Source organism: Aotus nancymaae, unplaced genomic scaffold (assembly GCF_030222135.1).
Source record: "Aotus nancymaae isolate 86718 unplaced genomic scaffold, 86718_ANA_hifiasm-v0.15.2.pri h1tg000141l, whole genome shotgun sequence".
In the NCBI taxonomy this organism is placed as follows: Eukaryota; Metazoa; Chordata; class Mammalia; order Primates; family Aotidae; genus Aotus; species Aotus nancymaae.
In genome coordinates, this window is record NW_026988556.1 from 2159537 (window position 1) to 2231625 (window position 72089).

General features: G+C 42.0%; 1 protein-coding gene and 2 pseudogenes across 1 annotated transcript; 2 read left to right on the plus strand and 1 right to left on the minus strand.

Annotated features, from left to right (window-relative positions):
- Positions 1 to 3215: 3215 nt before the first annotated feature.
- Positions 3216 to 39152, minus strand: LOC105734257 (zinc finger protein GLI2-like). Its single transcript, XM_064371596.1, is given in 8 exon segments — positions 3216 to 3461; positions 4760 to 4990; positions 6435 to 6592; positions 12332 to 12528; positions 24372 to 24590; positions 32680 to 32783; positions 37525 to 38510; positions 38513 to 39152. Coding segments are annotated over 8 exon segments (2781 nt in total).
- Positions 39153 to 41549: 2397 nt separating this feature from the next.
- On the plus strand, positions 41550 to 42581 carry LOC105734258 (methionine adenosyltransferase 2 subunit beta-like; annotated as a pseudogene).
- Positions 42582 to 51292: 8711 nt separating this feature from the next.
- Positions 51293 to 52478, plus strand: LOC105734259 (E3 ubiquitin-protein ligase HECTD1-like; annotated as a pseudogene).
- The last annotated feature ends 19611 nt before the right edge of the window (positions 52479 to 72089 follow it).

A 72089-nucleotide genomic window follows, 5' to 3' on the forward strand; every position in this document is an offset into this window, starting at 1 on the left:
AGCACTTCACAGGTCCGGGCTCTGCAGGGAGGAGAGTGGGGAAGGGGCAGACATCAGACGGAGAAGTATGGACGCCGGTCTGGAAGAGGCGGGAGGCTGGGCCTGTGGCTGATGGATAAGGGAGAAAAAGGGGCAGCCTCTAACCCCCAAGACACAGCCAGGTTGCAGCTCTGGGCCTTGTCCACTGTGTGTGAGTGCCTGTAGGTGGCTTCGCTTGGTCCCGGGGCACTCCCAGGCTGGGGATCCTCCCGGGGTATCTCATGCAAGTCCCTGTCAAATGGAACGAATGGCATCTGTCTGTGTGTCATGCACTGCACTAGGAGTTTCTTCCCTTCAATCCAATGTTGTGGTTCCTTCCATGATTCCCAACCTACAGGTGAGGATACCAAGGTGGGAGGTCATTCTGCAGAGAGAGAGCACCATGCATGGTCAAGTGTGCAGAGCACTCCCAGCCAACCCTGCAGGCTCTATCCAGGCCCGGCTCTCTCAGCGCCCCAGGAGGTGCAGGAGGAAACAAGGAAATCTCAGTTTCTATTCCTAGGTGGAACCTATCAGACATGAAGAAGTCCTCATATTGAAGACTGGTAGGAACACTGGTGGCCTGTGTGGCCACAGTGACAGTTCTTTAAGTTCCAAAAAGTTGCAACTTTGTAAAGGCCTGTCTAAGTGGATTTTTACATTGATTTATCTAGTTTTTACTAAAATAACACTTACAAAGGAAATAGTGGCTTTAAAAGATTCTGCGGATAACATGAGTAACACAAGCTCAGCAAACATGAAACAGCACAGCTGACACTCTTACTCCTGTGGGCTCTTCATTTTAGTCTCAGATGGACTAAATACTCAGACAGACCTGAAAATTGGGGAGAAAAAAAGGATATAGGCAGGAAGGAAGAAGGGAAGTAAAAAAAGAGAGGTAGGGAAGGAAGGCAAAAAGGAAGGGAATTACTAAGAATAATAATGAAGTATCTTATTCACGTGTTCTATGGATATGAATGAGCCTCTCCTTAAATGTACATTTTACCATGAGATATTATTTATCGGTCATATGTGCTACAATAATTAACAAAACATTTAAGGGCTAAGCATCTGCCCAGGACATAAAGACTCTCCTCACCAGTTTTTTTTTCTATGATGTTTAAATTCATAAAATAGTCAAGCAAAATGTTCCACAAAATTTCACTCTGCTTAATACTAAAAATTAAAAGTATTACTGAGCTTTTCTATTTTATTAGCAACAAGCAAAATGCCACTTATGTAAAAGAACACCCACTCTTCCTGCCACATGTGTTTAATTTTATAAATGAGTAAACACACATATATTGGGGGTGAACACTCATTATTTCACTAGTAAGTGTGCTTGGTCCATATTCCCACAGGGTCTTCCTTCCTGCCCTGAGAGTCTAGTGAGCTTATGAATATGTTCAATTTATCTATACAAGATGCCAGACAACTAGTACACAACCTCATTAACCCAGTGAATACAGAGACAGACACGAACATGACAAGTCTGGACTTTTTTTTTTTTACAATTTCTCTTTATAACCCAGAAAATATTATTTTATTTTTCTTTTCCAAGTGACCCAGGATGGTGAAACTACCCCTGGAAGCCACACCTCCTTCTGTCTGTAGGGAAACTGATTCATGCCAGCTGACAGCTCTCAGCTATCCAAATGATTAACTTCTGATGTAATATTCGGACTTGCTATTCACATTTAAGAAGATAGTGACAACTGTGGTGCCTGACCTGGCTGCATTCAAGTTCGGTGCTTCAGTCAGCAGCAGGCCTGTAAATCTACATCCTGACTCATGCAATCCAGGGAAAACGGGCTTAGGAAATTCCTTGTTCTTCTACATTGGCTCAGGGAACACTGCTGTCTGCCAAAAATCCCTGGAAGAAAGGTGTCTTTTGTGGGTATAGATGTTATTTAATTCTGTGGTTACTCCAAAGTTATGGTAGCAACATCTCATGCAATCCCACTGTAAGTCAGAAAAGCCATTACCATTCTTGAACAAATCATGAGCAATTTGTTCCAGGCATTTAATCATTATTGTTACTCCTTGGAAAACTGTGCAAACTGTTCTGATGTTTCCATTTTAAAGATCAAAAGTTGGTGCCAGGTGCAGTGGCACACGCCTATAGTCTCCGCTATTTGGGAGGCTAAGGTGGGAGAATCACTTCAGCCCAGGAGTTCCAGATCAGCCTGAGCAACACAACGAAACCCTGTTCACTAAAAAAGAAAAAAAAATTAATAAAAATAAATGAAGAGTTAAAAAAACGGAGACTCACAAAAGCTGAGGCATTTATTCAAGTTTCTAGAGCTCAGAAGGGACAAAGATTTAAATTAAGAACTGTCTGGTGTGAGATGGTATCTCAATGTGTCAATCATTAAAAAATCTGGAGACAGATGCTGGAGAGGACATGGAGAAATAGAAACACTTTTACACTGTTGGTGGGAGTGCAAATTCATGCAACCATTGTGGAAGACAGTGTGGTGATTCCTCAAGGACCTAGAAATAGGTATACCATTTGAACCAGCAATCCCATTACTGGGCATATACCCAAAGAATTATAAATTGTTCTATTATAAAGACACATGCACATGTATGTTCATTGTGGCACTGTTTACAATAGCAAAGACCTGGAACCAACCCAAATGTCCACCAACGATAGACTGGATAAGGAAAATGTGGCACATATACACCATGGAATACTACGCAGCCAAAAAAAATGATGAGTTTGTGTCCCTCACAGGGACATGGATTAATCTGGAAACCATCATTCTCAGCAAACTGATGCAAGAACAGAAAACCAAACACCACGTTATCACTCGTAGGTGGGTGTTGAACAGTTAGAACATGAGGACACAGGGAGGGGAGCATCATATACTGTGGTCAGTCATGGGTGGGCTAGGGGAGAGACAGTGGGATGTGGGGAGGGTGGGGAGGGATAACGAGGGGAGAAATACCAGATATAGGTGATGGGGGGATGGAGGCAGCAAACCACCTTGCCATATATGTACCTATGCAACAATCCTGCATGATCTGCACATGTACCGCAGAACCCTAAAGTACAATTAAAAAAAAAAAAGCCCTTCAAAAAAAAAAAACTGTCTGAGGCACAGTTTATGCCCTTTCCACTGTAACATGCTACTCCCAGAAGCTGGATGAATCTTTAGAAGGGTCCTGCACATTGTTCATTTAGAAAACATTTATTAAGCAACCACAAGTGCCAGCAACTGTCCTGGGCACTGCTGGTATTTTGGAGGTGGGCAGAGAAGATACAAGCACTCACAGATCTCAACTTCCACGGGAGAGACAGAGATGCATGCATAACAAGTTTGGAGAACTGTCATGAAGAGAAGCTTCAGAGTGCAGTGAGGGCGGGTGGGGGGAGCACAGAAGAGAATTGATGCTGAGGAATCTGGGAATCCGCTGCAGAGGCGCCGTTCATGTCGAGACTTGAAGAATGAAAGTAAGAGACAGCCAGGCAAGAAAAGATGCAGTGACCACATCCTTTGGCTTTAGAAAACAGCTCATACTCATCATGCGTGTTTATTGGGCTGCTTTTTGTTTGTCTCTTAAACTCTAATGTGCTCTATTAAAACGCAGTGGGAATTGATGGACTCCCGTCCTGATGATGAATGGAATACAGAGCATCAACTACAAAGGCATGGGCTCATTTACAGAATTCAACTAACTATCAGAAAGCCTAGGTCTAAGTATAGCTCACCATTTATGACCTTCATGATTTGGGGTAAAGAAATTAGCCTATGTGAGCCTCAGCTTACTCAACCTTAAAACAGGAATAGTAAGTTACAGATCTTTGGGGGAACCAAATATATTCTATGTATAAAAGCTTTTGTAATGTTATTTTTCTATGTTTCACAATCTTTTATGACTATTCATTATAGAGAAAACTTGTGATGGCTACTTGGGACCACACTGATTTATCACACAAAAGATTGCCTTTCCTCCTGCATCACTAACCCAAGGAATCAGTTCCAACACACGCCTGAATGTTCAGACTTTGACTTCTGCAGATTTTTTAAAATTTTAACTTGCAGCACTTGATTTTTTTTTAAATCTGCAACATTTACATAAATAATAGCAATGTAAAATTAAGCTCAAATACTGTCCACACAGAGAACCAACCTCAAGAACCCCAAACAAAGCTTGCCTTAGGTTGAGTCACACAACACAGCAATGTATTCCTGGAGGAAATGCCTAATCCTGCCTGTTATTGAGTGTAGTCCATGAAGAACCCACGTGGAGTGGTCTCATCCACCTCAGATCCAGTAGAGAAAAGGTGGGACCTGGGGGATGGGAGCTCACCAGGCATCTGTACCATTCCCATGCTAAACCCTCTCACATCACGGAGACCAAGCATGGGGCCAGAGGCTCCCAAACAGAAGCAGAAAGAAGAGGGCACGTCTACATGAAGAATTACAACCAGTAATCATCCACTATTAACAACTGTTTAAACACCGAATTATTCTGAATTAAAGGCACCAAGCTTCTCAACGATAAACATGCTAAAAGAATGACATTTCAGTTAAAGAACAATCATCACCTGTCAGGCGAGTTAAGTTCAGTCACTATTAGTAGCATAGCATCTACTATGCTGCTAATCAGAATGTAAACGTAAATAAAAGTGCACACTTTTCTCCATCTTCTCTCCTTTACCATATCTCTTCCTTTAATGTGGAATGGTCAAAAAAGCATAAATAATTAAAGCATGCTTCAGTTTTTTCAGTACCTCTTCTAAGGTGCTGTCTGAGATCCCATAGCCTGTCAGGTGCAGCTGACACAGGTTCTCATCCAGGGCCTGAAAGAGCCCTTTGAAGCAGGCCTTGTCTGTGTCCTTTGGAATGGTGTAGGTCAGCTCACTTCCACTGCTATCTTTGAGAAACGCTTGTGGAATATACATCCTGATCAGGGATGTAACACGAGCCATGTCTTTCAGATCATGGGCCTCCAGAACAGAAGGCTATCCACCAAAAAAAGGAAAAAAGAAACCAGTAAGGAATGTCGATTCAAATTTACATCAACTCATTTCATGTAGATCCATAAGCAAATTATATCAAAACTCTACTTCAAAGCTTAAACCAAATATCACATTTAAGCAATAGGCATTTCAATGATATCTTGTATTTTTTTGTTTCTTTTTAAAAATATAGATCTGCAGTGATAAACCTGGTGGGGACATACCCACATGCCCCCTAACGTGCCCATCTTGGCTACTGGGCATGCCATGGCCAGCCTCCTGGGGTTTGTATTCATGAAGTGCCCCCTATCCCCTGGCAGAGTCACAAAGAAGTTCTGGGCCTAGCATTGAACAGCAGGAAACTGGGTTGAGTCTTCTTAAAAGGGAGACGAGAATTCTCAGCCAAAGAAGAAAGAATCCACCTGGGGATGGTGATATTCATGCTGAATTAGAGAGGAAGCAGATAGGAACCTTGGCTCAGAGCTGGGGACAGACTTTTCATGGGCCACAAGGATCAAATACAGTCATCAAGAGTGGAGAGGTGACTTCCTACACACCTGAATCCCAGCCCAAAAGTCACCACTGCCTGACCTCCATTGACACAGGTAATGATGACTACAGATGTGACACAGGTTCGGCCTCTCAGGCCAGACTCCACTCGCTCTATCTCCTCCCTACTCTTCTGCATTCTGGCAAAGCTTTAGCCTCTAAGAGGGAATATCTTTGTCAGAAAAATATGTCTAGGCCAGGCACGGTGGCTCAGGCCTGTAATTTCAGCATTTTGGGAGGCCGAGGTGAGTGGATCACCTGAGATCAGGAGTTTGAGACCAGCCTGCCCAACATGATGAAACCCCATCTCTACTGAAAAACACAAAAATTAGCCAGGTGTGGTGCCAGGTGTCTGTAATCTCAGCTACTCAGGAGGCTGAAGCAGAAGAACTGCTTGAAACTGGCAGGCAGAGGTTGCAGTGAATAGAGATTGTGCCACTGCACTCCAGCCTGGGCAATAGAGTGAGATTCCATCTCGAAAAGAAAGAAGGAATAAAGGAAGAGAGAAAGAAAGAAAGAAAGAGAGAAAAAAGAGAGAAAGAAAGAGAAAAAGAAAGAAAGAAAGAAAAGAGAGAGAAAGAGAGAGAGAGAGAAGGAGGGAAAAATATTTGTAGAATACCTAGGTCATGTACTTCCTGGTCCTGACACTCACAGCAGCTCCTGTTACCTATCAGGTAATTCTGACCCCTCACGGATTTTCTCCTAGTGGTCAAATGCATGCTTGGGTTCCCAGAGGCTTGCTCCCTGCACAGGCCAGGGGGCACTCATTTTGGCATGTGGGCCATTGTGCACAGAAAGCCTCTACTGAGACGTTATTACTGTGTAACTGTCGCCACTTGTTTCCTGTGCCACAGACAGGAATGGGACTTTGGTGAGATGGAATGGCTGCATTCCTTACCTGCCTCGTGAGCGTCAGGTGGAGCCCCTGGCCATATGCCTCCTTCAGGCAGAAGGGAGGACCATAGCACCTGAGCCTCCCATGCTGGAGGACGGCCACGCAGTCACTCAGCGCTTCGGCTTCGTCCAGGTGGTGGGTTGTGAAGATGATCGTGCGACCTGGGTTCAAGCATAGGGTGCATCAGGACTGGCAGGACAAAGAGCCCAGAAGGACCTCCCTCCTTTCCTCAGGATGGTAGATCCAGGGCACAATTTAAAGATCCTTACCAATTTCAAACAAAAAAATTGAAATGTGTCCAGCAGGAAGGACTTACTCAAGGCCACTTGGCCAATTCAAGACTCTGAAACTCTTTCCTCTACAGTTGTTTCCACGGATCTCCCACCCCCACCTCCATGAACCCAAGTGGGTGCTCTGCCAGGCATGGGGGTTAAAACTGAGGGCAAAACAGAGTGCTTGTGCACAGCCCCCTGTTCTCTCCGACTTAGAGGCAGATCACTGAATGAACGGAGACAAGAAATTAAAAAAAAAAAAAAGCAGGGTGGGCATCTCTCTCCTCACATACTAAAGTCCTCGTTCTTTTTTTTTTCAGAGGGAGTCTTGCTCTGTCACTCAGGGTGGAGTGTGCAGTGGCATGATCTTGGCTCACTGCAACCTCCACCTCCCGGGTTCAAGTGATTCTCCCACATCAGCCTCCCAAGTAGCTGGGACTACAGGTGCATGCCACCACGCCTGGCTAATTTTTTTTTCTGTGTTTTCAGTAGACACAAGATTTCATGATGTTGGCCAGGCTGCTGTTGAACTCCTGACCTCCAGTGGTCCACCCACCTCAGCCTCCCAAACTGCTCGGAATACAGGCATGAGCCACCATGCCCGGCCCTCCTCATTTTCCTTTGGATGATAAGGGAGATGTATGTAGGGAGAAGGCTATATTTTATGAAATTGCTATCGAATAAGAAAATCACAGCGCTGAGTTAAGGCAGAAATCAATCATAAAAAAGAGATCTGAAATGGTCATGATATGCATTGATACCCTTTGGAATCAGGGATGAGGTAACCACACATACTTAGTCTTCAAAGTAGCAGCATCAGAACACGCACTGCCTCCCTGGAAAAGCTTGCGGCAGCCATGACCCACAGAGAGGAGAGTATGTTGTGAGTGACAGGCACGGGGAGCCAGGGAGACTTGGAGGGAGACTTGAGTGTTTCTGGCAGGAGATCACTGAGCCCAGTGGCCATGGCCTCTTTTGGCAGAAACAAATACTAAGTTCAAATGTTTTCCCGAAGCATTCTAGTGTCTTGTCAAGTTTTATGACTTTTGCTTGGAAAGAAAAAGCCTCAGGTTTAGCTTTGGGAGAGCATAGGCCAGAGGAACTAGAAGTCATTTTGGTGAAGTTGATTCAGTTGCATTTTAAACAATGTTGCTGCTTTAAGCTTCCACGTTGCCCATTGGCTTTCGCTGAGCCCCATTCAACATGTTCCATTCTATTGAATAGAAAGAAACACATTGATTGATTCTTGTTCCAAAGGTGAATTTTCAAAGAGAGAAGGCTAAAAATGTCTTTAACTCTATGCAAGTAAATGTCTGAGGTGGTGAATACACTAATTACCCTGATTTGATCATTACACAATGTGTTCATGTGTCAAAACATCACACTGTAACCCACAACTGGAAAATGGATGGATCTCTAGGCCATCATGCTTAGCGAACTAATGCAGGAACAAAATACCAAATATCGCACGTTCTCACTTGTGAGAATTAAGTGATAAGAACACATGGACACATAGAGGGAACAACACACACTGGGGTCTACCAGTGGGTGGAGGGAGTGGGGAGGGAGAGGATCAGGAAAAATAATGAATGGGTACTAGGCTGAATACCTGAGTGATGAAATAATCTGTACAACAAACCTCTGTGAAACAAGTTTATCTACAGAACAAACCTGCACATGTACCCCTAAATTTAAAACGAAAGTTAAAAAATAAAAATAAATCAATGTATGCAATTATCATGTGCCAATTAAAAACAAAATACAAGTAAAAGATAACAATAGAGGAGACATCTTAAAAGACTAGGACTTTCATTTTAAAAAAATGTATTTACAAAGAAACTATGGAAGGTGGACCCAAGAGCAACAGAGCTTGAAGGTCCAAAATGACCAGTTCTTGCCACATACGTGTCCCTGTCCCCAGGCCCAAGGCCAAGCTCCTTGCATGTTAGACCTATGAGGCTAAGAAAATTTGCTTAATCCCTGATCTAGGATTAAAGGCAGTTTAGATGCTCTGATTAGAGCTATCATGTAGTTCAGATGACATATTCCCATACAATGAAGTCTAAAACTAAAAGTCAACTAGAATCTAAATCCCCAAAAGAGAAGCAAAGAGTAGAATGGTGGTTGCCAGGAGCTGGTGGGCAGGGGGCGAGGAGCAGGGAGAAGGAGGGAGATGTTAGTTAAAGGACACAAAGTTTCAGTGACACAGGTGAATAAATTCTAGTAATCTATTGTGCAGCATGGTGACTACAGTTAATAATGATGCACTGTATACCAGAAAATTGCTGAGATTAGATCTTAAGTGCTCTTAACAAAAGGAGAAGTATGTGAGGTGATGGGCATGTTAATTAGCTTGATTTAATCATTTCACAATGTATACGTACATCTAGCCCTTGGTATCTGTGGGGCATTGACTCAAGGACCCCTGAAGCTACCAAAATCCCTATGTAAAATGGGGTAGTATTTGCATATAACCTATGTACACCCTCCCATATACTTTAAGTCATCTCTAGATCACATATAATACCTGCTAATAATATAATGTAAGTACCATTTAAATAGTTGTAATACTCTATTGTTTTTATTTGTATTATTTTTTACAGCTGTATTATTATTTCTTATCGGTTTTCTGTTTGTTTGTTTGTTTCCCTGATTTTTTTTTTAAGACAGAGTCTCACTTTGTCACCCAGGCTGGAGTGCAATGGCATGCTCTCAGCTCACTGCAACCTCCACCTCCTGGGTTCAAGTGGTTCTCATGCCTCAGCCGCCTAAGTAGCTGGGACTACAGGTGTGCACCACCACACCTGGCTACTTTTTTTGTATTTTTAGTAGAGACGAGATTTTGCCACGTTGGTCAGGCTTGTCCCGAACTCCTGCCCTCAGGTGATCCACCCCTCTCAGCCTCCCAAAGTGCTAGAATTACAGGCGTGAGCCACCATGCCCAGCTTCAAAGAGCAACGTTGCTGTTTTCCCCAAGACACTGCTTGACTGTTTCTCTCTCTGATTCAGATGATATGTTCTGCCCCCTTTCCTCCAAAAGCTACACTTCCACATTCACCCCTTGTCTATTTTAATAATAATAATGATAACCTGTCATTGATTGAGCGCCCACATGGCAGATACCAAGCTGTGCACTTTCACATACAACTGTGCACTCTCACATCCTGTGAGATGTTTGCAGATGAGAACACTGGTGCTCAGAAGCATTTGATCATTTCTGCAGGGTCACATGGGAATTGTAGAGCAAGTGCATTCCCCAGGACAGAAATTTGGTTGAGACGTGCCAGTTTTCGCTGGTATCTTTTGCTTCCTTCTTTATTTTTCCATGGGAGGCACAGAAATACTGGTACCAGGGCTGATCAAGAGCCCTCACTGTACATAACTAAGCAAGAAACACACACAACATTCCAGGTAGATGGAGCCCCCAGCGCACTGGTGTTCCAACAGAAGAGTTCTTTCTTCTCCGCAGGGAACGTTCGTTTCTGCACAGTCCTTAGATCTGTCTCACAGAGCTGTATGATTACCTAGAGGTTTGGGCTACTTCAGAAATAGCCATACGTTTTGATTCTTGAAAACACATTTTTCTTCCAATACCGCCTATCTAATTGCTTACACGCTATTGGTTTTGCACTTCAATCAGTACAGGGACGATACCAAAAAGTTCTCCAAAGACAAAAAACATTGCTAAACAATGAAGAACACTGAGAAAACATTTGATTTATAACAACAGAAACTGAAGAAAACTGTGTGTTTCTGAGACTTTCATTGTATCTATTTTTCTGTCTAAAATAACCTTTATGCTGATTACAAAAATATTCTGTCAGCTAAACCTTCAAGACTCCATCTTTAATTTTTAAACTAAACAAGAGTAGTGGGCTTGCAGTATTTAATTTGCACTGCAATTCACAGTTGCAGAGATAATGTAATCTATTTGTCTATCTCCCACTGATCTTCTGCATCAACCCCAGCCAGGGTAGCAGGTGAATTATTTAGTTCAGTTTAAATTGTTTCATCTCAAAATTTAATCAGTCTTTTGAAGTGGTGGTTAGTGTCCCATTTCTGCCCTTTCTATGTCTTTCCCCAAGGGGCACTTAGGTAAATGGAGCCAGGAGTCTTGGTGATCTCATGGCAATGGGGAAGGGTTCGAATCTTTGGGTGCAATGTGGTCAGCCTCCTCTGGTGTCTGGGTGCTAAACAAGACCACTTGGCGCTGTCCTCCTCCTCACCTTGGCATTTGCGCTTTGAGTCCAAAGGGGTCAGGCCAGAGCAGAGCGCTCCCAGGCTGTCTAGGCCTCACAGTAGGTCCTGCTGACTGCAGATGGCTGAATCTCTGCCCTGGCTTCCGGCCAGCTAACTCCAAGGGGCCCCCTCCTTCTGTGGCAGCATCCCTAGCAAGCCCTGCCTCTCAGTGTCAAAGTCCATGGGCCTCAAAATGTAGGGAATACCAGCCCTCAGTACCTCACTGGGTCCTGGCATTCCACTCAGCCTCATGAACTCTGATGTGGCTGCACCACAGATGTGGCCTGCACTTTTCTAGTGCAATTGCCCAGGCCAGGCCAAACCCCAGAATGGAACAAAAAGCCACATCTGCTTGCCCAATTTCCCCACCTCTATCTGTGTCTTCTCCTTCCATAATTCCACCAAAACTGTGGGACAGAAAGAAACAAACTGTTCTTCTATGTTCCCTTTAGTTATTTTTCTCCTGTCTGATTCCAGCCTATGATTAAGCTTTAAGTGACAGACTGGAGTATATTTTCTACTCCAAAGATAGAATTTGATGGTCCAAGACTTCTGGGGTCAGCCCTCTAAATACTAAGAAAAGGAAGGGCTCTTTCTTGTTATTTTTCATTTTATTTCTTCATTTGCAAATCCTAGTTTACCTCCAAAAAAATGGAGGCTTTAGGTCAAGTCAGAAGAAAGTTTTATATTCAAAAGGCAAAAGAAAAAGCAAAATAACATTTTATAAGAATCTGTATTAATCCTGCCACTGATACTGCTACACTTGTTTACCAGCACCAAGATGTGTTTTACTGTTGCAATGTTTCTTTCCAAAAGGGAGTATTCTCATAGAAAACATGTACAGCAACACTTCCTAGCTGTCAGGATTGCAGAAAGAATCAGAAGTTGGAAATTAGCAACTGCCCATTAAATGCCCTGAATTAGTAAGAAACAATAATAGATGTGAGAAATATTAACCAGAGGCTCAACGTCCACTCTCAGTTCAGGAAACTGCCTCTGTAGCTGTGAGTAAATCACATGCCCGTCTCTCTGAGCCTTCATTTCTTCATCTGAGACAAGGAAGTCTTGTCCTATAATCTGGGATGCCTCTTCTAAGAAACTATGCTTGCAGAAGAAGACAATTTCCCTTGAAATCATGTATGATAATGTATAATGTACACAGATGTCACTGCTGTTATTAAGAGTTCAAATACAAAGTAAGCAATTCTAAGCACTATAGAGATGTTATCTAATGAATATACTCCTATAAGCACTTCTAAAAATTCATGTTTTTCTGAAAAGGATAATGTAGCCTCATTGGGATACACCTTGGTTCTACATACAATAGCAATGCATTTCCTGAAACACAACATTGTGGGAAGAGAAGGTAGAACGAGGCCCAGTGCCTACCTTCTCGGTACTTGAGCAGGATGTCCCATTCGCTGTGCCGGGAGCAAGGGTCCACCCCACTGGTGGGCTCATCCAGAACCACAGTCCTCGATGTGCCCAGGAAAGCAATGCCAATGGAGAGCTTCCTCTTCAGGCCTCCAGACAAAGCTCGGGTCTGTTTGTGCTGATGCTGAATTAAGCCCACCTCCTGAAGAGTTCTGAAATTAGAATAAAACGTCACTCTTCTCCCTGAACACCTGAAAGCTTTGTTTCTAATTTCACTCCAGAAATAATGACTAACAGTGGCTGAGATCGTTATAAACCACAAATCTATCACGGAGGCCTGGAGGCTACACTCATGTGAGTCTCACCAGAGCAGCACTGACCTTCTTCAGGTTCAGATGGAATCATGCCAAGGGACTAACCGTGATGCAGACCAGCAATACCCACCAAGAATTGTGCTTGGAAATACTTGCAAGTCTCCTCTCTGGAGAAGCATGTCTCTCATTTCACTCATAGCTCCTGCCAAGGAAGGCCCTGTATCCCTCTACAGGGTATGGAGTATAGTGGAATGGCTGATGCACCAGTGTGGTCAGAAGCAGCAAGGCAGGCCCAGCCCCACTGCTCACCAGAGAAGCCCTTCATTCCCTGGCCCTCTGTGCACTAAATCTGGATCACCCCACCTTCCTGATTAATGCAGGTGTTCCAACAAAATGCCATGTGCGAAGTACAAATTATCATTTGCTAATAATGTAAGAACAAGTCTCCTGTTCTGTTGCAGGATCATTCAGTCTTGGGAGTTCCAGATTTCAGATACCCAGCACTAAGCCTTCCCTATGTGAAACGTTACCCCTCTTCCAGGGATCTACTCTCTTTTCTCACAAATAACTTCCCTCACCACTGTGCCCCTGTTAACTCTACAGGAGTGCTTACTGCCCTCATCACCTACTTACCATCTTACTCATTGTTAGAGACCCAGTTTAAACAATGTTTTCCTGAAACCTTCCCTTGACCACTCAAACAAAAGTGGAGTCTCTCCCCTGAGCTGCAGGCATGTTTCTGCCTTCCTGCTACCCAGCTGCTGAAGTCAAGGTGCCATTCTGCAGCCAGAGAGAGGAGGCTAGACAGGCAGAGGAGGATTGGACTGGTTCCATACAGTGGAGCTTCAAGAATAGTTGGGGCCTGGAACATTCCAGCATCCCAAGCAAAGAACTGGGTGAATCCCATTGTCTGCCTGATGACTAAGTAAATTTTTCATGTAAATACTTCCCATGTTGACCTAGAAAGAGTTCAAGCCCGCTTCTTAGTGTTTAGTGCTCACTCTAGGCACTTAATGTTTCATCCAAGTCTTACAGTGCATTTTCTGCTAGTTAAATCTCAACCTAAATTTATAGTAGTAATTTATGCTCCTGGTTTTCAGGTGTTCCTAGTGTGGACAACACCCTTTTGGAAGGAGGAAGACAAATGTTTCCATTTCACCAGGCCCTGCAATCTCCCAACACCCTCCCAGCTGCGAGATTCCAATCTAGCAGAAGAGGTGGATTTATTAAGCCGAACTTAGCACATTAACCAGGGATCGGTCAGCAGAGAAGACAAACAGACAAGAAAACAAGTCAGTAAGATGTCAGATGTTCTCCAACGTGCATGTTCTGGTTACCTTTCTATGTTCAACCCCAAACCCTTCCTTCTTCATTTCTTCCTTGGGCACCACTCGGGCACTCAGATGTCTATGGTACCATCTTGGGTGGCCCCTTGCTGCTGCTTCATTGTGCACCCTAACCAAGCTGGAAGCCCACCTCCTCTTCATACACCTGGCATCGAGCCTCAGGAATGCTTTCAGCCCCCTGCCACTTTGTCCCCACCTGTGCAGTCCCCTTCACAGAACCTTCACTACACAAACGTCAAACAAGATGTAAGCAAAAGGGACCAACCATGCTTCTACAATCAAATTTATGCAAAGAGGCTGGGGCCTGTCGTCTATTATATCTTATGCAACTGGTTAGCATTCAGCTGACCAGTTGGGTTCACTCTGTATTTCTACTTCTGTTTTCAGTACATGCCTGTTTTCTGATGCACTTTGAACTTCAATATACAACACATTTTACTGACAACTTTGCTCCCAATCTTTTGTATGTGTATGTGTGTGGTTTTTAAGATTCCTGAAACCAAGAGTGGTAGGTAATAATGATAGGTGTAGGAGTGATGATGAGCCTATTTCATTCAAATGTATTTTATCAGTTCTTGCAAGATTGCACAAATGGTCTATAGCATCAAGATGCTGGTTAAGGGTAGGGTTAACATATATCGCATATAAGGGTAGGGGCATCAAAGAGCAACAAAGCACAGGTCCTTCTGCAGGAAATAAGAGTTTTGTAGAGAAATCATGTGTATATATCCAATTAGGACACAATGAGAGAAATGTTACAGATGACATATAAACAAAGTGCTGTGGGGAGCTCACAGGAGATGGTGAGTTATTGGTCTTGGAGAGATCCAGCTTAAAGTAGAACCTTCTATCATACCACAAAAATGCCATAGAATATATTATTTTAAAGAATATCATTCATTCATTTCATAAACTCTTTCCCACAGAGGAAATCCCAGATACTTTTTTATTTTATGTTTAAATGTTAGCTCCTGGCCTGAATAATCATATTTAACATTTATTAGACCTATATCTACACAACAGGTACTATTCTAAGTGCTTTGAGTATATACATTAGTTTAATCCACATAACCTCCAAATGAAGGTCTTCTTGTTATTAGGACCACATTATATTTGGAAAACCCAAGAGAGAGAGAATATGTATTGCAAAAACTTCTCTAACTGGAGGAGTTGCATTCAAACACTAGCAGTCTGAAGCCAGAATAAACACTGACATCCACTGGGTCCCTGTGACATGCATCATATGCCTGCTGAGTGTGTCACTCCTCACGTGGACTTGGGCTTTCCCAAGAACAAGCCCTTTGTCTTATTAGGTCTGTTTTCCCAGAACCAGACATGGAGGCTGAAGATGATTGGCACTCATGGCATTTTAATCAGTGAATATAATATCCACGAAGGTCAATGCAAGTAAAAGTCCTTGACTTATTTTGCATAGTATAACACATTCCTAGGACTCCAAGCCACTGATGCATTGGTCAGGGCCAATACAACAATGTCTGAACACCCATCATTGCAGCAGGGAGAGAACCCCATTGCAAAACCCAGCCATTTCCACTCTGCTGGCTTCTAGGCATTGTTCAGATGCTTGCAGCACACTCAAAAATTAAAGAAGAGAGCAATTTGTCAGAAGTTAAAAACCGTCAGAAGTTTTTAACCTGTTGAAATTTTTTTTAATTTGAAAGTTATTCAGAGGCGAGTGTTTTTCTAGTTATTGATCTTATACATACCAAAAAGAAGCAAATAATTTTGCAAAGTTACATTTCCAAATTCCTTCTCAAAAGGACAGGATAATCCTCTAAATGAGAACATTGCTAGGCAGCAGGGAAAGGAGGAAAAGACATTTTCTCCTATTGTCCCAATTAGACACCAGAGAATGTGTTTCAGATGCTGCTCTTTAATCATCCATTCATTTATTCAAGGAATGTTTACTGAACCCCTACAATGCCTGGTACCTGCCACCTGCTAGGTACAGAGAAATAAATCGAATCTTATCCTTGATTCAAGAAACTCAAGGTCTAGTGGAAAAGACAGGCAAGAAATTATAATAAAAATACAAGTAGGGTAATGATAAAGTCCCAGGTGCTATGGGGATTCCCTCTGACTCCAGAGAAAGTGGCATATGGAATCAGTCAGATGGGTAGTGAGAGCAAGTGAAGTGGGGATGCTTGAACAGTATGTTCCGGAAAAAAAGAAAAGCATTTGCTGGGACTTGGGGGAGAAAGAATAGCATATGCAAGAAACAAAGAGATTCTGTCCTTGAAGTACAGGGAAAACCATACAATAACCTCAGATAAGACAGGAGAGAGAGGCTAGAGCCAGAACACATACCCATTGTAAATCCTGTTCTGTAACTGCTGGTTCTTTCCTTCACTGAGTCTCCATGAGGGGCAGGTGACTCTTTTTGTCTCACTGTGACCTTCCCCACCTCTGTTAAAGCCCCCAGCCTTGAATGTCAGGTCATCTGAACATATCATCCACTGTTGGGTGGTGGTGCATTGTTGTCATCTACCCATCCCTGAGTCTGCTCTTGTGCACTCTTTCTTCAGCCCTGCTCTTGTCATTGTTCTTAGAGATTTTATTTGTATTTGATGTAGCATATCCTTCCTTCACTCCACCAATCCCATATCCTCATGACCGAGGTACATCCTAGACCTTGTAATTTCTAACAACCACAGCTCCTCCAGGTTCTCAATTCCAGGCATCCTCTTTTGACTAGTTAGTCACTTCTGTGCATGCACTCTTTATTTTGAAAAACAGTGAAGCTGAATGGAAACACTCGCCAACTCAGCCTTTGCCCTTTCTATTGTAAGGGAGCCTGCTGTGCTCTCAGGAGAGACAACCCCTTGTCTCTTGTCTAGATTCCTTTCCCTGTCCCGTACAGAATAGTGTTCCAGCAAACCACCTGCTCTGTAGCTCAACTCAATTATCTATTTTCTACTGGGGCATTCTCATCCGTGTACAGATATGCTGCTGTTATTCCTGTCTTTGAATTCTTTGAATGGAAGAAGAGCATTTTTCCTCTTGACCTCACTTTTCCTTCTTGACACCATCATATTTCTTTGCTCTTTTTTGCAGAAAATCTCCTGAGAAGATATGCTGCTGCCAACTTCCCTTCGTCCATTCTCTCTTTAACTGACGCCAATAAGACCTTCATTCCCTTCACACTTCTAAAATTGCTCTTCTGGAGGTCACTAGAGCCCTCTACACACTAAATCCAAAGGCCACTTTTTGAGTCTTCATTTTACTTGACGCTCAACAGCATTTAAGGCACGGATCACTCCCTCACCGTTAGTGAACTTGATGTACTTCTTTGTCTTCCACCTTTGCTACTGGTTTCTCTTTCTTGTCTGCTTGACTGGTTTCAACTCATCTCTCTACACACCGCATGCTGGAGTGTCCAGGGATCAATGCCTTGTCCCCTCTTCTACTCTTCCTGCACTTATGCCCTCAATGATCTCATTACTATCAAACAAATGTGCCTCCAACCTGAGTTGCATGGTGAACTCCAGAATTCTAAGTGAGAACATTAACTACATAACAACATCACACTGACTTAAAGGTCTGACAAAGTTCCTCTCTTGACTACGCTAATCTTCTCTAGGCCAAGTTAAGGGCAAAACAGTAATGATCCAAATCTTGACACAAGTTTACTCTAAAGATTCTAGCAGGGATGCCACCTCCCTTGAACTCACATTTTAATGAAGCTACACATTAAAGAAACCAAGCGGTGTTTAGGAGACTAATAGGGAGCATGCTGGATCTAAATCAGATGTTTGCAGTTTTCCCTTTCTCTAATTGAAGACTACTGTCCTAAAACATGATCTTATTCTGATTGCTTTTGTGCAAATTGGCTTTGTTGCTAGGTAACATGCTGTGCACTAATAATCATTAAGGCTGCCTGGCACCCCCAAAAAATGAAGCAAATGTAGTATTGTTAGGTGTTTTATGTAAGCTCCCAATCTTAATCACAAAAGAGTTGACTGTGGTCGAGGGTAAAGACATTTTTTAAAATTACAATAGGTGACCTATAACTTGTTTTTAGAAATTAGGTTGAACCTAGCCAATTTGCTATCTAGTAATATGTAGTCCATATACCTAGCCATTTCTCATTAAGTACCCACTAAAATTTAAGACAGGTTTGAATAGTACAAACTAAATATTTTACCTGCACACTCACTATCCACTGTCATTAACATTATTAGTATTTCCAGCCATTCTCTGAAGACGGCATGAGACATGAACCAGCCACCTTCCAGTAGAGAGTGCCTTCCAGTAGAGATTATGCCAATTATGTGAATTTTGAGGGGGATGAAAGAAAAAAGGATGATTTAAATAAAATGTATGGTATCATCCATCACTTTAACAATGGACTTTTGACCCTCAAGGACTTTTTCCATCAATCCAAGCTTAATTTGCACATGGCCCTCACGGTGTCAGCATCTATCCAGAAGGAGATTAGGCTTGTTCTACAGATGTTCTTATGTAGTATAGCTGGTCTGTAAACACAGCCATGAAATTTAACTTGAGATGATCTAAACAAATAGTGATTCTATCCAAGTATGGGAAAAATAAAACTGCAATGCAATGTGCAGTGGTGCATTTCTAGAGAACCAATTTTTCATTTTCCAATGCTGCTCTCCACTAAAACATTTTCAGGGGTAAAGCGAGCATGGTTTTCCCCAACGCCCTGCTTTCAGACCCTGGCCCCTGAGTAATATGTGCCTCTACCATATTCCAGGTCTAGGGTCTTGTTTTGTTGTGTTTTGTATCTCCAAGAGAATGTCCATAATACTCCTCACTTAGGCCCTCTAGGATCTCCTGTGTGCAATTTGCCCTTTCTCAGGTGAGACTCCTTAAAAAGAAATGCTCCAGAGGCAGGTTCCACAATGCACCAGGGATCCTTCATCCACACGTTCCCCACTGTGGGGTGCTAGTGACCCACCTGCTCTGCCTTCCAGGTTCTGAAAGTGCATTTTAAGGCTACTGCATTCACTAGCCCCAGAGAGAGCAACTGTTAACAAATCACCTTCACTTCTCAGACTCCTGGAATCCCCCATGGGTGTCCATACTCCCATTAGGGCATCAACAGTAGAAACGTGCTAGAGAATCCACCCTCTCTCCACCTGCCAGTCTTGTCTTCCCAGAGGCCTTGCCCACATGCTACAGCACAGTGGCCAGCTTGAAGGAAAGGCAGCAGAAGGCACTTTGCATCTGAGAGTCCTGAGTCAGATCCTGGCTTCCCTCTATGAACTGCACGGCACCACCTCCCGGAGCCTCTGCCCTTCCTGCATCCCAGGGAAAAGATACTTGAATGAGACCACACATGTAAGTTCCTAGCACATATCGACAGTAGTGGCTGGCACAAAAAAGGTGTTAAACAAATGAAAGGCTTAATTTATACAACGTAGGTAGCCCTTGCAGAGGTGAGGCTAGAAACAGAAGGCCCCTTTGGCCATCTGAGAGAGCCCACAGGGTGCTTCTTTCCTGCCCTGGCCCACGTGGCCTTCACAACATCCCAAGGCCACGGTGGGAAGGGATCTGGTCCTTGAAGGATATCAGGATTTGGGCACACCAAGGAAACTGAGGTAGCAGCAGAGGAGAGGGCAATGGATAAGAAAAACCAGCATAGGCAGGAGCACAGGCTGGCAGTGCCCTGGTGGGAGCCTAGCACCACAGCTGGCCTCAGCATCAGATACCTCCAGGCTCCTTAAACTCACATCTCTAAGACAAACTCATCACTTCCCTCTCCCCACTTCTCAAATAGGCTCTCTCTATACACACAGCTGACCCTTGAACAATGCAGGGACACTGTACACAGTCAAAAATCTGCATATGCCTTTCAACTCCCCCAAACTTACCTACTACTATACTACTGTTGAATGGAAGGCTTACCAATAATGTGAACAGTCAGTGGACACCTCTTTGGTGTGTTACATGCATTACATACTGTATGCTTCCAATGAGGCAAGCTAGAGAAAACAAGTGATTTAAAAAAGCAGAAAGAAAAGAAACTACATTTACTATTCTCTAACTGGAAGTGGATCATCATAAAGGTCCTTATCCTTGTCATCTTCACGTTGAGTAGGCTGAGGAGGAGGAGGAAGGGGAGAGCTGGTCTTGCTATCTCAAAGGTGGTTGAGGCAGGACAGGCGGAGGAGATGGAAGGGTAGCAGAAGAGGCAGGTGCACTGGGTGTTACTTGTATTGGAAACATTTGAATATAAGTAAGACCTTCAGGGTTCAAACCTGTGTTGTTCAAGAATCAACTGTATGTTGAAAAGCACTGTGCTTGCCTGAGCCAGACACCTATGGATTGCCATGGACGTCCCCTTCTCTCTTATTCGCCACTGGGTTTGCATCTCTCCTTCCTTCTCACCCTCCTGGACATCTCCTGGCCTAATCTGTTTTTAATGCAGGAGCCCCCAGCTCTCCTCACTACTTGGGCTCACCCCAACCCACCCAATCCTCCACCTGCAACTGTAGAGAGCGTGTGACCCACCATTGGGCTGCCATTGTGCCAAGTCCTCAGCACTCTCCAGAGGCCTCAGGCCCATGGACAGCCTACAGCACAAAACCTAAAATCTTGCAAGGCTTAGGAAGCTTCAGGAATGTGCTCCAGCTTCTCCGGCCTGCCCTGTGCCTGCAAGAGGGAGGCCTGTGGCCCCTCTAAGCTGCACATGCTGTAACATATTGCAGCCCACCCACTGCAGTCAACCTCAGGTCATCTTTATTCATCCTGTAGCCTGCTGCTCAATCATCACCTCTGCTATGACCCCTCACCATAGAACCAGGGGCAGCTGACCCCTGCACCCACTTCATACACACCCCAGTAGTTCATTCAGCTTCATTGTCTGCACCTGAGATTTCTTTCTGAACTCAAGAGCAGGGACTGCTGCATCTTTGTTTCCTAGAACCCAACCACATACTGTTAAGGGATAAAATGTGTCTCACCAAAATTCCTATGTTGAAGTCCCAACCCCTATTACCCTATAATGAGTTTGGAGATAGGGTCTTTCTAAAGAAAATTACGTCAGATGAGACAGGGCGGGGCCTTGTCTAGTATGACTGATGTCCTTATAAGAAGGGAATAGGACACAGACACCACAGAGGGAAAAGACCATGTGCAGGCACAGGGAGAAGACAACTGTCTACACGTCAAGGAGAGAGGCCTCAGGGGAAACCCACCCTGATGATGTTTTCATCTTTGTCTTCTATCCTTCAGGACTGTGAGAAAACAAATTTCTGTTCTTTAAGCCACCCATTCTATGCATTTTGTTATGGCAGCTCTAGCAAACTCAGACATTGCTGAACATTGGTTGAATAAATAAAATGTGTGGAATGAATCAGGACACTAGGATGAAAGGCTAGAAAGTTAGGATGAAGAAAGATGGGGGAGTCCCTTATATACCCCAAGCTAAAGGAATCTTATCTTAGAAGATGAGATGGCATGGAGGGATTTTAGCAGGAAAATAGCATTATTCATTCATTAATCCAGTTATTCAACTACTCAGCCATAAAAAGGAATGACTTAACAGCATTTGCAGTGACCTGGATGAGACTGGAGACTATGATTCTAAGTGAAGCAACTCAGGAATGGAAAACCAAACATCGTACGTTCTCGCTGACATGTGGGAGCGAAGCTATAAGGACACAAAGGTTTAAGAGTGATACAGTGGACTCTGGGGACTTGGGGGAAGAGTGAGGGGGGGTGAGGGGTAAAAGACTACAAATATGCAGCAGTGTATACTGCTTGGGTGATGAACGCACCAAGATCTCACAAATCACCACGAAAGAACTTACTCATATAACCAAATACTACCTGTACCACAATAACTTATGGAAAATAAAATAAGAAAATAAAAATTGACAAAAGAAAAACAGTTATATGCAGTGAACCAAGCAGACTACGTCCCTGTAGTCAAGGGGTTTGCTATCTGGTGGAAAGCAACAGAAGACGAACACACAGAGCATGTCATGTAGTGATAAATGTTGTAAATAAAAGCCAGAGAAACAGAGGGGTCTCAGGAGGGTGAGTGGAGGGTATTTTGGACAGAATGCTCAGGAAATCTGCTGTGGTAAGATGGTGTCTGGGAAGAGCCGGGACGGCAGTGAGGCAGGCTGTACAAGTGAGCACGAATGCAGCAAAGGGCCTGTTCAGTGTGCTCAGGGAGCCACCATAAGACCAGTGCAGCTGGCACCACACAATGAAGGATGAGGTGAAGCAAGAGAGGTTGGCAGGTCCTTATAAATTTATAATCCAAAAGAGGAGGGTTTTGAGTTGGAAGGGGGCACTCATAATAAATCTGGGACAACAGGCACGAGAATATAAATTACACAATTGTAGGCCCCCGTAGCCTTTAGATTGTACCTCGGGTGATGTGGGGAGTCCCTGAAGCGTGGTGGGCAGAGAAGGGCCAGGACCCAGGTACATTTCTAAGGAGCACTCCCTGTGTAGTGCTGAAAGCAGGGGACATCCGGAAGCTAGACAATGATCTGGGAAGAGCATCTGGGGGTTGGGTTTGGGGGCAAGATAAGCTTTGCAGAAGTGAGCCAAAGGGGCTGGAGGAAAAGGGAGAAGCCGACAGCAAGCAGGAAGGCCAGCTGCAGCCTGGGCATCTCCACAGAGGCATGATGCAGGGGTGACCTGCAACCGCAGGGATGGAGAAGCAAACAATGGCAGATGGCGAGGCCGAGCAAAAGGAAGGGTGGAGTGGAGCACTCTCAGAGCAAATGTTTTGCTTGGTCTCTGGACATACAGCCAAAGGCACGCAGAGTGTGTGACAACTTTAAAACTCCTTCCTCTTTGTCTCAGTGTTCTGGGGCTAGAAACTCCACCATCCTGAAGCATATAATGGAAAAAGTGATGAAGAAATAAGGTTACACCATACAAAAGAACAACCAAAACCCTGTGCGTTTTCACCTTAATTAAATGCAGATTATAAATACTTATTTATAAATGTAAAGCTTGCAAAAATATTATAAAATAACAATAATGTGTAAGAATTCATTACATTCACATTTTCTTCTTAGGGACGTGCAATCCATTACCAGTTACACTTACACACTTGCCTCCGAGGACCCCTTCCCCACACACTCATGCCCTGGTTGATGTTCTCTTTTGCAAAGTCCATCCATTGAAATAGCCAAGGATGAAGCACTAGCCCCAGGAGGCCAGAGTCATGCATCTTCCTGAGGGGACAGAGCCCAGCACAGGACAGATGGCCTGCACACTTAACTACCACTATTTGCTGAATCGATGATCCCACCACTGGATTAATGTTTCCATCCCCAGCTACTCTCCTTGACTTTCATTCCTCCACTTACCCCTCCAATCCATGCTTCCATGGTCATCACCCTCAAACACCACTTTGTTCTCTAATCAGGAACCTGCTGTCTCTCTCTTTTCCCTCTGGTCTAAACTTCTATCAGTGTCCAATGAGACAGGGGACACTGCCTTGCTTTTGCCTTGCTTCCCATCCTGGATACCCTACTTCTGTTCCACCTCTCCCCACGTGTTCTCGACTCTAGATCTTCCTCGCGCTATTCCATTTTGATATAGGCTTCAGCCCTCCATACGGACCAACCAATATCCTACCCATTCTTCATGGCCCTACCTGGACTTCACTGCTCCCTGCCTTGTACAACCAGTCAGTCAGCATGACCTGATTCTTCTAAATTTGAAATATCTTCCAATACAGGCCTTCCTTGACCATGCACCCCCGTGGCATGGCCATAAATCAGGCTGTCCCCACCTCTTGCCTACAGTGGCCACTCTGTATCTAGTCTCTCCCCTGGCACCTGCTATGGTCTGGCAGGAGAGATCTTCCAGATATCAAGCGACTCACAATCCCCCACTCATGAACACCTACTTGCTCAGTGAAGTTCAAACTCCTCAGCATGACTAATGAGGCTCTTTTTTCTTAATCTTTTCTGTGTGTGTGACAGGAAGGAAGGAAGGAAGGAGTTGAGGAAGAGCTAGGGATCAAGAAGAGAGAAGGCAGACTAACCTGCTTCTTGATAACCAGTTTTCCTGCTGCCTTTGAATTCTTTTCATTTCAGGACACCCATAGGGACTTTTTGCTCAGACACACAAAGTTTCCACCAACAGCCTCTGTGTTTACATGTGCTCATCTCTTCCTCACTTCAGAGACAAATCAAATCAAATTCAATGCCTTTCCACAGAAGTCTTTTCTGCCATTCCCACTGTTGGTGGCTGTGTCATAATTCCATAGTGAACAACCATTTGCTAATTATTTTCTCTTATAAATGTAGACACCAGTGATTTTTGTAAAGTGTCTCTTTCTAGTGCCTTCACTTCCTTACACAATGGGCAGAGGCAGGAGTCCTTACACAATGGGCAGAGGCAGGAGGAGCAGAGAGACGACTGTTTACTAACCGATAGATTTGCTGATGCAGCTCCTTCTTGGTCCACTGCGGCGCCTTTATGGAAGCAAAGAGCAGCAGATGTTCCCGGACGGTGAGGTTGTCTAACAGGATGTCCTGCTGCGGACACACACCCAGCTCCATTCTGACCTTCGACAGGTCTGTCTGCAGGTTCTTGCCATTGATGATGATGGTCCCAGAAGTGGGAGGGTAGAGCCCCATCAACATGGATCTGCCAGAGAAAATAAGTCAGCATAGGGAACACGTGCTGCTGATACTCTGAATGTCAGCAATCCAGTCAGCTCCAGGACGATGCATGCCTCCTGCCAAGAGCACTCACCCTCTGCTGATCTGGTTTCTACACAATCAGTTAAAAGGTGTGAGGAGTTTGAGGGCATGTTAGCTGGTTGATCTTGAAAATGTGAGCTTAACATAACGTTTATGCTTCCATATGAAATACAAATGCTCCTTGACTTTTGATCAGGTTATATACCAGTAAACCCATTAAAAGTTGAAAATATTATAAGTCAAAAATGCATTTAATACATCTAATCTACCTAACATCACATCTTAGTCTAGCCTAACTTAAATATCTCCAAAACATTTACATTAGCCGACATCTGGGCAAAATCATCTAACACAAAGCATACTTTATAATAAGGTGTTGAATATCTCTTATAATTTATTGAATATTATACCGAAAGTAAAAAGGAGAATCGCTGTATGAGTCCTCAAACTATGGATTCTACCAAATGTGTATCACTTTCACACCATCATAAAGTCAAAATATCATTAAATTGAACCATTGTAAGTCTGAACGCTGATCATAGAGCATTATTGTTGTATGAGACTTTAAGATGGTAACATTCAACTTTTTACAGATGAGAAAACCTGCTGAAGAATTGACACATTTACCTAAATCCCCATCATTAAATATAAGCAAAATGGAGATGTGAAACTAGCCACCAACGCTGGAGCCAGTTTTCCTTCTGCTCCTATCAGGATAGTCTGTGTGTGCTAAAACAACAAGAACTCAGCAGGGCGCAGTGTCTCATGCCTGTAATCCCAGCACTTTGGGAGGCCGAGATCACGAGGTCAAGATATAGAGACCATCCTGGTCAACATGGTGAAACCCCGTCTCTACTAAAAATACAAAATTAGTCGGGCATGGTGGTGCACGCCTGTAGTCCCAGCTACTCAGGAGGCTGAGGCAGAATTGCTTGAACCCAGGAGACAGAGGTTGCAGTGAGCCAAGACCACGCCATTGCACTCCAGCCTGGGTAACAAGAGCGAAATTCTGTCTCAAAAAAAAAAAAAAAAAAAAAAAAATCATCCGGGCGCGCTGGCTGACGCCTGTAATCCCAGCACTGTTTCAGGCTAAGGCGGGTAGATCACAGCGTCAAGAGATTGAGAACATCCTGGTGAACATGGTGAAACCCCGTCTCTACTAAGAATACAAAAAATTAGCTGGGCATGGTGCCGCGTGTCTGTAATCCCATTTACTCAGGAGGCTGAGGCAGGAGAATTGCCTGAACCCAGGAGGCGGAGGTTGCGGTGAGCCGAGATCGTTCCATTGCTCTCCAGCCTGGGTAACAAGAGTGAAACTCCGTCTCAAAAAAAAAAAAAAAAAAATCTTCTGGGTACAGTGGCTCAGGCCTGTAATTCCAGCTACTCGGAAGGCTGAGGCAGGAGAATTGTTTGAACCCAGGAGGCGGAGGTTGCAGTGAGCCGAGATCGCGCCATTGCTCTCCAGCCTGGGTAACAAGAGCGAAACTCCGTCTCAAAAAAAAAAAACAAAAAAACAACAACAAAAAAGTCTTCAGGGCGCAGTGGCTCACGCCTGCAATCGCAGCACTTTTGGAGGCTAAGACGGGTGGATCACGAGGTCAAGAGATCGAGACCATCCTGGTCAACATGGTGAAAGCCCGTCTCTACTAAAAATACAAAAAATTAGCTGGGCATGGTGGCGCGTGCCTGTAATCCCAGCTACTCAGGAGGCTGAGGCAGGAGAATTGTCTGAACCCAGGAGGCGGAGGTTGCGGTGAGCCGAGATCGTGCCATAGCACTCCAGCCTGGGTAACAAGAGCGAAACTCCGTCTCAAAAAAAAAAAAAGAAAAATCATCCAGGCGCGGTGGCTCACGCCTGTAATTCCAGCTACCCCGGAGGCAGAGGCAGGAGAATTGCTTGAACCCAGGAAGCGGAGTTTGCCTTGAGGCGATATCGCGCCATTGAACTCCAGCCTGGGTAACAAGAGCTAAACTGCGTTTCAAAAAAAAAAAAAAAAAAAATCTTCCTGGCGCGGTGGTTCACGCCTGTAATTCCAGCTACTTGAGGGGCTGAGGCCGGAGAATTGCTTCAACCCAGGAGGTGGAGGTTGCGGTGAGCCGAGATCGCTCCATTGCACTCCAGCCTGGGTAACAAGAGCGAAACTCCATCTCAAAAAAAAAAAAGAATCATCCAGGCGCGGTGGCTCATGCCTGTAATTCCAGCTACACGGGAGGTTGAGAGAGGAGAATTGCTTGAACTCAGGAGGCGGAGTTTGCCTTGAGGCGGTATCGCGCCATTGCACTCCAGCCTGGACAACAAAAGCGAAACTGCGTCTCAAAAACAAACAAACAAAAAAAATCTTCCGGGCGTGGTGGCTCACGCCTGCAATCTCAGCACTTTGGGTGGCCAAAGTGGGTGGATCACCTGAGGTCAATAGTTAAATATCAGCCTGGCCTTCATGGTGAAACCCCATCTTATTAAAAAAAAGAAAATCTGCCGGGTGCGGTGGCTCACGCCTGTAATCCCAGCACTTTGGGAGGTCGAGGCGGGTGGATCACGAGGTCAACAGATCGAGACCATCCTGGTCAACACGGTGAAACCCCGTCTCTACTAAAAATACAAAAAAATTAGCTGGGCACGGTGGCGCGTGCCTGTAATCCCAGCTACTCAGGAGGCTGAGGCAGGAGAATTGCCTGAACCCGGGAGGCGGAGGTTGCGTTGAGCCGAGATCGTGCCATTGCACTCCAGCCTGGGTAACGAGAGCGAAACTCCGTCTCCAAAAAAATAAAAAATAAACAAATAAATAAATTCTCCATCTTATTTTACACAAGTTTTTCCTTTAGAAATGCAAATTGAAGGTTGCCAAGCCAACGATTGCCTAGGGCAATAAGACAGGTAATTGAAAGAAGTTGATAGTCTAAAGTGGGAGAGAAGAATTTAAAACAGAGGCAAATAATGAACTTATAAATCTATAATATCTGCTTCAAGGCCTATGTGTTTATACATGTCATTTGAATGTGATGTTTTACTACCAAAATATATAAAAGAGCTCTAATTAATTGGCTTTAAAATAATAAGCACTTAAATTAAATATTTTAACAGAAAAATAAAAATTTTAACGCAAATGCCTTTTAGTTCACGTGACTTTACTAAGCTTTAGTAAATAGAGATAATTTGCAAATTTTTGATAAAATAAATTGAATGATTTCAATTTAATTTGGACGTTTCATTTGAATTATTCCAGCAGGTCAGATGTTGTCTCTGCTAGATGCTTTAAGGTATAAAACTTTGCTTCTATTTCCCTATAAATTTAGGTGTTTACATACAAGCCATTAGGAGCCATGATGAAGCCTAGTTTCCAGCATTGTCCTTTGTCCTGTGCTTTGCTCTTCATACATAATTAAAATCTCCAACCTTCTAGGTTTTCACTAAAAATAAGAATTACAATGAGTTAACATTATAATATATGTACATACAGCTAATGGATATAAAAAATTTCTGTATACAAAATATAAAAGGAGCCGGGTGTGGTGGCTCACGCCTGTAATCCCAGCACTTTGGGAGGCCGAGGCGGGTGGATCACGAGGTCAAGAGATAGAGACCATCCTCGTCAACATGGTGAAACCCCGTCTCTACTAAAAATACAAAAAATTAACTGGGCATGGTGGCCCGTGCCTGTAATCCCAGCTACTCAGGAGGCTGAGGCAGGAGAATTGCCTGAACCCAGGAGGCGGAGGTTGCAGTGAGCCGAGATCGCACCATTGCACTCCAGCCTGGGTAACAAGAGTGAAACTCCGTCTCAAAGAAAAAAAAAAAAATGTAAAAGGAAAGCAGGGTATGTTTGGTAAATGATGGTGTTAAATGCGTGCTCTGAATGAAGAGACTCCCACAAACAGGCTTTGTGTGAGCAACATGGCTGTTTGTTCACCTGGGTGTCCAAAAAGAGAGTCAGTGGAGGGCGGTGGGATAGGAGTTGGTTTTATAGGTTTGGGGCAGGCAGTAGAAAGTTACAGAATTTATAGTTTAGGGTGTTTTTTTGCAATAAGCCTTCCTTACACTGTGGGACCTCTCTTTCTAGGAATAAAGCATCCTAGTGACAAGGGATCAGATCAAGTCTGTGACCAGAAACTCATTTTCTTTTACAATGCTTTCACCAAAATATTTTGAACAATGGTGGTGCGAATATGTAAAAGAAAAATAAAATCTCAAGATCCCAAACCCACTATGCCAAAGGGAAAATTAGGCTTGGGAACAGTCATGCAAAAACTGATTTGCTTTTGTTACAAGAGATACAATTTTACATGCTTACTTTATGTTATGTAAAATGTGGATTAACAGAATATAATCCAAATGCATAATTAACGGTTGGTTCCTCCACCATTTCTTTTTATCTTTTTACATGTAAAATGTAGATTCAGTGATGTGAATCAGAGCCTCATAAGAATGTAACCAGTTACCTTGTGGTTACACAAGAAAGTAACCTCTTTCCAAAGAAGGTTTTGAGGATAGATATCAGTACTTAAAGACAAAAGAGTTAGCAGGGCTTTTCTTTTCTTTCCTCTTTCTCTTTCTTCTCACTCTCTTGTCTTTAAATACTGAAGCCCTCAAAACCTTCTTTGGAAAAAGTGCAGGTCACAGATTGTACTGTAACTTGCCTTTTTTTTTTCTGGGTGTATCCTCAACCTTGGCCCAATAAACCCTAAAACTGATTGAGAATTTTCTCAGTCATTTTTGGTCTTGGTTTACAATTTACAGTCTTCTGTTTGGTTCAGTTCATTCAACTATTAGCTCTTAATTGTCTTTTTTTCTGCCTTTAATTCTGTTTTTGCTTTATAAATTTGAGAGTACATTTTTAGGTGTACTGAGGTTTAAAATTATTATGTCTTTATGACAGATTAACCTTTTCATCTTTGTAAAATGTCTTTTTAGGTTCCTAGAAATAATTTTTTGAAGCCTATTTTATCTTTCATAACTGCATTTGTGGTATACCTTTTTTATTATTTTATATTCTAACAATTTGTGTATTTTAAACCTTGATGTGTCTCTTGTATACAGCACTCAATTGGGTCCCATTTTTTGTTCATTTTTCCCATATCTGCCTACTTTTTTTTTTTTTCCAGAAACAGTGTCTCACTCTGTCTCCCAGGCTGGAGTGCGGTGGCATGATCATTGCTCACTGTGGCCTTGAACTCCTGGGCTTAAGTGATCCTCCTGTCTAATCCTACAGGTGTGCACCGCCACTCCTGGCTAATTTTTAAACAAAGTGTGTGTGTGTGTGTGTGTGTGTGTGTGTCTGTGTCTGTCTGTCTGTCTGTTTTTGTAGAGATGGGTTTCACTATGTTGCCCAGACTGGTCTTGAACTCCTGGCCTCATGTGATTCTTTCACCTCAATCTCCCAAGTGCTAAGATTACAGGCCTGTGCCAGTGCTCCCAGCCTCAACCAATATCCACCTTTAGATCACAGTGTTGAATCCATCTAAATTTAGTGTAATAACTGATTTGGTAGCATTTAAATCTCACTTTTGTTATTTTCTTACTTCTTTATCATTCCATTACTATATTATTTTGTGTTAAATAGATATTTTCTCCAATTTAACTATATTATCTCATTTTAATATATTTTCTCAGCTGTTTTTTCTAGAAATTATAATTAACATTCTAATTCGTAACAATCAAGGTGAGATTAATACAATCTTAATTTGAATTGTATCTCCAAACTTTACTCTTGTAGAGCTCTGGACCCTCCCTCTTTCTTTATTGTTGTTATACAAATACACATTTATAATTATTGCTTTATGTAATTTTATTTTAATGAGTTAGTATAAAATGCAGTTATTAAGAATACATTAATACTGTCTTTTATATTTACTCATATAGTTACCTTTACCAATGATCTCTAATTTTCATTTGGATTCAAGTTACTGCCTAGTTGTTCTTTTACTTCAGTCCGAAGGAGTCTCTGTAGCATTTATTGTAAGACAAATCTGCTAATAATGAGTTCTTTTAGTTCTATTTAACTTGGATTGTTAATCCTGGTACATCAAATGGCAGATCTACGTACAAATTGGTCACTTGTGGTGGGATTGTTTGTTTTCTTCTTTCTGATTTGAGTTCTTTGTAGACTCTGGATATTAGTTTTTTGTTAGATGCATAGTTTGCAAATATTTTCTCCAATTCTGTGGGTTATCTGTTTACATTGATGATTATTTCTGTTGGTGTACAGAAGCTTTTCAGTTTAATGAAGTCCTATTTATTTATTTATTTTTGTTTATGTTGCCTTTGCTTTGGGAGTATTAATCATAAATTCTTTGCATAGCCCAATGTTCACAAGAGTTTTTTTAAAGGTTTTCTTCTAGAATTTTATGGCATCAGGTCTTAGATTTGAGTCTTTAATCCATCTTGAATTGACTTTCGTATATCGTGAGACATAGGGATACAGCTTCATTCTTCTGCATGTGGCTGTCCAGTTTTTCCAGCACCATTTGTTGAATTATTTCCCCAATTTAGGTATATTTTGTCAAAGATCAGTTGGTTATAAGTATTTGGCTTTATTCCTGGATTATCCATCTATTCATAAATATATTTAATTTTTGGTAAATATATTGGTAAATATATTCCATTGGTTTATATATTTAATTTTATACCAGTACCATGCTGTTTTGTTTATGATAGACTTGTAGTATAACTTGAAGTCAGGTAATGTGATGCTTCCAAATTTATTCTTTTTACTTAAGATTGCTTTGACTATTCAGGCTCTTTTTTTGGTTCCATATGAATTTTAGAATTGTTTTCTGTAATTCTGTGAAAAATTATGTTGGTATTTTCACAAGAAGTGCATTGAATCGGTAGATTGCTTTGGACAGTGTGGTCATTCTCATGATATTATTGTTCATATTATTATAGGAATTATTAAGAAATTATTTTAGGCAGACAGTATAAGTGATTCTTGGTAAGGTTTGTTTCTTTTAATAAAAGCAGCTCCAGAAAACTTTCTTTTCTAGTAAAAATAAAACAACTTGAAGGGCAAGGCCAGCAAGCTTTGATATGTAAATGCCAGCCATTAGAAACTGGGTCCATCCAATATGGCGAGACCCACCCTATTCTCCTTGTCATCATGTGTGCCACAAATCATGTCCACCCCCAGAGGTCTCCACTGTGCATTTGCATATTAAAAGACTAGGGTAAGAGAGCCAGTTTATTTGTAGGCTATGTGAATGACATACCTGGTTAAACCAATCCCCTCGGCCCTATGCAAATCAGACACCACCTTTTCCAGTCTCTAAATATAACCTACTATTTATTACGCACTGGGGTTTCCTCTCTCTGCTCGGAAACTGTCCCCCACCCCCACATCTCTGTACCTAAGAACTTCTTCCTTTTTTCTTGCCTATTAAACTCTCTGCTCCTTAAAACCACTCCATGTGCTCCATGTGTGTCCATGTTGTGTTATCTAAATCGATGCGAGACAAAGGACCCTGGTGTTCCTCCATTCATTGGAGTCGTATCAGTATTTCGGATCATATCAATGCCCTACTATAGGCAGCCCATCCCTCAAGTTTCCCTCTTAAGTTTTTTGATCGGCTTTTTCTTTGCCCCAGCTGCTTCCACATTAAGCAGCTACAAACAGCAATAGGTGCTGATTGTTTTTGTCAAATACCTGCTAGGGAAAAAGCCCTTTGCATTGAGCAAGCTCTGTTTCAGATCAAATAAAGTTGTAGGTGGGAATTTCCAAGATAATGTTGGATAGTTTAAATAATGACAGTACCTTAAGAATAATTTTTGAGGACTTGTAAATCCTTTCTTCCCCCCGAGGCCTGTTGTGCTACCGTTTACTATTGCTACTATAGTTGTAAGACCTACTATACTTTTTCAGGACTCCAAAGTGCTTGGATTACAGGTGTGAGCCACCATGCCCAGCCTACTTTGAAGCTAAGGAAAGTGGAATGGGACTAGGGCAAGTTAAATTGCCACAAAGCCCACTGTTCTCAATTAAATTCACCTATTTTCTTGAGTACATGCTTGCCAGATTTTGGCAAGTCTTTGGTTAATTTACAGTATTCTGAGGAAGTTTGTTTTGACAATTTTTGTGAATATTCTTGTCGATGTTATGAAGCAATCATTTTTTGTAGGCCTTTCTTCTACTATTTCTGCTAAGGTCTGGCAAGACAATTAAGCAGGTAATTATGAGAGCATGTAGAACACATCTTGGAGAATTTATTCTCAAGGCAGCATTCTACAAAATTATGTAAGTATTTAATCAGAGAAGTGAAAGATGACACAGTTTGCCAGGTGAATAAGGCAGGGGAGGAAAAAAAACAAAAACTTTGTAGACAAGAGCAAAAAGTACAAGTCTTAGGGATGGGAGAAAGAATGGCCTACTACAATGAGACTAAAGAATGGAGCAAGAGGGCCGGGCGCGGTGGCTCACGCCTGTAATCCCAGCATTTTGGGAGGCCGAGGCGGGTGGATCACGAGGTCAAGAGATCGAGACCATCCTGGTCAACATGGTGAAACCCCGTCTCTACTAAAAATACAAAAAATTAGCTGGGCATGGTGGTGCACGGCTGTAATCCCAGCTACTCAGGAGGCTGAGGCAGGAGAATTGCCTGAACCCAGGAGGCGGAGGTTGCGGTGAGCCGAGATCGCGGTGTTGCACTCCAGCCTGGGTAACAAGAGCGAAACTCCGTCTCAAAAAAAAAAAAAAAAGAATAGAGCAAGAGACAAAGCCAGATTACGACGTGAAATAAATGCTGTTAAACAGTCTGGAATTATTCGAAGTACAGAAAGAAAGTAATAAATTGTTACAAATTTGTGACTAATTATAATTAGGTATTAATTTTTGGAATTATCACTCAGGCTAACAGGTGCAAGATGAACTAAAATAAAGGGATACCATAGAGAGATGACTGCCTTTAAGACCAATGCAGTGGAAGTAGAGATGAAGGAAAGTTGTTGAATTAAAGACATTGTTAGTCATTATAGTCTAGGATTTATTAGATGGGGGCATTTAATGATAAAAGATGCAGACAGAGAGTCAAGGATGGCTTCATGCTTTCATTCCTAAAACTGTGGGCAGTATTTTTCAAATGGGTTAGAAAATAGGAGATAAAAATTAGATTTACAAAATGATCACTTTTGTTTCTGGAATATGTGGGAGATTGAGTTGGATATTTTAGTGGACTTTCAGATATATGGTGCTAGCCCTAAGCAAAGGAGCCTGATCAAGAAAATTCTATATTATCTATCTATCAATCTCTATCTATGTGCATATATGTATATATGTCTGCCTTATCTTTTGATTTAAAAAGTAGTTTTCCATATACAGTGGATCCAATGGCATGTCTCCATTTTGGAGTGAAGCTTCATTCTCTCTGACTGACCTGGGAGTCAGAGGCTTTCAACTGAATCTTCCCTATATGGCTCTCAGCTAAAGAGAACCGCCTTCTTGAAGTCACACTCTCTCCCAGTGCCAGATGTATCAAATGGCTGGTTTGTGTGGGACTGCAAAAGCTTGGACTTGTTGCCTTGTATCAGGATAAACTTGAAGGGCATTCAGCCTCAGAGCTCCCTATGATGTTAGCTGAAGACTTTGTTGTTATTACATCACAATTCAATGTCTTCTTTTGCCCAATCCTTTCTTTCTCATCCACACGTGGATTTTCAGTTCCCTTCCTACTTAACACCCTTTATGTAATCCTTCATCTGAGAGTCTGTGTTTGAGGAACCTGACCTGCAACACAGTGTGAAGAAATCTGGGGACAAATCCTAGCAAAAATTGGCATATCATTCTTGATACATTTATTCTTTGTATGATACGTATAATTTTACTGCCTAGGAGCCATACCAATCAATACTATAAAAGAATGAGCAAACAATTTCTCTGCAGCCTATAGCTCAACAACAGCTGATTCTCCAACTCCTTGCATCTGGTATTTTTTGGGGATAATTATAAGGAATGTTTTGACTCTCTGATAAACACGTGGAAATGAACTTTTGTAGGAAACTGTAAACATGGGTCATACAAATAAAAAACATAGTTCTATTTACTGTGGCCAGAGTATGTAGATCCATATTTTATTTCATAGGAAGTTTCATCTGCCTATTTTTAAAGCAATCATTTCAACCAAGAGAATGGCGTATTCTGACTGAAAACCTCCCAGGACCATATTGTGTGGGCAGATGATTTTTTTCCAAAGAAACAGAACGCAAAATTCTGTAAAGGCAAAATGTATAACTTTGATTATAGTGGCTAAGGCTGTGTATCTATGTTTTTTACATTGACCACATGATTGGATTGAGTGATAGTTGTACTGAGTCAAATGCAATTGAATGATAAAATCAATGAGCACTTTGTATCCAGAAGAACAGCAGAACATATCTAATATTAAATTGATGCGTAAAATAGGAGATATCTCTGTTTATCCAGATGTTAACACCAAAAAGTACTATTGCCCCATGCTTCACAATGACTATCAGAAAAGTAAGAACCCTGGGAGGTAAAAAATGAATACCATAGTCTCTGACCTGTGTGCCTACAGTTGAATTATATATATAAGCCTTATAAATAAGACATTTTACCTGCAAAAAAAGGGATTGTAAAATAATAAGATTACACAATTACACAAGGTGATAAAAGGAAAAGATCTAATAAGGGGCCATTGGATAAACCAGTTGTAGGAAATGTACTTCTCAATCTTGCTTTGGATGTTGGAATGGTTTTTAGTGTCGTGGTTTTAGGAGAACTCACCTTCTATCTTTCTTCAAAACTTCAGAATCCATTTGTAACCAAATAAGGATAGAGCTCCTGCACATCTGTTTCCTATACACGTTTCTCTTCATTTCACCACAAAAACTATGTAATTTATAGGAAGTCAATTGAACTTCTTTTCTTAGAAACAAGAAGTTACTAATTTCAAGGCTATTTTTAGAGGTATTGGTGGTTTACAATTTCATTCAAGGTTTGAGAGAATGTTCTAATTACTGTCATAATTTGTTACACTTGTTAGTAAAAGAGAAGCCTAATACAAAGTATGTCAAACTAACAAATAATTAAATTTAAAAGAAGATAAAATGAGAAAATTAAGAAGTATAAATATAGAACCAATATATCTTAAATTTCAGTGAAGCAACAAATTGTTTTTCTTAAAATATCTGTGTTAATATGAGCACTAAGTCGGCTGGGATTGTAAAATTCTGTTAGTAATAGCCGAATCACCTTTGTATCATGACGATGAAATTACTGTCTCTTGTCACAGTTGTGTTACTTGACTAATACAATTTTGCTTATATAATATTCCCCTGCAATTAAATCCACTTTTCTGTGATTACATTATACCTGCAACTGAATAGGTCTAGTTAGCTAGGGAAATAACAAAATCATGCTGAAAGGTTTTATTTAAAAAATGTATCCCACTTGAAACAGGCTTTTGTAGTTAGTACTCCACCTTAAACTGTTCCCGTCAAGACTCCCAATGACCTTCATTTTACAAGACTAATGACTGGTTCTGTTCTCGTCTTGATTTCCACTTCTTTCTCTTTCTCTTTCTCTCTTTCAGTTTGGTTTGCACGAAACTTCTCTCCTTCTATGTCCCTAGTCATTTCTCTGAAGATGCTTTTTACCCCTCTGTTTTCTCTACTTGCTCTATCTACACCAGCTTCTTAGATTGTCTCATCCAGCCAATAGCATTAATTCTTACAGCCTGTTTTTCAGCTTTGACCTCACTTTGGCATTTCATATTTGTCTGGCAACTGCTTAGTCACCCTCTCTACTTCAGTGTCAAGCAGACATTTTGAATTTAAAATGTTAAAATCTCATCTTCCCATTTATATACTTTCTTCCTTGGGTTGCTAGAGAAGTAGTATCATTAATACCACTGATATCAACATCACCATTTTCACCACTTGTAATACTTCTGCCGACTCTACCACTATCAATCTCTTCATGTGAATTATGCATAAGGGTTGTTCTTTGTTTCATGTTTTCTTCAAAGTAGTCATAATTGTAACTATAATATGTAGTTTCCTATGTAATCTGATTTGTGAGTGGAGGATTTATGATGAATTATTTTCATGATGCTGCACTAAAATTTTATACTCACTGGTTAGAGATATTTTGTTAATTTCCTCCCCTGTGTGTGTGTGTCTGTGTATATGAATTTTATTTTAAAGAAAAAAATGAGAGAAAATTTATTTCCAGGGCACAGAATAAATTAGAATGACATCTTTTTTTTTCTTTTTGTTTTCACTTCTCATTTTATTCAATTCAAAACAATATAAAGACATTCAGATATTACTTGAGCTGGTTTCAGGATTTTAGATCTCTGTGAATAATTTTTTTCTTCTTTCTTTTACAAGTATTCCAACCACATTTTTGCGGAGAGCAAACCTATTCATTTCACCACAGAAATTATGGCAAAAACTGCAGTTACTTTTATACCAATCTAATACATGCTTTGGTTTACAATTAGGTAACTTTCAAAAGGCAGGGGCCAGTGATCGCCTTTTATCCATCTAATCTTGGGTAGCAAGGACTGGCTTTAATGAGTTGTAATAACTCCATTATAACTTGAGCTAAAGGATGTGTTGCATATTGTTTTCTTTCTTTTTTTTTTTGAGGAGGGCACTATTATATTTATTACAGAGATAAGGAAATGGAGGCACAGAGAGGGTCAGTACAGCATGGGACCTCATAGGGCATCTTTTAGAGGAGAGGATGTGGCTCAGAGAGACTGGTCTGTCCAGGTCTGAGTCTTGGTCTGTGTCTGAGGATGTGCAGCCGGTCAGGGGTAGGGGAGGGACACCAGGCACCTGGCTATCTACTGGCCTGCAGATGCCTACAAGCCATGGGGTGTTGGTGGGGCCCCCGTGTGCATGCCCAGTGTGTGCCCCTCGGGGGTACCTCATTGGAGTGCGTGCGGTTCTGGTGCTTGGCGCGGTCCGAGGCGTTGGAAAAGGCCTTGTTGCAGCCCTCGTGCTCACACACGTACGGCTTCTCCCCGGTGTGGGACCGCAGGTGCGTCTTCAGGTTCTCCAGGCGTGAGTAGGCCTCCGAGCAGCCCTCGAACGTGCACTTGTAGGGCTTCTCGCCCGTGTGCCGCCGCATGTGCACCACCAGCATTTACTGTGCCTTGAAGGGCTTCTGCTCCCGCGGGCAGGCCTGCCAGCGGCACACGAACTCCTTTTTCTCCCCGTGGACGTGCTCGTTGTTGATGTGGTGCACCAGCTGTTCCTGGGTGTCGTACTGCTTAGTGCAGTCTTCCCAGTGGCAGTTGGTCTCATAGATGACCACCTCAGCCTCCTGCTTGCAGTCATCCCTGTCCAGGTCTTCCTTGAGGTCAGCCAGCTGCTCCTGCGTCAGTGCCAGAGGGGAGGCCGGCCGCAGGCCCTCAGGCTCGGTCTTGACCTTGCTGCGCTTGTGAATGGCGGCGGGGTTGACGGTGCTGCTCCCAGCCGACTCACTGCTCTGCTTGCTCTGGTCGGCGTCACTCAGACAGTTGCTGCTGCTGCTGAGCTGGGTGGGCGTGGCATTGACGGAGGTGAGGGCCATGGGCTGCTGAGCCAGGAAGGTGGGTGAGGGCTGGATCAGGGGTGATGGGTGTCCAAAGGCTGACCCCAGACCCCTCTGCTGGCTCAGAATCTGCTGGTAAGCCATGGGGTTGATGGGGTGGAGGAAGGTGAAGGCTGGGCTGAGGGTGCCCGCCGACAGGTGCCCATAGGAGCCGCTGGCTGCCGAGCTGCTGCGGGAATTGTTGATGTAGGCCACCAGCGAGTTGGATGAGGTGCGGATCGTCCGCTGCAGGTCCAGGCTGGCGTCTGAGAGCGGGGAGATGGACAGCGCCCGCTTGCGGCTCAGGCGGGGTGTCACCCGAGGGCTGGAGAAACGGACACGTCCACTGGGTTGAGGTAGTCGTGGAGATGGGGTGCGCTGGCAGCACCCCCGCTCTGCATCAGCAGGTCCCCGTAAGGTGCGGGGTGGCCAGCCACGAGGGTCATCTGGTGGTAATAGTCTGAGGGGGTGGCGCCTGGAGCAGGGAGGCCAAACAGACCCCTCTCCTTAAGGGGCTCCTGGGCCACGTCAGCGGGGCTGAGGCCCCTGGCTGCAGAGATCATGGAGAGCGTGGGGCTGCTGTGCACGGAACGGAGGTAGTGCTCCATGTGGGGGTTCACATATGGGTGGGGGGCGTTGAAGGGGGAATCCCCAGGGCCAGTCGGGTGTGGGGAAAGCCGGATCAAGGAGATGTCAGAGATGACAGGGCTGCCGCTCAGAGTGGGGGGCCCGTGCACGCCGTGGACAGAATGAGGCTCGTAATGGTACCTTCCCTCCTGGTGTCTCATGTCAATGCGTAGGGGCGCATGGAACGGTGGCAAGAGGTGCTGCGGCACTCCTTGGGCATCCACCGCTGCTGCCGCTGCGGCCACTACCAGAGGGGAGGCCTTTTTGCCCGGGTCGGGGAAGCCAGCGGCCTCCAGGATCCCACTTTTGGCTTCTTGCTTCTCGGAGGCAGTGGCTGAGGCAGATGTCTCCATCTCAGCCGCTCATCGTCTTGGGTGGTTACCCGAGGGAGACAAGTTTGCCTCGAGCACGCAGGTGGCCTCTCGGGCTCCGGGCGGTGGCTGTGGGCCCCCATCCCACCTTGGCTGGCGCGGCGACCCTCGGCGGGCTGCCTGGTGCCGGGGCGGGGCGGGCCAGGCGGGAGAGGGGACCCAGAGGCTGGCGGGCGCCCCGCAGCCCCTACCGCCGGCGAGCGGGCGGCTCCCCGAGGTTTCGGCGCGCCGCGCTGCCCGCGCTCTTTCCTCCGGCTCCTCCCGCGGTTCCTCCGCATATTGTTTACTTAGTAAGTGTTATACAGGAAGTAAGCATCATTTAGGACAGAATTCTCAGAAAAAAAATAAACATCACTTAGAATATTTACACAAATCTTAGTGGAACTTACTTTGGCACAATTCCTAACAGACTAAGTTACTAACTCTGCTTTTTATTTCTTAAAGAAAGAAAATAAATGATTTTACAGTAATGCTGGAATTTTCAGTTCTATTGAAGATTTGGCATATGGTGTGCTAGAACAGATTGACATTGACAGTTTTCAAGTTCCTTTTGCAAGTTATTTCACTTAGCATTTTAAAAAGGCAATATGTTTGTAAAGCAATCAAATTAGTCTATTTGTGGCATATAAACTTTTCATATAATAAAGCTGAGAAAAAGAAACTCTGATTTCTTTTCCAGCTTGAGGACATTTAACTTTAATACAAGAGAGTGCCTAATCAATAATATATATGTTTATTTGCACTCATAAACTTGAAATGCATATTCAATTGTCTTATTAGGTATTTAATAGTAGGGTGATATCCTCAATCAAAATTACTTTAATTTATATGATTCTAATCATTTCAATGTTTTCTGGGGAAAAAATCCTAGAAAATCCTAGAAAAATTTTAAAAAATTTTAGAAGATGAAACTGTTCATTATTTCTGCTGTATAACAGATGGTGAATGCAGGCAGATAATAATAGATAATACTGAGCACAATTACCAGATCAGCGCAGATGCTTAAAAATATTTTTTAAAAAATAGAGTAATTGTTTTTCATGACTCAAAAAAAGAATCAGGTTAAATAATAGAGGCCCCAGGGCCAGCAAATTAAAGCACATCACTTGATTTTGTGTTTCAGATAACTGCCTAGAGTAAATGAACCCCTCAGGTCAATTTCTGACGCAAAGTCCCCGCCTCACACCTTCCTGTTTTGCATTCCAGCAAGGGCTCCTGTAGTTAGACCTTCAGTTCGCATGTGAACTGTCGCTCTCTAGTGGTGGTGTGAGGCCTTAAGGAAACACCTGCTATTGTGTGGTGGGGAAATATAGTGCTGGGCTCTCATGTTGTCCTCCCTGTAAACACCTTCCTTTCCCCATTTGGACACCTTTACCAAATTCTATTTCCCATCTGATCATTAGCCAAATACTTATTAGACAAAGAGGTGGGCCAGAAATTGATGGATGTTAGAAATACACAAGTAAAAGTTATAGACTATTCTATTTCATGTATTTCATAAATTATTAATGGTATATAAATTCAAAAGTAGAAATTAGGTAAAAATCAACTTCATCACCAATATTTGGTATTTCTTTTCTCAATTATAAGTTATTGTTCTTAAGTTATTACACTTCCGAGATCTGAAACATTCTAGGTATTAGATTGATATTGAGTGAATGAATGACTGAAAGAATGAATGCATGTATGGTAGAAGCTATTTTAGGGAAAACAATTTTCAATACTCAGGTAACATTAAGAGCAAAGCTGCCTTCTCTATCTATGTAGTGTTTATGATCAAGAGAAAAGGCTTAGATATATGAGCAGAAATAGGATTTTGAAATTTATTTTCTAAACTTTGGTCTTTTGTCCTTTATGTGAATGTTCAATCATATGATTTTAATACATTTTTCATATATGTTTCAACTTTGTATGATGTGAGATCACAGAAATTATATCATCTGCTGCATTTTATTATATGATATCTATTTTTTTCTGATCACATAGAAGAACCAGGGTGTCTGTTTTCCTTTCAGAAGTCATTGCTGGCATAAAAAGAAAAAAAATCTAATTTAACTAGATATTTAAGGGATTTGCAGAGCAGTGTGTTTGCAGCTGTTGAAGGACTAAGGTTTCGAGAGAGTGTGGAATCAATTGTACTACTCGTTAGTCTAGGGAAAGCTTGTGTGGAGAAACAGCTCCATGAAGTCAGATTTGAGGTCTCTAAGTCCTCGCCTCAGAAATTTTACTATCTCTAGGTAACTTTGGGAGAAGAATATGATTCTTCTTTTGTTCTTATTCTTTGTTTTCAAACAGGGATAACAATCAAAGCTGACACAAAAGTGTGGTAAGAGGAGTTGCGGCCCGCGTCGATCCTGGGCTGGAGGAGTTGGTGGCCGCTGAGGCTGCAGCGTGAAGACGGCGGGCATGGTGGGGCGGGAGAAAGAGCTCTCTATACACTTTGTTCCCGGGAGCTGCCGGCTGGTGGAGGAGGAAGTTAACATTCCCAATAGGAGGGTTCTGGTTACTGGTGCCACTGGGCTTCTTGGCAGAGCTGTACACAAAGAATTTCAGCAGAATAATTGGCAGGCTGTTGGCTGTGGTTTTAGAAGAGCAAGACCAAAATTTGAACAGCTTAACCTATTGGATTCTAATGCAGTTCATCACATCATTCATGATTTTCAGTCCCATGTTATAGTACACTGTGCAGTAGAGAAAAGACCAGATGTTGTAGAAAATCAGCCAGATGCTGCCTCTCAACTTAATGTGGATGCTTCTGGGAATTTAGCAAAGGAAGCAGCTGCTGTTGGAGCATTTCTCATCTACATTAGCTCAGATTACGTATTTGCTGGAACAAATCCACCTTACGGAGAGGAAGACATACCAACTCCACTAAATTTGTATGGCAAAACAAAATTAGATGGAGAGAAGGCTGTCCTGGAGAACAATCTAGGAGCTGCTGTTTTGAGGATTCCTATTCTGTATGGGGAAGTTGAAAAGCTCGATGAAAGTACTGTGACTGTTATGTTTGATAAAGTGCAGTTCAGCAACAAGTCAGCAAACACGGGTCACTGACAGCAGAGGTTCCCCACACACGTCAGAGATGTGGCCACTGTGTGCCAGCAGCTAGCGGAGAAGAGAATGCTGGATCCATCAATTAAGGGAACCTTTCACTGATCTGGCAATGAACAGATGACTAAGTATGAAATGGCATGTGCAATTGCAGATGCCTTCAACCTCCCCAGCAGTCACTTAAGACCTATTACTGACAGCCCTGTCCTAGGAGCACAACGTCCAAGAAATGCTCAGCTTGACTGCTCCAAATTATAGACCTTGGGCATTGGCCAGCGAACACCATTTCAAATTGGAATCAAATAATCACTTTGGCCCTTCCTCGTCGATAAGAGATGGAGACAAACAGTTTTTCATTAGTTTATTTGTGTGTTTTTTTTTAAATGAAAAGCATAGTATGTGGCACTTTTTAAAGAACAAAGGAAATAGTTTTGTATGAGTACTTTAATTGTGACTCTTAAGATCTTTCAGGAAAATAATGCGTTTGCACTAGTGAAATTATCTAAAGAAACTAAAGGGCAATGATGCCCTGTTTGCAGTAATTTTTCTTTTTATCATTTTGTTTGTTCTGACTAAACTTGTAGTTTGAGTATAGTAAATTATGATCCTTAAATCTGAGAGCCAGGATGAAGCAGATCTGCTGTATACTTTTTATATGAAATGCATTGTTCATTCTCATAACCTCCATATTTTCAGGAGTTTTGAAGCTGTTGACCTTTTCATGTTGATTATTTTAAATTATGTGAAATAGTATAAAAATCATTGGTGTTCATTATTTGCTTTGCTTGAACTCAGATCAAAATGTTTGAAGAAAGGAACTTTATTTTTGCAAGTTACGTACAGTTTTTATGCTTGAGATATTTCAACGTGTTATGTATATTGGAACTTCTACGGCTTGATGCCTCCTGCTTTTATAGTAGTTTATGGGGAGCACTTGAAAGAGTGTGTGTACATGTATTTTTTTTGTAGGCAAACATTGAATGCAAATGTGTATCTTTTTAATATAAATATATACCTGTCCTTTTCATTCCATGTTGCTAAGTGATGTTTCATATGTGTGGTTATACTCATAATAAGAGGCCTTGTAAGTCCTTTGACCATTTATGAATAATCAATATGTACTGCTGGCATGTAAAAAAAAGTGTGATAAGAGGTTCTAATGATAAAATGCATGTAGCATACACACAGAAATCACTTTGTGTTTGAATTACCACTACCCTAGGCAATGCTCAATCAGAAAAACTACCTTAATTTTCACCTTTGTCTTGTCAATTTGTTCCCTTTCTGTTCAATCAGATGTAGTTCTGGAGACTTCTAAGCCTTGTCATCATACACTTTTTCTCTATGTTGAAGCTTAGCCTGTATTGTAAATATAAAATCCTTTGAGGCAGTTGCAGCTTTTACTGATATCTTTATTCTCCAGTACCTAGCACATTCGCTGACAAGCAATAAGTGCTTGATTAATTAATTTTTTATGTATAGGCATTTAATATTAACTTTTAAAAGAACTGGATAATGAACATACAAATTCGGGGCATGTATTCATTAAAGGCATGTAAGCAAACACATTTTAAACATCTATAAGAAAAGGCTCCAGTCCAGGTGCAGTGGCTGACGCCTGTAATCCCAGCACTTTGGGAGGCCGCGGCAGGCAGATCGTGACCTTAGGATATCAAGACTATCCTGGCCAACATGGCGAAACCCCATCTCTACTAAAAAAAAATTTTTCAAAAATTAGCCAGGTATGATGGTACATGCCTATAGTCCCAGCTACTCAGGAGGCTGAGGCAGGAGAATCACTTGAACCTGGGAGGTGAAGGTTGCAGTGAGCTGAGATCGTGCCACTGCAGTCCAGCCTGGAGACAGAGCAAGACTCTGTCCCCTCCCCCCCAAAAAAGGGATCCAGAATTATTTCAAAAAATTATGTGAGATTTTATAGTTTTGAATCTCAAGAATATATTTTTGCACCTCATTTATTTTTAATATGCAGACTTTTCATTTAAATCTTCAGTTAATTATTTAAAATATGCATTTTAAGGGTCCTCCATGCCTTTTCATAGCTTGATAACTTATTTCATTTTAGTGATGAAGAATATTCCATTGTCTGAATGTACCACAGTTTATTTATCCATTCACCTACTAAAGGACATCTTGGTTTCTTCCAAGTTTTGTCAATTATGAATAAAGCTGACATAAACATTCATGAGCAGGCTTTTGTGTTATTTGGATAAAGACCAAGAAGTGGAATTACTGGATTATATGGTAAGAATGTGTTTAGTTTTGTAAGAAACTGTTAACGTATTTTCCAAGTGGCCGTGCCATTCTGCATTTCAATCAGCAAAGTATGAAAGTCCTAATACTCCACATCTTTATCAGCATTTGGGGTTGTGTGCTGTTCATATTTTGAATTTTGACATTTCTAGTTGGTGTGTAATGATATGTTTTAAAAGAAAATTTTAAATTTCAATAGATTTTGGAGTATAAATGGTTTTTGGTCACTGGATTAATTATATGGTGGCAAATTCTGAGATTTTAGTACACTCATCAATCACCGAAGTAGTGTACATTGCACCCAATGCGTAGTTTTTTATTCCACACCCCTCTCCCATTCTTCCCCTTCTGAGTCTCCAAAGTCCAGTATATCACCCTGTATGCCTTAGTGTACTCATAGCTTAGTTCCCATTTATAAGTGAGAATATATGGTAGTTGGTTTTTCTGTAATGGCATGTTTTAATGTAAAATTTCCTAATGACATTATATTGATCATATGTTCATAAGGTTATTTTCCATTTGTACATCTTCTTAATAAGGTATCTGTTCAGATCTTAGGCCCATTTTTTAATCAGGTAATTCATTTTCTTATTGTTGAGTTTTAAGAGTTTTTATCTATTTTGGCTCATAGTCCTTTATCTGATATGTCTTTTGTTAAGTGTATTCTTTTCATCTGTGGCTTATGTTTTCATTGTTTTTGTTTTTTGTTTATTTTACTTTAAGTTTGAGGATACAAGTGCAGAATGTGTAGGTTTGTTCCGTAGGTATAAGTGTGCCGTGGTGGACTGCTACACCTATCAACCTGTCATCTAGGTTTTAAGCCCATGTGCATTAGCCATTCATCCTAATGGTCTCCCTTCCTGTGCCTCCCATCCCCCAACTCACCCTGGTATGTGTTGTTTCCGTCCTTGTGTCCATGTGTTCTCATTGCTCAACTCCCGCTTATGAGTGAGAACATGCAGTGTTTGGTTTTCTGTTCCTGTGTTAGTTTGCTGAGGATGATGGCTTCCAGCTTCATTTATGTCCTTGAAAAAGACATGATCTCATTCCTTTTTATAGCTACATAGTATTCCATGGTATATATGTACCATATTTTCTTTATCCAGCCTATCATTGATGGGCATTTGAGTTTTTTCCATATCTTCACTACTGTGAATAGTGCTGGAATAAACATACATGTGCATGTGTCTTTATATTAGAATGATTTATATTCCTTTGGGTATATACCCAGTAATGGGATTGCTGGGTCAAATGGTATTTCTGGTTTTAGATCCTTGAGGAGTCACCACACTGTCTTCCACAATGGTTGAACTAATTTACATTCCTACCAAGAGTGTAAAAGCATTCCTCTGTCTCCACAGCCTCACTAGCATCTATAGTTTCTTGACTTTTTAATAATTATCATTTTGACTGGCACGAGATGGTATCTCATTGTGGTTTTGATTTGTGTTTCTCTTATGATCAGTGATGTTGAGCTTTTTTCATATTTTTTTGACCCCATAATGTCTTCTTTTGAGAAGTTTCTGTTCATATTCTTTACCCACATTTTGAATGGGATTGTTTGTTTTATTCTTGTAAATTTATTTAAGTTCCTTTTAGATTCTGGATGTTAGACCTTTGTCAGATGAGTAGATTGCAAATATAGTCTCCCATTCTGTAGGCTGGCTGTTCACTCTGATGATTGTTTATTTTGCTGTGCAGAAGCTCTTTAGTTTTTTTGAGATCCCATTGGTCAATTTTGGCTTTTGTTGCAATAGCTTTCGGCATTTTTGTCATGAAGTCTTCACACATGCCTATGCTCTGAATGGTATCTATTAGGTTTTCTTCTAGGGTTTTTATGGTTTTGGGTTGTTTTATGAGTTCATAATCATCCTGATACCAAAACCTGGCAGAGACACACCAACAACAGCAAAAAACTTCAGGTCAATATCACTAATGAACATTGATGCGAAAATTCTCAATAACATACTGGCAAACCAAACCCAGCAGAACATTAAAAAACATACATCACAATCACATCGGCCTCGTTCCTGGGATGCAAGTCTAGTCCAACGTATACAAATCAATAAGTGCAATCCATCACATAAACAGAACAAAGGACAAAAACCATATGATTATCTCAATAGATGCAGAAAAGGCCTTTGATAAAATTCAATATCCCTTTATGTTAAAAACTCTCAATAAACTAGGTATTGATTGAATGTGTCTCAAAATAATAAGAGCTATTTATGACAAAGCCACAGTCAAGGAGAGAGATCCAAGATGGCTGATCACTAGCAGCTCGGGCTCGTAATTCCCACTGAAAGTGCAGAGAACGAGAGGACACCACACTTTCAGATGAATATTTGTTGCTCACAGACTCGGAGATTCCCAGCAGAGGAGCCCCACGGGTCGCCAGGGCGACTCATGTGGCCGGCGTGGCGGTTTTGCTGGCACCTCAGCGTGCCAGTTCTTGGTGCAGAGTCCGGAGATTCCCGGGCAGAAAAGCACCATCAATCTTAACACCACTATTTTGGCCGGCGCAGTGGATTGCTCAGATTTCGGTGCTGGGAATCAACAAGTTGGACGTCAGCTCAGAGACCTAGTTAGAAAGTCGGTAATTACAAAGACAACAGATGGATAAATATATAACGAAGGGAAGAAACCAGCGTAAAAAGGCAGAGAATACTCAAAATCAGAATGCCTCTCCCTCTACAGGGGATCGCAATTCCTCATCAGTAACGGAACAAGGCTTAATAGATTATGAGTGTGTTCCAATAACAGAAGCAGGTTTCAAAATGTGGGTGATAAGAAACTTCTGTGAATTAAAAGAACTTGTTCTAACCCAATGTAAAGAAACTAAGAACCTTGAAAAAAGGTTTGACGAAATGTTAACAAGAATGGACAATTTAGAGAAGAATATAAGTGAATTGATGGAGCTGAAAAACACAACACGAGAACTTCACGAAGCATGCACAAGTTTAAACAGTCGAATTGATCAAGCAGAAGAAAGGATATCAGAAGTCGAGGACCAGCTCAGTGAAATGAAACGAGAAGACAAGAATGGAGAAAAAAGGATGAAAAGGAATGAGCAAAGTCTCCAGGAAATATGGGACTATGTGAAAAGACCTAATTTACATTTGATAGGTGTACCTGAATGTGACGAAGAGAATGAATCCAAGTTGAAAAATACTCTTCAGGATATCATTCAGGAAAACTTTCCCAACTTAGCAAGGCAGGGTAATATTCAATTCCAGGTAATACAGAGAACACCACAAAGATATTCTTCAAGAAGACCAACCCCAAGGCACATAATCGCCAGATTTATTAGGGTTGAAATGAAGGAGAAAATACTAAGGGCAGCCAGAGAGAAAGGTCAGGTTACCCATAAAGGGAAACCTATCAGACTTACAGCAGATCTCTCAGCAGAAACCCTACAAGCCAGAAAAGAGTGGGGACCAATATTTAACATCCTTAAAGAAAAGAACTTTCAACCCAGAATTTCCTATCCAGCCAAACTAAGCTTTATAATCGAAGGAAAAATTAAATCTTTTGCGAACAAACAAGTACTTAGAGACTTCACCACCACCAGGCCTGCTTTACAAGAGTTTCTGAAAGAAGCACTATACATATAAAGGAACAACCAATATCAGCCTTTCCAAAAATATATCAATAAGCAAAGAGCATTAACACAATGAAAAATTTACACTAATGGGCAAAACAGCCAGCTAGCATCAAATGCCAGTATTAAACCTATATATATATTCTAATTGGATAAAAAGCCAAAACCCATTGGTATGCTGCATCCAGACCCATCTCATGTGCAATGATACACAAAGACTCAAAACAAAGAGAAGGAGGAAGATTTATCAACCAATCAGAGAGTAAAAATAAACAAATAAACAAAAAGCAGGAGATGCAATTCTTGCCTCTGATAAAGTAGACTTTAAAGCAACAAAGAGCAAAAGAGGCAAAGAAGGACATTACATAATGGCAAAAGGATCAATGTAACAAGAAGAGCTAACGATTTTATAGATCAACGAGACAGAAAATTAACAAGGACATCCAGGACTTGAACTCAGACCCGGAACAAGTAAACTTAATAAACATTTACAGAACTCTCCACTTCAAATACACAAAACATACATTACCACCTCACACCTATTCCAAAAGTGACTACATAATTGGAAGTAAATCACTCCTCAATAATCGCATAGCATTTCATAGGTTTAAATGAAATATTGGTTGGCTGCTTGTTTGTTATTTTCTTCCCTTATTCCTTCCTGTCTACATCAAGTATAATTATTGGTATAAAAGAGGTTTTCAATACCCATTACTAAACTGCATTCTAGCCTGGGCAAGAAAGCAATACTCCCATTCTCTCTCTTTCTCTTCCTTTTTCTTCCTCTTCTTCATTTAAAAAAAAAAAAAAAAGGCCGGGCGCAGTGGCTCAAGCCTGTAATCCCAGCACTTTGGGAGGCCGAGGCGGGTGGATCACGAGGTCAAGAGATCGAGACCATCCTGGTCAACATGGTGAAACCCTGTCTCTACTAATACAAAAAATTAGCTGGGCATGGTGGCGCGTGCCTGTAATCCCAGCTACTCAGGAGGCTGAGGCAGGAGAATTGCCTGAACCCAGGAAGTGGAGGTTGCGGTGAGCCGAGATCGCGCCATTGCACTCCAGCCTGGGTAACAACAGCGAAACTCCGTCTCAAAAAAAAAAAAAAGCCACAGTCAATATCATACTGAATGGGGAAAAGCTGGAATCATCTCCTTTAAAAACCGGTGTAAGTCAAGGATGCTCTCTCTAACCTCTCCTATTCAACTTAGTATTGGAAGTTTTGGCCAGGACAATCAGGCAAGAAAAGGAATAAAGGGTATTCAAATATGAAGAGAAGAAATCAAATTTTCTCTGTTTGCAGACAACATGATCTTGTATTTAGATAACCCCATTGTCTCAGGCCCAAAACTCCTTAATCTGATAAGCAACTTTAGCAAAGTCTCAGGATACAAAATCAATGTGCAAAAATCACAAGCATTCTTACAGGTTGTACCACCATGCCCAGCTACTTTTGTATTTTTAGTAGAGACAGGGTTTCACCATGTTGGCCAGGCTAGTCTCGAACTCCTGACCTCTTGATCCACCCGCCTCAGGCTCCCAAAGTGCTGGGATTACAGGCATGAGTCACCATGCCAGGCCAAATTTATTTCTAATGTAATCTTTCTATCTGCTTGCTTTAGGCTTAGGTCATTGTACTTTTTACTTTAATACTATTATTCCTTCAGGTATTATTCCTTAGGTTATTATTCGAGATTTCTTCTATTTTAAGAGTATAGCTTTACAGGTATAAATATTGCTATAAGAATTGTTTTATTTGCATACCATGATTTTTATATGTTATCTTTATCTTTCATTTGTCAAAAAGCATTTTCTAATTTCCCTTGCGATTTTGATCCATTGATAAACCTAGTTGTAAGTTGTTTAAGTACCACACACTTGTAAATGTCAAAAATTCTATGTTTTTGATATCTAATTTTATTCCATTGTAGTAGGAAGACATAATTTTTGTATGATTTTAATTTTTAAAAATTTGTTGAGGCTAGCCCAGGTCTCTCATATTGGCTGTTCATTTGATATCATTTTACAGACTTTTACTTTCAACCTATTTTTATCTGAATCTGAAGTTTCTTATGTAAATGGCATATAGTTGAATTGTGTTCATTTAATCTAGTTTGACAATCTGAGCCTTTTGATTGGTTAATCCATTTCCGTTTAATAGAACTATTAACATGGCTGGTTTTATGTCTGCCATTTTACAGTTTTCTGTGTGTCTCATGCCACTTTTATTTCCGTTTCCTATTTTTTTAGAAACAGGTTCTGATTCTGTTGCTTGGACTGGAGTATAAAGGTGTAATCCTGGCTCATTGCAATCCTTCTGCTTCAGTCTTCTTAGTAGCTGAGACTACAGGCACATGCCACTGTGTCTGGCTAGCTTTTAAAAGCATTTTGTAGAGACAGGGCCTTGATCTGTTGCCCAGGCTAGTCTCAAACTCCTGACCTCAAGTGACGCCTATGCCCAACTTATCAAAGTGCTTGGATTACAAGTATGAGCCACTATGCCTGGTCAATGTCTTCTGTTTTCTATTTACTTAATTATTTTTTGGCATTAATATAATACCTCCCAGTTTAACATTTTAATTTCTTTAAAGATTTTTTTAGTACAATTTTCAGGTTTCTTTTTAGTGTTTATTATAGGGCTTATAATGTACAATTAACTTATAAGAATCCATTTGAGGGCCGCTCGGAGGAACCTCTTGCTTCCCTGTCACCAGGTCCCCGAGGAGGAAGGGGAGGGACGAGGCGCGGCTTTTCCTGTGCCGCCTGCCCGGTTCGACCTGCGCGGCCTGCGGCTTCTTGGGAACTCGAGGGCCGCGGCCGGGCCTGGCTCTGCCCGCAGCCTGGTGGGAGCTGGACTGGAGTGGACTGGAGCAGTTTGGGACTACAAGCCCGAGTAAGAGCCTGCGGGAAGGGGAGGCGGGAGCGCCTCGGACCGTCGGAAGGGCCCTGCGTTGGGGCCAGGATCCCGGACGCCCTGCGACTGGCGGAAAGCGAGACCCCGGCGCCGAGTGAGGAAGACGCTACGAAAATTTGGTTCTACCAGATGTAAAGGAAAAAACATTTAAGGCCAAGCTGATCAGTCCTGGACATTTAAAGGACTTTTTCCCCTTTACTTTTCAAATTTAAGCAAAGAGGTTTTTAAAAAACCATGCAACCCCAAAACCTAAAATGGAATTAAAAAAAAAAAAAAAAAAAAAAAACCATGGCAGATGTGGACCAAGATACTTTGCTGGAATGGCTACAGATGGGACAGGGAGATGAAAGGGACATGCAACTAATAGCCCTTGAACAGCTATGCATGCTGCTTTTGATGTCTGGCAACGTGGATCGTTGTTTTGAAACATGTCCTCCTCGAACTTTCTTACCAGCCCTCTGTAAAATTTTTCTTGATGAAAGTGCTCCAGACGATGTATTAGAAGTGACACCCCATGCCATAACAACTACCCAGATGCATCTGCGGAATGTACCCGAAGGATTGTTGGGGTAGTTGGAGCTATAAAAGCACTTTGTAATCGGTTAGTTGTAATTGAACTAAACAGGACTAGCAGAGACTTAGCTGAACAATGTGTAAAGGTATTAGAACTGATATGTACTCGTGAGTCAGGAGCAGTCTTTGAGGCTGGCGGTTTGAATTGTGTGCTTACCTTCATTCGTGACAGTGGACATCTAGTTCATAAAGACACCTTGCACTGTGCCATGGCTGTGGCATCAAGACTCTGTGGCAAAATGGAGCCTCCAGATTCTTCTTTAGAAATTTGTGTAGAATCTCTGTCTAGTTTATTAAAACATGAAGATCATCAGGTATCAGATGGAGCTCTGCGATGCTTTGCATCACTGGCTGACCGATTTACCCGTCGTGGTGTTGACACAGCTCCATTAGCCAAGCATGGATTAACCGAAGAACTGTTATCTCGAATGGCTGCTGCTGGAGGTACTGTATCAGGACCATCATCAGCACGCAAACCAGGTCACAGCACCACAGGAGCTCCTTCCACAACTGCAGATTCCAAATTGAGTAATCAGGTGTCAACAATTGTGAGTCTGCTCTCAACACTTTGCAGAGGCTCTCTGGTAGTAACACATGATCTCCTGAGGTCAGAGCTTCCACATTCAATCGAAAGTGCATTGCAGGGTGATGAAAGATGTGTGCTTGATACTATGCGTTTGGTTGACCTTCTCTTGGTGCTGCTATTTGAAGGACGAAAATCTTTGCCAAAGTCTAATGCTGGATCTACAGGCAGAATCCCAGGACTCCGGAGATTAGATAGTTCTGGGGAGCGCTCACATCGGCAGCTTATAGATTGTATTCGAAGTAAAGATACTGATGAACTTATAGATGCAATTGACACAGGGGGTCAGAAAATGTTTTTTTAAATATAAAAAGAAAGTTGTGAGATAAGCTTATATTCAGTTTCTAGTTTTTGGACAGTGCTCTTAGAAATTGTGCCAGAAAACAAAGTGGCACCCCTTCAATATTCTCCACTCTCCCTGTGTATAATTATATAATTATCAGCTTGGTTCATGGTGAAACCTGAATAAACGCTTGTTGACTGAGTAAAACTTAAAAAAAAAAAGAATCCATTTGAGATGTATGCTACCTTAATTTGAGTTGGATCTAGAAACATCACTCTTAAGCGATTCTAATCCTTTTGCCTTTTTTGATGCTATATATGCATATTATGTCTTTCTATGTTACCGACCAAACAGTAAACTATTATGTTATTACTTTCTATAATTTTGTCTTTTAAAAAAGAGAACAAGTATAGATTTACAGACTTTCCTATATTAACCTTCTTATTTACTATTCTAGGTTTTCCTCGTTTCTTCTTCAAGTTATTATTATTATTATTATTATTTTTTTTTTTGAGACGGGGTTTCCCTCTTGTTACCCAGGCTGGAGTGCAATGGTGCGATCTCAGCTCACCGCAACCTCTGCCTCCTGGGTTCAGGCAATTCTCCTGCCTCAGCCTCCTGAGTAGCTGGGATTACAGGCATGCACCATCATGCCCAGCTAATTTTTTGTATTTTTTAGTAGAGACGGGGTTTCACCATGTTGACCAGGATGGTCTCGATCTCTTGACCTCGTGATCCACCCGCCTCGGCCTCCCAAAGTGCTGGGATTACAGGCTTGAGCCACCGCGCCCGGCCCCAAGTTATTATCTTTATTTCTTTTTTACTCAGGTATCTGATACAATTTACTTACTCCAATATAAGTTTTTCTCTCATATTCCTCCATTGTGCAGCTATCATCAAACACATTACATTTCTATGTGTTAAATACTCAACATTACAATTGTTTGCATGTTGTTTTACACAACTGACTTATAATCAGAGAAGAAAGAAATATGCAATTATACTATCTTGTATACTTACCTACATATTTACCAATATTCTTTGTTCCTGTTGATTCAAGTTACTGTTGTGTGTCACTTGCTTTCATTCTTAAGAATATTTTTTAGTATTTCTTATAAAGCAGATCTGCTATCAATGGCTTTTCTCAGTTGACTTTTTTGAGGGAAGAGGTGTTCATTTCACTGTCATGTTTGAAAGATAATATAAATAGTGTAACCAGACATAAGATTTAGTTGACAGAGTTTTTTACTTTTTAAAATTTAATTTAATTTTCATTTTTACTCAGCACAGTGAATGAATATGTCATTCCCATGTTAACTATTATTAACTAATAAGAACAACAATCAAGCAAAAAGTAAAGATGGGTTGGGACATTTCAACTTCTAGTGCTAATTTCTTATTAGGAACTGGATTGTATTTACAGGGACTAAAAGGGATAATTATATTTCCCCTCCAATAATGATGCTTCTGTTTTGACATACTGGTTTATTTTGTATGTGTGTACTTCTTTTTTTAACTAAAGTAAAACTTTCATACAGCTCAGTGTATAAAATGCACCAATTTGAATTGTGCAGTTTAATACATTTGATGTATGTATTAATCCATGTAATCACCATTCTGATACATTTGTGGAATAGATCCAGTACCATAGAAAACTCTTTTATGTGCTCCTTCCTGGTTAATACTTATCCCCCAATGTATTTGTTAGAAAATATATTCACTTAAAATTAACCTGCTTAAAGATCAATGACAGGATGAACCTGGAAAACATCATTCTCAGCAAACTGACACAAGAACACAAAATCAAACACCACATGTTCTCACTCATAGGCGGGTGTTGAACAAGGCGAACACATGGACACAGGGAGGGGAGCACTATACATGGGGGTCTGTTGGGGGGGAGGGGGGATAGTGAGGGGGTGGGGAGTTGGGGAGGGATAGCATGGGGAGTAATGCCAGATATAGGTGAAGGGGAGGGAGGCAGCAAATCATACTGCCACGTGTGCACCTGTGCAACAACCTTGCATGTTATTCACATGTACCCCAAAACCTAAAATGCAATAAAAAAAAAAAAAATAGTAGGCTCAAAAAAGACCCACATCCTCCACAAAAGCAGGTGTGAATGCTCATAGCTATTTCTCCATGTACCACAGAATGCTGCAATCATGCAGCCTTGGGTTGGGACACTTTTGAGTCAAAGAGCTTTAGGCAAGAGTAGGCAGAGTGCAATTGTTGGAATTCACTTGGGGTGGCTGGCAAAATATTAAAGAAATATTAGGGAAAGTTATAGATTAGTCTCAATCATTTTGGAAGGCTGAAAGGTTTTATTGGGACAGGTTGAAGGCAGTCAGTCCATTAAGTTAGGGAGAAGATAGGGACAATAAGAGGCTATCCCAGTTTAAGTCTGTTTACCTCACATCCCTTTGCCTCTATTCTAACTGCTTACTCATGTAAACTCTGTGCTGGATGGTCCTCTCAGGGGGAGATCAAAGGGGAATTACTCGTTAATAGTGTTTACTCTGGGCCCTGAACCTAAAGCTTTTGTCATTTGTAAAACTGCTCTTTAACCATGGTAATTATCCACAAGTGTGTTGTCTTATAACCTCTGTTTTAAAATCTTTTACCGAATAAAAATGTGGATGTACAGGGAGTCTTGGTCAATTGGCTGCATGTCGCCCTTGGAAAGCAGCTGATGACCATCCCTAGCCCACTTGAATCACCGTAATGGTGTGAGAGTCCATTCATTCATCCATCTTTGAGTCAGGGTCTGCAGGCCAGAGCTCCACAGGTGGTGGCTGATGTCTCACGCAATGTTAAAAATATAGTTAGCTAAGTCTTAGTATATATCCATATGTAAAATATAAAAGTAAAGAGACAAGTCATGCAGGAATGACCTCATATTCTTGGTGTTAAAAGAGTCATCACATTAATGGTTTTGGAAAACAATGAAGATATTATCTATAAGGTTTTCACTGAGATGTATGCCAAAGGATACTATAATATCTATATGAAAGCAGTGTTACCTCAGGTTACATGTCATTAGTTGGGAGAGAGGTTATTTTCTATACTCCAGAATGTTTTGCATTTGATTCCCTCTTACTCTACTTTTTATAAATGGTTAGGTAAATATATTAAATGTATAGACGAAATACAACTTGAATAGCTAATACACTGAGTAATAGAATCATAAACTCCAAACATTCTGAATTTCAGAGAAAACTGAGAATTTAACAAGGTGAATATTTTAAATGCATATTGAAATCTAAAATGAAAAAGTTAACAGGATGGGGAGAATTTCTTTTATTCATAGAGGTATGCAGGAGCACTAGGGGAAATTCAGTGACCAACAAGTTCAATAGAAGACAAGATTATGTGAAGTGATAAATCTTAGGTAAAATCAAAACAAGTATATCTAAAAAGAAAGAGTGGATTTTTTTCCCCTCCACTCCTGGCCCAGTTCTTTGAAATAATCTTTATGTGATTGTTTCAAATTATCTTAACTTTCTCTTTGTTTTCCTCTGCAATTGTGCACATACGTAAATGCCTATTTTTAACAGTCCAGAGGAGAACAAACAGGAAGTTGAATTAATTGAAACCATAACTTAAGTATTATTTCCAGGAACTAAAGCTATTTAGCCAGAATCAGAAAAAAGGCTGCTGGGAATAAGTTTGTTAACTTAAATTGTTCCAACAGCTGTCATATCAAGAAAGTGTTACACTTAATTTACTGGCTCCAGAAGGGAGAACTGATACAAATTCTTGAAAGAACCATCCATATACCCCAGTTAATCTTGATTATGTTGTGAGATTTTGTGTAGTGTTCAAAAAGAAATTATTATTATTGTTGAAAAAGCTATGGTTAATTGAATTTAAGCTTAGGTTAAGAAAACTGATTTTAAAAAATAGGTTCCACCTTCCAAAGTTGTTATTCTATTGATAAATCTGATTTTTAGAGAAAATGATTCTGTTTTATTGGATATAAAACTACTGTTTTGAAAAATATTGACTGTAGCTATGGATTAATGTAAGTATCAAACAAAATTACTGCATGAATAAATCAAATATTTATTTATTTACTTGAAGTATAAGGAAGGAGAATGACATAAAGATCAATTAGCAAGGTTGATAAATCCACAAGAAACAAGCTCCTCAGGCCTACATTTCATCATTGAATTACTGAAACTCAGAGTTGTGAATGACTCCATCTCAATAGTGAGTGTCAAGATAGGTTTTCTACAAGCATGAGGGTTTCTCTCTAGGAGCAATTCTGTTTGTAGGTCATCCTGGATATATTCAAGGAACCATTATTCTTGGAGTTATACAATAGGACTTGACGTTCTCATAATTAAATGTGAATGCAATTCTCATACTTTATCTAAGTCCTCTCAAATTAACAACTTGGTTCAAGTATATTCTCAAAATTAGAGTTTCTGAGCCTGAACAGAAGTTAGGCTCCCAGAAATGGCAGGGAGCTGTGTTAATAAGCAGTCAGAATAACTAGGGCTTATCTTTTCTATGTCCTTTGATAAATTTAAACAAATTATATTCTTCTCCAAAATAGGTTTGATTCACAAACTTAATGACTATATGGTTAAATTTTCATCTATAATTCAATGAAATGTTTGTTTTTAAAAGATTTTTAAAGTGTGAAATAGACTCCCAAAACAGTGTCTGACGTGTAATAAGTCGTCAGAAAATAATTCATAAATATTGAATGATGAGTAGGATATTAAAATGTGGTCATTCCTGTGGTTTACTTTTATCTGAGGGCACAAATATCAGGAACAATTCTATAGGTGCTAGACCTCATATATAGGACATGCTAACAAACTCGCAAAAGTGTTTTTTCAAATTTTAGTCTATCATCCGCTTTCAGAGCAAATTAAGATTTTATGAGTGTTCAGAAATAAGAAGTGAGAATTTTTTTTATGAAGGGACTTGCCAGTGTAGTTCACACTTCCTGTCACCTTTCTGTGTCAATAAGCAGAAGAACTTCTCTTTTATCTTAAGCCAAGTTCGGATTCTAACATATACCGGCAAGTGTCCTCTGGGAGTTGGAAGTTGCAGAGTTGAACGCTTTCAGTGCGTGAGGTTGTTAGAACTACACATAACCACAGAGTAAAAGTGGATGTGTAAAGTAAAGCCACACTTCCAGCAATGGTGAGGCTGAAGGGAGTGTTTCCTATGGGCTCAATGTGGATCTTGCACAAAGCAGCCGGTCAGGAACCATCCCAAGATCAAATTCACCTGAAGGTGTCCTACCACAGGCAAGTCAACCTCAATGAAAACAAGCGGCAAGTATAGAGTGGGAAGAAAAAAATACATGGGGAGTTGTGTGGGCTGAGGTACAGTGATATGTAAGAGGATTGATAAAGGGGACATTACACATCAGACAACTGCAGAGTACCCCAGGAGCAGAATTTCCAAAAAACCCATAAAGCAGTCCAAAAAAAAATAAGAAAAAAACATTTGGAGTGTCAGCATACAGATTAAAACTGTCCAGTCTGGTAACATCTTTCTACCGTGTTGATTTCTGTTCCCTGTGTTTCACCTTCACTCATTCTGGGGATCAGGGTTGGGGAATGGAAAGCGATACTAGGGAGGGAAAGAGTCATGCAGAGCCCATTACACTCACTTGCCCCCTTAATGGTTCCAGACTTTAAGCAGATCCACTCCAAGCTGGGACAGAGGAAAAGGGTTAAATCAGATAAAAGTTGGACTTTAGATATTAGATGGAATTGGCACTTTTATTATCCTTGTTATCAAAAGACCATAAGATCCACACAGGAAAGAAACAAGACTTTATTTTCAGAGGGGGAAAAAAACCCCTAGAATTAGAGAAATGCAGCTTTCAAGGAAATCCGAAAGTGCACGCTCCAAAGAAAGGAGAAGGGGCTGGCATACATGTCTCAGAGAGTCAGTTTGATATACATACTGAGCAGGGTTGGGGAAATTCTGTCAATATTTATGAATATTCATGAGGGAAGTCAAGCACTTGTGCATTGGGTAAACAGATGTAGCATACACCCCATGGTCACTTTGAGATGGTGTTTTAACATTAAATCGGGTGGAATTTGGCTCTTTACCTCAAAAGCGAACTACAGGGCACAAAAATAGTTTGTGCATAGTCTCCACAAGCTGTCTGTAACTGGTTTAAGGTCTGTGGCCATTTATCAACAAAGAATGTTTTTAAGATTCTCTATTTGTCCAATCTGAGTTATGGCCGGACAGTCTGACTTTCGGCAGAACAGCACGGCTAGGGAAGAAGGTTGTCCGCTGGCATCAGGCCAGATGTTTTAGAAATTTCTCAGCTGTAGTTGCTTCGGCAATGCGTTTCAGCATTTCCTTATTGCCTATGATGTGGGAAGAAATCAATATCATTTTCTAATAAGCAGGGGCAGTTTTGAGACAGAATATTGTTGCTGGTTTCTCCTTTAATGCAGTTTGACCCTACTTGTTGAATCAATTAGTTACCTATTCATTTAATTTTGTAGTGTTGTTTAAGCATTCCAAATGCTGTACACTTGGAGGCTCTGAGAGCACCATCAAGGGGTAAAATTTCTATGGGGCATGGGCTGATCACAGAGTGGGTTGGCTGGCCATTGGGTTGCTCCCTAGGCTTGGGGAAATGTCCTGCTGCCAGTCTCACGGCATTCCCTCTTTTACGTCTTCACTGACATATAAATCTAACCAAAAATTTCTTCCTAAAAACTTTGTAGAATTTTTAAATTAATTAATTATTTTGGAGACAGGGACTCTTTCTGTTGCCAAGCTGGAAGTGCAGTGGCGTGATCAGGGATCACTGCAACTTACTGACTCCTATGCACAAGTGATCCTCCTACCTCAGCCTCCCCAGTAGCTGCGACTATGAGTGCAGGCCCCCATGCCCAGCTGGAATTAAAAAAAATAGAATAACAAATTCACCAAGTGGCAATTTAGACTTTTTTTTTTTTTTTTTTTTTTTACACATTTCATGGTACCAAGGAAGAAAACATTTTTTTCACACCTTCAGGATGGCTGACTAGTGGCCCTCAGCACTTCCCTCCACAAAGAGGAACCAAAACAGCCAGTAGAAAATCCCACTTGGAATATAGCATCTAACAGAACACACTCAAACTCGGCAGAGAAACGACAGCAACGCTCTGAGGCAGGAAAGAAACAGAAGGGAGGCAAGCAGCCCAGCTGACACTGTCTGGGAGCTCAGAGATCCCATACTGCAGGCAAAGTGTGTCCACATTCCCACTGCAGACTCCTGTGGTCCTAGCCATGGGAGAGCCCTGGGAGCCCCGAGACTAGGATGGGGAGCTGTCTGGAGCCTGCACAACAGCACTGTTCTAGGACGGAGCTCATGCTAGGCCCCACACATCCTGGAGCAGGCCATTTGGAGCCCAGCCCCCACAAGACTTCCTCCTGCCTTGGGTCTCGGCAGCTTCTGCATCTCCATATCCCTGAATCCCCACAGGCATCCTTCACCTCCCACACAACACTCCTCACACCTAGAGGGCTGCAGTGGCACAAGGCTGACCGGAGCCCGCCCGGCGGCCGGGTCCCTGGCACTCTAGCCCAAAAAGTGCCCTACACCCCAGGGAATAGGCAGTGCAGTGCACTGGGGAGGCTGCCCCCAGTCAAAGGGAGCCAAACACTCTCCGGAGCCTGAGAGCCACTTTCGTGAGGTCGCTGCCACTGACAGCCACCCCGACTCCCAACAGCAATGCTGCTGCAGCACTGACAGGCTTTCTCCGCCCACCTCCACCTCCATAGCACACTGCTGGGGGTCCTGGGGATTGCCTGCTCTGCCTACCACAGCCTGAGCCCTGCGCACAACATAGACGTCTGGGGTGTCTGATGACAGGGCCATGCCACCAAGTGCAGCCTCTCCCAGTGCTTGAGCACCCTGTCCAGGGGCCCGGAGAGCCATGGCCCTGTCTCACCTGTAGCTCCGTGTATGCTCCTGCACCATTAGGAGGCCTGAGGAAAGACCCAGCCTGCCTGCCAGCACACCCCACATAGGCCTGATGATTGCCTCGCCCCACCCAGCCTGGCCTTAACTACCACAGCCTGTGTGCACCATCTGGAGGCCTGAGGTTGGACCTGCAAAGCCTGGCACCTCCCATAAGTGCCCAAGTACATCATTCAGTGGCCTGGGGATCGCCTTGTCCACCACCCACTGACATCTGCACTCCTCTTGGGGAACCCAGGGCTGCTCGCCCAGCCCACCCTTTGCTGCTACCACAAAAAACGTTATTATAGGCCGGGCATGGTGGCTCATGCCTGTAATCCCAACACTTTAGGAGGCTGAGGCTGGTGGATCACAAGGTCAGGTGTTCAAGACCAGCCTGGCCAACATGGTGAAAGCCTGTCTCTACTTAAACTACCAAAAAATTAGCCAGGTGTGGTGGCAGGCACCTGTAATCCCAGCTACCTGGGAGGCTGAAGCAGGAGAATCTGGGAGGCAGAGGTTGCAGTGAGCCGAGATAGTGCCATTGCACTCTAGCCTGGGTGACAAGAGGAAGACTCTGTTTAAAAAAAAAAAAAAGTTATCCTAATGGAGGTGAACAGTAGAATGATAGTTACTAGCAGCTGTGAAGGATATTTGTGTGTGTGGCATGGGGGAGGTATACAAACATACAGTTAGAAGGAGTAAGTTCTAGTATTCAACAGGACAGTAGAGTGACTATAGTTAACAATGTATTTTATATTTCAAAACAGTTATATGAGAAGATTTGAAATGTTCCCAACACAAAGAAACGGTAAATGCTTGAGGTGATGGATATCCTAAACTCCCTGACTTGATAATTACATATCCTGTGCATTTATCAAAGTTTCACGTGTACCTTAAAGATACATGAAAATATTATATACCACTAAGAATATAAAAAAGAAATAAAACAAAAACAAGAATATTTTTCTTATAACTCATGATGATAACAATAACTATAGAAATTGCACTTTCAAATTAACTTACAAGGCAAATCCTATTTTCTAATATACTGGTTTCTAGCTTAAATGTAAAAACATGGTTATTTCAATGATTCAAAATTTATTTGTGGAAGTAACAGAAATGTCTCAACCTGTTATGGTTTGATTTGTCATTTCTACACTGACTTCTGAGAGAATATTTGACAAGAGGACTCTGGGATAGGAGGTATCTATATCCAGGATGATTCTTTCTGAGCCACAGGTGGTCTTCCGTGGTCTTTTTGTGTGGTTGGGTTCTTTTTCTCTGTCAGCAGGTACCCCTTGAGTAGCCGGAGACAAGATATAGATTGCTATGCACTCCATCTTTCTTTTCTTTGTTTCTGTCCAGCTAATTGTACAAAGTGTTTGGCTCAATTAATAACCTAGATTATCATTATATTGCATCTAAGTAATTGGGGTGTTTATTGGCTTAGCCTGGCATTGTATTTACCAAGACTATCAGGAAGGTGGTGCTAAAATATGCTCCTGTAAGTCTCCTGGTGATAAAAGCTTGAGGCTGTCCAGTGGTCTTCACGTAGACAGCCTGTGCCACGTCAAGGGACTCTGTTTGATAATGGCACCTTACTTATTGGGTCCCCATGGTAACCTTGTGCCTGCAAATCAGACTGTTGGATTTGGGAGTCCCTCCGATAGTTGCATCACTTGGTCAGCGTAAGGGCTTTCAGGACCAATGTTACAGTTAAAAGGGAAACAAGCTTTAAGCCCTGCTCATACTTAAATTTGGAGATTCGGATTTCCCTTTTTTGAACAGGTTCTTTCACTTGGTGACTACATTAGTAGTGGTGGCAACTACACGCTTTCCTTGCACAGTAATGTTGCTGATATAGCTCTGATTTGTACTACACACTCCTATATACTTCTGTTTGGGCAAGGTGTTCGTAACATAGAGCAGAATCAATCCTTTTATAGTATGACTGTCTCTGCCAGTAGTTGGTATGCTACATGCTTGTCTCATCAAAACACTACACAGTTAAATATAACCTATGTCATGATTTTAAAATGTCTTGCAGAATTGTGCCTGCCTATAAATTTAACCCAGAGCTGGGAAGGGGATTCTACCCTGCAGTTATTTAGAAAAGCATTGTCTCATACAAAAAAAAAAAAAAAAAAAATTTATGGCCACTTTAATTGCTTTTTTAGTTTCAGCTATTATTGTTCTAGCAAGTGCCACTACTGCAGCTGTCTCTTTGACAGAACCTTTCACACAGCCTCAGTAGTGGGCCACATGGTATAGACAGCGGAACCCATGAATTTCAAGAACAAGTAAATATTGATAAAACTATCCTGTCTCCCTGGAGGCTCTTGAAGCTGCTGTTGAATGGCTGGGAGATCAGCAGCAGGCATTTATCATCCGTCAAAATTTACACTGTGATTGGCAATACAATTCTATCCGTGTCACACCTCTACCGTATAAAAGCTCCCAATATGCTTGGGAGAGAGTGAAAGCACACCTGCAAGGGGCTTTTCGTGACCACTTGTCTTCTCAAACTTCTCCTCTTGAGTGTAAATTAAAGAAACAACTTGAAGAATGGTCACAGCAATTACAAACAAATACCCTTCAGCAATTACAAGAACACTTTCAATGGTTAAACCGGAACACTTGGTTGTCTGCATTAAACATGCGCATTTGGGTGATGGCTGCTATACTTACTGTTTTTTGTACATGTTTGCCAGGCATCTGCAGATGGCTCTGTGCTGCCACTGATGCACATATGACCAGGGAAGAACAATAGAAGCTTACCTTGCATTGGATGACCAGCATGCTTTAAGAATTAAAGAATGGGGAGGTGTGTGGGGGGCACGGCAACATATTCAAGCTTATGCACAAGGCATTTGAGATCGGGTTATGGAAAAATACTGAGGCACCGTGTGTACGTTATTTATGCCTGAGAATGTAACTCCTTGACCCTGAAAACAGGACAAGGAGAGGAGTGTGTGGTGTGATAAGGAAAGCTGAAAACAACATCCTGAGAATGTGGTTTGAGTGCTTGTACAAGGTCAAATGCGATTCATGATCCGGCCTCAAAAAGCTATCTAGTGGATGTTTGTGCTTTAACAAGCCCTTTCAATAAATACTTGACAGACAGATGCTGGAGTGGCTCTCTCTCAGAAGAGTTGATCCCTGCCCTGCTCAGCTGGAATCGTCTGAGTAATCATTCTCAGTATTCGCCACAAGCTATAAGCTGCAAAATACAATATTGTGTGAGGAGCCATGACAATGGATAAGACATTCTGTAACTCTGTGTACTGATGTTAGTAGAAGCACTGTAGGCAGAGAAGGCAAATCTGTTCCTAAAATACGTGATTATTCCTATGAAGACCACGCAGCATCTAGTCCAAGATGAAAAGTAATAAATCTTTCATCAGGTGACTGGCTGGTAAACCTCCTGGTTCCAGGCATGGTTTATACCAAAATAAAAATGTTTCTTTCCCTAAATTCTGCCTTTATTTATTTATTTTTATTTGTTTATTTTATATTTAGAATTAATCTTAGAATGCCAAAAAAAATTGTCAGCATTTCTTTTTCTTCTTCAAATTATATTGAGAAAGTGCAGGTAGATGACTAGAAAAGCTGTGTGTGGTGTTCTCACAGGAGAAGTAAAAGGAGTGAGTATATACAGCACCTTCAACTGAAGCATCCAGGTACACACATTGGGATTCATCAAGAAAACAACTCAATCCATGGAGAAACAAGTAAAGCAAGGCAGGCTGACCACCCACCCGGGAGCAACACGGAGCCAGAGGAGTCTTCTCCACCCAGGGAAGCGGTGAGTGGGTGAGCACCCTGGGGGCTTACACTTCTCCCATGGATCTTTGCAACCCTTGGGTCAGGAGATCCCCTTGTGAACCCACCCCACCAAGGCCTGCAGTCTGACACACAGAGATACAGGGAGTCCTGGCAGAGCAGCCTCTCCGGCACCTCACAGGATAAGATGCGCTGGTTTGGAACTCCAGCCAGCCACTGGTAGCAGGGTTATACCTCTCTGAGATGAATCTCTCAGAAGGAGGGGCTGGACACCCTTTTTGCTGTTTTGCAGCTGTAGCCGTCATTGCATTTGGGCTCTGGAAAATCCAAGGTGACTAAGGACTAGAGAATCTCCCAACACAGCAGTTTACAGAGAGGCTGCCGGATTGCTTTTTCACATGGATTTTGGATTCCATTTCTCTTCACTGAGCAGAATCTCCTGACTGCGGTCCACAACCATCTCCACCAGTGTTTCTGAGCTGGCAACAGGTCCGTACCCATCTGGGATGTAGTTTTCAGAGGCAAGGACAGGCCACCATATTGCTGTCTTACAGCCTTAGCCATTGTTGCCTTCAGGGAGTCTGAAGTGACTGGGTGCTGGATGAGTCCCCTGGCAGAGCACAGCAGCTCTGCAGAAAAGTGGCCAGATTGCCTTTCCATGTGAATCCCAGACCCCATTTCTCTTTACTGGTTGTGATCTCAAAACCGAGATTTATAACCATTGGGTGCTTTCCAGTTGGCAACAGGTCAGTATCTCCCTAGGATGGAGTCCTCAGAGGGAAAGGCGGGCTGCCAGCTTTGCTGTTTCACAGCCTTCACTGTTGATACAGTCAGGTACTAGAAAATCTGAGGTAATCAGGGACTGGAGCGGACTCCCAGAATACTGCAAAACAGAATGGGAGCTACTGGGAGGCAGGCCACCATTTGTGCCGTTTCACAGCCTTCACTGTTGTCACCATTGGGCATTGGAGAGTCTCAGGTTAGGAGGGGGCTGGTCGGACCCTCAACACAGCACAGCTGCTTTATAAGAAAGTGGCCGGACTGCTTTTGTTGTGGTTATTTATTTCTTCTTATTATTTTTATGATACTTTAAGTTCTGGGGTACATGTGCAGAACGTGCAGGTTTGTTATATAGGTATACACGTGCCACGGTGGTTTGCTGCCTCCATCATCCCATCATCTACATTAGGTATTTCTCCTAATACTATCCCTCCCCTATCATCCCACCTCCTGCTATCCCTCCCCTAGCCCTTCACCCTCCGACAGGCCCTGGTGTGTGATGTTCCCCTCCCTGTGTCCACGTGTTCTCATTGTTCAACACCCACTGAGACTGCCTTTTTATAGCGGTCGCTGATCCCGGCTCTCCTCACTGGGTGTGACCACTCAAGTGGGGTCACCAGCCACCCTCACCGGTGTGTGTGGGCCAGCAACAGGTTGGTACCTCCCTGGGATGGAGTTCCCAGAAGGAGAAGCAGACTGCTATCTTTGCTGTTTAACAGTCTTCACTGTTGTAGCCTTCAGGTACTAGAATATCTGAGGTAACTAGGGACTGGAGCGGACTCCCAGCTTACTGCAACAGCCCTACAAGAATGGTGATCAGATTGTTACATGACCAGATTGTCACCTTGATCCCACATCTCCTCACTGGACAGGTCTTCTCAGCCTGGGCTTCCAGCCACCTCCTGCTGTGGCTATTGAGCCCGTAGCAGCTCTGCAACTCACTGGACAGAGTTCCCAGTAGGAGGGGCGGGTTGCCATCTTCACTGTCTTGCAGTTCTCACTCTGTCTGCAGGCTCTGGAGAGTCTGCAGGCACCAGGGGCTGATCTGACTCTCAGCACAGAGAGCCCACCTCATGGATAAGTGGCTGGACTATTCTCCACCAGCATCCTGGAGCTCACATCTCCTCCCTGGGCACAGCCACTGGACCTGCCACCACCTTCAACTAAAGGCAGCACAACCACCCTGCCCCCACCTTACCACTTCAATCAAAGGCACCCCAGAATTTCTCTGAGGAGGAAATCACAGAGTCAACCCACAAGCCCTCCACCACTGCACTTGCTGTGGTGCCACCTAACAGCCGTTGCCACCTAACACCCCTGCCTTATGACCACAGAATGGGTGCCCCACACATGGCTGACCGTACCTACTGGGAGTGGCCCAGGGTTCCCCTGGGCAGAGGCTCCCAGAGGCATTCAACAGTTCCTCTGCCACAGGGATACAAACAGTGTTATCCCTGCTGCCCTCAGTCTGGGGAAAAACAAAGATCCTGAGAGCCACCACCTAGCTTGCAGAATGCAATAGACACCATACAGAGAGGAAACCAATCTCTCCTTTTGGTGAGCTCTTAGTCCTCTGCTCCCCAAAAAGTGGAGTCCCAAGCTCATGCCAGCAATGCAGCCACCCCACCCCACTGGCTGAAAACTCCCAGTACTAGCAGTCTTGCATTCCTCAGACATGAGACACCCAGGGGCAACTGAAAGCACATCTGCCACTGCCTCTGCCATGGCACTAATCCTGCTACCCTCGGACTAATGAAGAAGCAAAGACCCAGAGTACCTTATCCATACTCCCAACAACCAACAGTGCACCCAAGGAGAGGAGACCAGTCCATCTTACACAGGTCCTGTACGCTCCCTCTGCTTATCACCAAGCAGAGAAACCCTGGCTTGGACCCACAGCATGGATACCCCCATGCTGGGCTGACTGCATTGAGCAATTGCTGACCTAATCTCTCTGGGGTAGAGCCCCTAAAAGATAAGTAAAAGACGTTCAGCCACAAGCACTCCTAAAGTTCCTTCTGCAGCTGCCTCCAAGTTGGAGAGGAGACATAAACACTGAGATCACCCCATAGCTGTAGGGAAAAAGCCTGGGAATAACAAGCCATGATCTACAGCCAACACTCAAGTGGGAGAGGAGCCCAAATTTTCAGAGCATTGAGAGACAGCCTGGCTACAACTGTAAAGAAATATAGGGGAGTCACACAACTGACCAAAAGCCAACCAACTGAGCACTATACCTAAGCACAACCTACTGGATCACACACCAAAGCTTTAACACCAAAATACTTTACTAACATTACCCCCCACTCTGCCATGAGACCAAAGACAAGTCAGCTACAAATAAAGACCCTGCACAAAGCCTCAGCTCTGTGAACACATCCTGAAAAGAAGTCTACTGACTGTACTCAATCTACATCACAGTTAAAGAAACACTCACATGGAAAGAAAAGAAAGGAGCAACACAAGAACTCCAGTAACTCAAATGGCCAGAGTTTCTTATGTCCTCCAAATAACTGCTCTAGTTATCCAGTAGAGTTGACTGAAATAACAGAAATGGAATTCAGAATATAAATAGAAATGAAGATCATCAAGGTTCAGAAATATGGTAAAACCCAATCCAAAAAAACACTAAGAATCACAATAAAACAATACAAAAGCTGATGGACAGAATAACTACTAGAGAAAATAACTTAACTGATCTGATAGAGCTGGAAAACACACCACAAGAATTTTACAATACAATTCCAAGTATTAACAGCAGAATCAACCAAGCTGAGGGAAGAATCTGGGAACTCGAAGACTGGCTCTCTAAAATAAGACAATCAGACAAAAACAAAGCATCAAGAATAAAAAGCAACAAACAAAATCTTTGAGAAATATAGGATTATGCAAAGGGGCCGAATCTATAAATCATTGACATCCCTGAAAGGGATGGGAGATACAAGCTGGCATAATAACCAACTAATAACAATGACGGGATCAAATCCACACATATCAATACCAACCTTGAATGTAAACAGACTAGATGCCCCATTTAAAAGGTGCAGAGTGGCAAGCTGGATAAAACAGCAGGGCCCAATGGTATGCTGTCTTTAGTAGAACCATCTCACACACAATGACACACAGGCTTAAAATAAAGTGATGGAGAAAAGTCTATCAAGCAAATGAAAATCAGTTGAAAAAAAAAGGGGGGGTTGTAATCCTAATTTCAGACAAAGCAGGCTTTAAACCAACAATGATGAAAAAAGGCAAAGAAGGACATTACATAATAATAAATTCAATTCAACAAGACTTAACTCTCCTCAATATATATGTATGTAACACAGGAGCACTCAAATTCATAAAGCAAATTCTCAGAGACCTACAAAGAGCCTTAAGGGTTTACACAATAATAGTGAGATACTTCAACACTCCATTGATAATAGATCATTGAGGGAGCAAATTAACAAAGATATTCAGAATCTGAACTTAACATCGGGCCAAATGAATAATTTGAGAGTCCTTTACAGAACTCCAAACCCTGAAAACCAGAATATATATTTTTCGACTTCTTCCTGGTTTAGGCTTGGGAGGGTGCAAGTGTCAAGGAATTTATCCATTTCTTCCAGGATTACTGGTTTTCGTACATAGAATTGTTTGTAGTAATCTCTGATGGTAGTTTGTATTTCTGTGGAATCAGTGGTGATATCCCCTCTATCATTTTTTATTGCATCTATTTGATTCTTATCTCTTTTCTTTTTTATTAATGTGCCTAGTGGTCTGTCTATTTTGTTGATCTTTCCAAAAAACCAGCTCCTGGATTTATTGATTTTTTGAAGGTTTTTTTGTGTCTCTATCTTCTTCAGTTCTGCTCTGATCTTAGTTATTTCTTGTCTTCTGCTAGCTTTTGAGTTTTTTTGATCTTGCTTCTCTAGCTCTTTCAATTTTGATGATAGGGTGTTAATTTTACATGTTTTCTTGCTTCTCATATGGGCATTTATTGATGTATATTTTCCTATAGACACTGCTTTAAATGTGTCCCAGAGATTCTGGTACGTTATGTCTTCATTCTCATTGGTTTTGAAGAACAACTTAATTTCTGCCTTCATTTCATTGTTTATCCAGTCAACATTCAAGAGCAAGTTGTTCTGTTTCCATGAAGTTGTCTGGTTCTGAGTTAGTTTCTGAATCCTGAGTTCTAATTTGATTGCACTGTGGTCTGAGAAACTGTTTGTTATGATTTCCATTCTTTTGCATTTGCTGAGGAATAATTTACTTCCAATTATGTGGTCAATTTTAGAGTAGGTGTGATATGGTGCTGAGAAGAATGTATATTCTGTGGATTTGTGGTGGAGAGTTCTGTAAATGCCTATTAGATTTGCTTGGTCCAGATCTGAGTTCAAGTCCTGGATATCCTTGTTAATTTTCTGTCTCGTTGCTCTGTCTAATATTGATAGTGGAGTGTTAAAGTTTCCCACTATTATTGTGTGAGAGTATAAGTCTCTTTGTAGGTCATTTAGAACTTGTGTTATGTATCTGGGTGCTCCTGTATTGGGTGCATATATATTTAGCAACTCCTGCTTTTTTTTTTTTTTTTTTTTTTGCTTTCCATTTGCTTGGTAAATCTTCCTCCATCCCTTCATTTTGAGTCTATGTGTGTCCTTACACGTGAGATGGGTTTCCTGGGTACAGCACACGGATGGATTTTGAGTTTTTATCCAATTTGCCAGTCTGTATCTTTTGACTGGGGCATTTAGCTCATTTACATTCAAGGTTAATTTTGTTAGGTGTGTATTTTATCCTGTCATTTTGATGCTAGCTGGTTGTTTTGCCCATTAGTTAATGCAGTTTCTTCATTGTGTTGATACTCTTTACCATTTTGTACGTTTTTGAAGTGGTTGGTACTGGTTGTTCCTTTCTATGTTTAGTGCTTCTTTCAGGAGCTCTTGTAAGGCAGGCCTGGTGGTGATGAAATATCTGAGCAATTGCTTGTTTGTAAAGGATTTTATTTTTCCTTCACTTATGAAGCTTAGTTTGTCTGGATATGAAATTCTGGGTTGAAAGTTCTTTTCTTTAAGGTTGTTGAATATTGGCCCCCACTCTCTTCTGGCTTGTAGGGTTTCTGCCAAGAGATCTGCTGTGAGTCTGATGGGTTTCCCTTTTTGGGTAACCCAACCTTTCTTTCTGGCTGCCTTTAGCATTTTCTCCTTCATTTCAACCCTGGTGAATCTGATGATTATGTGCCTTGGGGTTGCTCTTCTTGAGGAATATCTTTGTGGTGTTCTCTGTATTTCCTGGACTTGAATGGCGGCCTTCCTTGTTAGGTTGGGGAAGTGCTCCTGGATAATTTCCTGAAGAGTGTTTTCCAGCTTGCATTCATTCTCTCCATCACACTCAGGTACACCTATTGAACATAGATTGGGTCTTTTCTTAGAGGCTTTGTTCATTTCGTTTTACTCTTTTTTCTCTAATCTTGCCTTCTCATTTTATTTCATTGAGCTGATCTTCAATCTCTGACATCCTTTCTTCTGCTTGGTTGATTCGGCTATTGAAACTTGTGTATGCTTCACAAAGTTCTTGTGCTGTGTTTTTCAACTCCATCAATTCATTTATATTCTTCTCTAAGCTGTTTATTCTCGTTAGCATTTTGTCAAACCTTTTTTCAAGGTTCTTAATTTATTTGCATTGGATTAGAATATGTTTCTTTAGGTCAGAGAAGTTTATTATTACCCACTTTCTGAGGCCTGTTTCTGACATTTCATCAGACTCATTCTCTATCCAGCCTTGTTTCCTTGCTGGTGAGGAGTTGTGATCCCTTGGAGGAGGAAAGACATTCTGGTTTTGGGTGTTGTCATCCTTTTTGAGCTGGCTTCTTCCCATCTTTGTGGATATAACTACCTGTGGTCTTTGTAGTTGGTGATTTTCAGATGAGGTCTCTGAGTGGATGTCTTTTTTGTTGATGATGAAGTTATTTCTTTCTGTTTTTTAGTTTTCCTTCTAGCAGCCAGGCCCCTCTGCTGTAGGACTGCTGGAGGTCCACTCCAGGCCCTGCTCACCTGGGGACCACCTGAGGTGGCTGCAGAACAGTAAGGGTTGCTGCCAGTTTTTTCTTCTGTTATCTTTGTCCCAGAAGGATACCAGCGAGATGTCAGCCTGAGTTCTCCTTTATGAGGTGTCTCTTTGGATATATTGGGGTTGAGGAGCTGCTTGAGGAGACAGTCTGTCCCTTATAAGAGCTCAAGTGCTGAGCCGTGAGCTCCATTGTTCCATTCAGAGCTGCTGGGCAGGTAGGTTTAAGTCTACTGCAGTGTAACTCATAACTGCCTTTTTTTCCTCAGGTGCTCTGTCCTGGGATGGTGAGGTTTTATTTATAAGTTCCTGATGTGCTGCTGCCTTTTTTCAGAGATGACCTGCCCAGTGAGGAGGTAGCCTAGTGACAGTCTGCCAGCAGAGGCATTGCTGAGCTGCCGTGGGCTCTGCCCAGTTGCTGTATGAAGTTCCTTGTGGTTTTGTTTATAGAGGTATAGTTAGAACTTCCTCAGTAATGGTGGTCTGCCTCAGTAATGACAGACTGTCTCTGTAATGGTGGACTGCTTTGGTAATGGTGCATTGCCTCAGTAATGGCAGACTGCCTCATTAGTGGTGGACTGCCTCAGTAATGTCAGACGCACTTCCACCCACAGAGCTGGACCATCCCAGGTCCAGCTGTGCTTGCTGTGAAACTCTCAATCCAGACAGTTTCGGATTGCTGGTCTTTGTGAGGGTGGGACCCGCCAAGCCAGATCATTTGGCTCCCTGTTTCAGCCCTCTTTTTTTCAGTTGAATGGATGACTCTGTCTCCCAGGTGTTCCAGGTGCAAGTTGAAATGGTCACCTAGATTTGTGTGATTTTTTGTGCACAGACCTGCTGGGCCAGCTGAAATAGCCCTGCTGGAGACTCATGGTGCTTTTCGACCTGGGAATCTCCTGGTTTGTGGGCAGTAAAAACTCATTTGGAAATGCGGTGATCATTCACCCTGTGCATTCTCACTGGGAATTGCACTCCAGAGCTGTTCCTATTTGGTCACCTTGGATTGAATGACCCCAATGAAATTCTTCACAGAACTAGAAGAAAACTCTTTTAAAATTCATCTGGAATGACAAAATTAGCCTGAATAACCAAG